This window comes from Lissotriton helveticus, chromosome 9 (genome assembly GCF_964261635.1).
Source record: "Lissotriton helveticus chromosome 9, aLisHel1.1, whole genome shotgun sequence".
Lineage (NCBI taxonomy): Eukaryota > Metazoa > Chordata > Amphibia > Caudata > Salamandridae > Lissotriton > Lissotriton helveticus.
In genome coordinates this window covers 891,156,588-891,228,676 of record NC_136070.1, presented here as the reverse complement: position 1 = coordinate 891,228,676, position 72,089 = coordinate 891,156,588, and positions in this window count along the sequence as shown.

Here is a 72,089-nt window from a genome sequence, read left to right as displayed (position 1 = left end):
CAGCATGAGTGTGTTGTGGATGCTGTGGAGTCTAGCAATTTTGGCATTGATGTGAATGAATGGAATGATCATGCTGGTAGGGATAACGGATTAGCTAAGGTCAAGTCTTATGTTGTTAATGGATGGCCTTCCATTAAAAGTATTGAATCTTCTTTAAGGAGTTTTGCACAAGTGGCTAACGAGTTATCCATTGAAAATGGTATTTTGTTGAGGAATGATTTATTTGTTCCACCTTGTGGTCTTAGAGACAAAATTGTCAGGTTAGCACATTCTGGACATCCTGGTGTTTCTGGCACAAAGAAGATACTTAAGTGTCACTATTGGTGGCCAGGATTGGATACCTTTGTTGAGAAGTTTATTAATAACTGTGCGGTGTTTGTTAGGTCTGACAAGCATTGGAAGGTGTCTACTGAACCCCTGTCAGTTTGTGAGGCTCCTACCGGTCCTTGGGAAAGGCTTTCGATTGACTTTTCGGGACCATATGATTGTCTTGGCAGGGAGTATAGGTTTTTAATTGTTCTTGTTGATGACTTTTCTAAGTGGTTACATTATTCTTTTGTGGAGCATCCTAGTACTGATGTGGTCATTAGTTTTCTGGACAATGTTTTCAGAATTGAAGGAGCACCCATTTCCATTAGGTCTGATAATGGGGTTCAATTCATTTCAAATAAAATGGGAATGTTTCTTAAAAAGTTTGGAGTGACAGCTAAGATGGCTCCTCTTTATAGTCCATGTTCAAATGGTCAGGTTGAGAGGGCCAACAGATTTTTTAAGGAAGGAATCCAAGCTGCTCTGGAGAGTAATTTGGACGTTTTTGACTTTCTAAAAGACAACATTTGGAGTTATCATCTCACTCCTAATTCCTGTACAGGGGTTTCTCCTTTTTACCTTATGAGGGGCAGACAAGCTAAATCTTTATTTTTACCTCAATTGGCAAACAAGAGCTGTTTGTCTGGGAGTTTTGAGTCTTCTATCTCTAAGGCTAGAGATAACATCACCTCTGCACAGTTCTCTGGGAAAACATACCATGATGGTTTTCATCATTGTAAGAGCAAGGTTATCAATGTCGGTGATTGGGTTAGGATTGTTAATCCCTCTCACACACCTAAGGGTATGTCCAGGTTCAGTAAGCCTTTCATGGTTGAACAAGTTTCTGATTCCACTGTTTTTCTCAAGGGCAAAGGGTGGTGGTGTAAAAGTTCTGTGGTTGTTCTAAAACCTGGCCAGGAATTTTTTTTTGATAATAGGGAAGATGGTGAGGATGGTCTCTGGTTTGATGACTCGAGTCCATTACCTGAGGACTCATGTGACTCATGTTCTAGTCCATTACCTGGTCCTATTTTGGTTTCACCTGCTTCTGTTGATGATGCTGTGGATTCACCTGCTTTTGTTGATGATGCTGCTTCTAGTTTTCTTGTTCTAGATTCTCATGTTTCTCTTAAGAGATGTGTTAAGTTGCCCAAGAAATTTGATGATTATGTTTTGGATTAATCTTTCTTTTGATTGTTTTTGCCTTTCTTTTGTTTTATTTCTTTTCTGTTTTATTTTGTTTTCCTGTGAAAAGGATACATGTGGTAATATCCTTCTTCTCTTTCGATGTTAGAATTGTAATACGTCACTTTTAGAGTGTTACCTATGTAATGGAGAATGTGTTGTGAGCGGAGTTCTAAATCAGAGAAGCGGTTGGTGCTGATCTGATTTAGACGCTTGGCTCTGTGCTCCAGTGGGTCCTTGGATTAAACTTAAAATAAATCCTTTTACAAAACTTAACCTGCCTCCATCTGCTCTTTACATGCACTCAAATGAAGTCAATAGAAATAGTAATTTTAAGTATCTTCTTCTTTATTCAACAAAGTGTTCATGAAGCATAGGCACAGCCAACGCTTTTCGTTCCTCTTTTTTTGCCTTTTAGGAACTTTGTCAGGGCGAGTTCTTTATGCAAGAAGGGCTGGACTCAAAAGCCAAATGAGATTAAAACCGGAAATGGTGGTTAGTTCGGTGGGCCAGAAATAGTATCCTTAAATTGGAAGAAGTGCACCCCACTAAGGGTGGCCTCGAGTGGTTCCTGTCGATATTGTACAATCCGTTGTATTCCAGAAGCTAATGGTAGCCCCAAGACAAAAGCAACATTCAGTTTATTAGGGTCGTGGCGTCTTCAACAGAGATTCTAGATTAAGTCCGGCGGCGCATATAATTGATCCCACGTTATGGACCTCCGAGGTGTGGAAGTCGATCGCGTCACCCAATCGCCACCGGTCCAGTGATGACCCGAATTTAGAGCAAAAAGAGCGGAGCACCTGTGATAGGATATCAGCTCCTGAGACCTCGGCATAAACGGCGTTTATGCCATTTTGTTCTTTGTATTTCAATAATTTACACATCCCACGGCAGCGGATGTTGGAAGAGATTGCACCACTCTAACTTAAGAAACAAATGATCCGTAGTGCTTGACCTGGTCTGCTGCCTTTGGTCTTTTGGTTTTATTACTGCAATAAATGGCGGACACTCAAACACAAGAACAAACGTTACGTAGGCAATGGTGGCACTTGTGAAAGTATCAAAAGCAAAACAAAAAAACAGTGTGTTACAAGAGAAAAGTGAAGAGTGCATGTTACAAAAGAGTACCAACCACAGGTAGAAGGGTAATACTGCAATAAATGGCAGACTCTCAAACCACAAGAACACATTGGGAAGGCACTTCCATAGTCATGGAGAATAGAATTTTCTATAATGAAAGGTCTTCCTTCAGATAATAGAGAGGGCGTGAATGAGAAATTTCCTAGTTATCACAAAGGAAAGTTTCAATTCTATTAAGGACGCGGAGGCGAGGATTATGCATATCCTTTCTTCATTTTATTGACAGCAAGTTAAAAGAAACAGAAAAACCACAGTCCATGAACTACATAACCCATGAGGCTCAGCGGGAGACATGGGAACCAGTCCACCAATAATAATCCAGCTAAGTCCATAAAGGGAATCCCACGACGTAGTCCTTCCTCTTTCGCTGCTGCAGAAAGTTAAGCCGACCACAGTCTAGTCCGTCTTCTGATCAGACCCTAGGACAACAGAGATAATTATAATCTCTCATCCATAAAGAATCATAAAAGCGAACAGCAGAAGAAAAACATATCAAATAGGTAAAGCAATTGCAAAGACAGTCCAGAAGAAATATAAGCGGAAGCTGAAATACAGCCATATAAGAGGTAAGGAAACAAAACTACGAAATGTATCAAATACTATAAATAAGCACAAGAAAAACCTTACTTCCCTGATACGTAGAAAGTACCCCTAGGAAGACATTCCATTATCAGGGAGTGAGGCTAGAAAAAGCCAGGGAGGGATAATCCTTGCCTCCGCGTCCTTAATAGAATTGAAACTTTCCTTTGTGATAACTAGGAAATTTCTCATTCTATGTCAGGAAGCGGAGGCGAGGATTATGCAAGTTCAAAGCTTACTCACCACAAGCGCAGCGGCATCATGAATTGGTTTAAAATAATACTTTTTAAAAGTAGATTCTGAAGACCAATCAGCCACATTCATAATGTCCTCCAATCTGCCACCTTCCTGGACAGCCTTGGAGGCCATAGCTCCCCTAGCAGAGTGAGCACCAAAATGCCTGACATCAATACCGGATCCTGACATGATCCATTTGACCCACCTAGCAATAGTAGGGGAAGAAACTGCCTTAAACATTTTTTTAATGGCAATCAGAAGTTGCCTCTCGCCAGGAGAACGAACCTCCAATACCATATCCTCATAAGATTTCAGGCATTTAACCACACACAGTTTAGGAGAATCCTGGAAAGCAGGATAGGTTACTGACCTCGTACTCGACTTAGTCCTCCTGGAAATGGTAAAGGTAACCCCTTCCGGGGTAAAAACATGGGCGGTAATATCAAGTGCCCGGACATCCGACGCCCTTTTACAAGAAATGAGACAAAGGAGAATAGCAAGTTTAGCCGAAATTTCCTTCCGGGATAAGTAATCATTATCTTGCCAAGATAAAAGCAAACGATGGACCACGTTAACGTCCCAGAGACCTGAATAACGAGGTTCCAGCGGACACGAAAGACGAATGCCTTTCAACAGCTTACACACCCAAGGGTGTTCACTGATGGGAGCGCCATCGACCAGAGAATGACCAGCAGAAATGGCTGACCTGAAAGAATTAATAGTGCAATAAGCAAGTGTCTGATGTAAAAGTTCAGCCAGGAAGTTTACGACCTCAGCAACACAGGCGCCCACGGGATCCAGGTGTTTCGCCACACACCAACGAACCCATCGTCTCCAAGCTGATCTGTAGTGCTTGGTAGTGCCCGGGCCCAAGCCTGTTGGATGAGGAGTTCAGCTTCTCTCGAAAGCGAGACGTCAGACCAGCGTCTCCTGAAATCCTCCAAGCCAGAAGATGTAGATGGCCTCGGAGAACCAGGGGATGAGGTTGACCCAGGGGGTCCAACAGGATGTCGCTGGAAGACGGTAACCGAAGAGGCTTGTCCCAAGAAAGTTCCAGAAGAGACGGAAACCAAATCTGGGCTCACCAAATTGGGGTAATCAGGATCAGAGAAGCTCTCTGCCTGCGGACCTGGGCTGCAACTCTCTGAATGAAAAGGAAGTGGGAAAACGCATAAGCCAGGATCCCCGACCAATCCTTTAGGAATGCGTCCACAGCTTCCGCTCCCGGGTCCGGCTTCCAACTGAAAAATCGGGGAAGTTGGGTGTTCCATCTGGAGCCAAAGAAATCCACCAGAGGAAGGTCCCAAAGGTTCTGGAATTCCAATCCGCCACACAGTTCTGATCGCCGGGGAGGTACTCCGCCGTCACAGAAATCTGACTTTGAAGGCAGTAATGCCAGAAATATTTGGCCAGATCCACCAGGATCTTGGAATGAGTGCCTCCCAGGCGGTTGATGTACCTCACCGCCGTCATATTGTCCATTCTGAGGAGGACACAACAGGAGAACCTGGTCGTCGTGAAGGAACGAATGGCAAAAGAACCCGCCAGGAGTTCTAGACAATTGATGTGGAGAAGAAGTTCCTCTTCCGTCCATCTGCCCCCCACCGACAGAGATCCACACCTGGCTCCTCAGCCCAGGCGACTGGCATCCGATTCTATCACTAGATCCGGACGGGAGCCGAAAATTGCTCTCCCATTCCAGGCCTCCATATGGTCTATCCACCAAAGGAGTTCCGACCTGGCCTCCGAGGAAAGGGAGATCAATTCCGAAAAAGTGAGGCCCCTCCGAAGATGCGAGGCCTTTAACCTCTGTAGTGCCCTGTAATGCAGAGGGCCCGGAAAGATGGCTTGAATCGAGGACGATAACAAGCCCACAATCCCCGCCAGCTGACGAAGGGAGATCCTGTCCCGGTGGAGAACCTTCCGAATCTCCTTTTTGATTTTCGAAATCTTTTGAGATGGAAGGTTCAGGGTGGCATCCTTCGTGTTGATGCGGAAACCCAGAAAAAGCATGCTCTGCTGAGGCGCCTTTGAGAAGAAGGTCTTGAACCTCTTGATCTATTAATGTATGTATGTATGTATTTAATGCTTGTTAAGCGCGGCTGTCACCCGATTGCATTTCTCCTGAGGCGGAAGCCGGGAGACCAAACCCCAGACTTAATGACTTCTATCAGAAGCTGACAAGCGCCGCTTTTAATAGCGCTTAGCGCCTTTTAAAAATCACTTTTCTTGTTGTTGATCGTGTCACTATATTTTACTGTGTTAAACCTGTGGCAGAAGCTTAATTGCATTTTCTGACCGGAGCCAGTCGCTTTCTCATGCAGAACAATTGCATGACTTGAAGCGTCGCTAGGCTCCCGGTCTTCCTTAGTAACACCCCTCGAGGCACTCACTCCACGGGCGCCATATTGGAAGGGGGATTGGACAGCGCTCTAGTGGCTGGGCGACTTGGCCCCAACCACTACAAAAAGAGCCTCCAATCACGTCCTCTCCTTACCCGATTGCATTTCTCCTGAGGCGGAAGCCGGGAGACCAAACCCTAGACTTAATGACTTCTATCAGAAGCTGACAAGCGCCGCTTTTAATGGCGCTTAGCGCCTTTTAAAAATCACTTTTCTTGTTGTTGATCGTGTCACTATATTTTACTGTGTTAAACCTGTGGCAGAAGCTTAATTGCATTTTCTGACCGGAGCCAGTCGCTTTCTCATGCAGAACAATTGCATGACTTGAAGCGTCGCTAGGCTCCCGGTCTTCCTTAGTAACACCCCTCGAGGCACTCACTCCACGGGCGCCATATTGGAAGGGGGATTGGACAGCGCTCTAGTGGCTGGGCGACTTGGCCCCAACCACTACAAAAAGAGCCTCCAATCACGTCCTCTCCTTACCCGATTGCATTTCTCCTGAGGCGGAAGCCGGGAGACCAAACCCCAGACTTAATGACTTCTATCAGAAGCTGACAAGCGCCGCTTTTAATAGCGCTTAGCGCCTTTTAAAAATCACTTTTCTTGTTGTTGATCGTGTCACTATATTTTACTGTGTTAAACCTGTGGCAGAAGCTTAATTGCATTTTCTGACCGGAGCCAGTCGCTTTCTCATGCAGAACAATTGCATGACTTGAAGCGTCGCTAGGCTCCCGGTCTTCCTTAGTAACACCCCTCGAGGCACTCACTCCACGGGCGCCATATTGGAAGGGGGATTGGACAGCGCTCTAGTGGCTGGGCGACTTGGCCCCAACCACTACAAAAAGAGCCTCCAATCACGTCCTCTCCTTACCCGATTGCATTTCTCCTGAGGCGGAAGCCGGGAGACCAAACCCCAGACTTAATGACTTCTATCAGAAGCTGACAAGCGCCGCTTTTAATAGCGCTTAGCGCCTTTTAAAAATCACTTTTCTTGTTGTTGATCGTGTCACTATATTTTACTGTGTTAAACCTGTGGCAGAAGCTTAATTGCATTTTCTGACCGGAGCCAGTCGCTTTCTCATGCAGAACAATTGCATGACTTGAAGCGTCGCTAGGCTCCCGGTCTTCCTTAGTAACACCCCTCGAGGCACTCACTCCACGGGCGCCATATTGGAAGGGGGATTGGACAGCGCTCTAGTGGCTGGGCGACTTGGCCCCAACCACTACAAAAAGAGCCTCCAATCACGTCCTCTCCTTACCCGATTGCATTTCTCCTGAGGCGGAAGCCGGGAGACCAAACCCTAGACTTAATGACTTCTATCAGAAGCTGACAAGCGCCGCTTTTAATAGCGCTTAGCGCCTTTTAAAAATCACTTTTCTTGTTGTTGATCGTGTCACTATATTTTACTGTGTTAAACCTGTGGCAGAAGCTTAATTGCATTTTCTGACCGGAGCCAGTCGCTTTCTCATGCAGAACAATTGCATGACTTGAAGCGTCGCTAGGCTCCCGGTCTTCCTTAGTAACACCCCTCGAGGCACTCACTCCACGGGCGCCATATTGGAAGGGGGATTGGACAGCGCTCTAGTGGCTGGGCGACTTCGCCCCAACCACTACAAAATGAAGTCCTCATTTCGTCCGCGCAGCGGACGGGCGCAGCGGGCGCGCCGATGGCGCGCCGGAGGCGCGCCAGAGGCAAGCCCGTCTGGGCCCGTCCGGGCCAGGCCGGGCACAGGGCTATCCACTATGCCCAATTTCCATCAAGGTCGAATTGTCCACTCTCGGGATTACCTCTTGCAATTCGACACAGCCTCACCTACCGTCACCCTTTCACCCCCGACATCGAGCCAACCCCCCCAGACAGTCACTTGTTACTCTCCTTACACGGTTAGCCTTGCCCTTCTTAATTGCAGATCTGCCTGTAAACATTCTCTAGAAATCAAGATCCTAATCCAAGAAATTAATTTGGACATACTTTTTCTCACGGAAACTTGGTTTACTCCCCATTCTGACTCTGACATAGTGAATATGCTACCCAATGGTTATCTGATTCAACATATTAACAGACCTAAGGGAAAAGGAGGCGGGATAGCGATTATCTACCGCAACTCCATTAATTGCAGAATACAAGACGGAGGAATCGATGACTGCGAAAGCACATGCTTTTCCCTCCAAATTACTCCTAACAAATCCCTTTCGGGCTTCCTCATTTACCGACCACCTAGTAACTTAGGTAATTTTGCAGGCTCTCTCCTTGAGGCTTTGACATCATCCTGCATCTCAACCCCCAATTTCATCATACTGGGTGACCTGAATCTTCACTTTGAGGATAGTTCTGATGGCACCGTAAAGGATATTATCTCCGAACTCAAATCACTGGACCTACACCTCTTAAATTCTGAGGTAACCCACATTAAAGGTCATCTGTTAGATCCGATTTTTTCTAACCTGCTGAAAATAGAAATACGACCAACTCTTTCACTACCTTGGTCAGATCACTTCCTCATCCCGTTCACCTGGCAAATCGACCCTATTACCCCTCCAACGTCATCAGTCAGAGAATGCGACAGAATTTGGTCCAAACTCTCTTTTGATCGCTGGACTCAAGAGCTGATCAGCTCGGCCCCCCCTGCTCTTCCCGATCCCATAAAAGCTGATGAAAACTTTACCAAATGGCTCATATCTACTTTGGATACAGTTGCCCCCAAAAAAATCATCACAAAAAAAACCATCACCTTCAAATCCCCATGGTATTCTCAAGACTTGAAAAATCTTAGAAAAATCTGTAAGATCAAGGAACGGAACTGGAGGAAAAATTGGGATCCTATCATTAAAGACGAATATAAAAAAGCTATGAAAACCTACAAAGTTGCACGAAAATCAGCACAATCATCCTTCTTTAATGAAAAAATAAAAAATGCATCCAACTCTTCTAGAGAGACCTACAAAATTTTTAAAGAGCTACTCAAAACCCCTAATCCACCTCCCTCTGAACAACCCACAATCTCCAGATGCAATCAAATTGCATCCTTCTTTCAGAACAAAATCATCAACATCTTACAATCCCTCCCACCCATAACAAACCTTGATCCCTTGGAGGATAAGATGCCTCCCACAACAGGTTCAACATTAGATAGTTTTCATCCACTGTCCACTGAAGATTTCTTGAAAACTCTGTCTAGCATGAAAAGTGGCTCACCCATAGACCCTGCCCCCATTCGTATCCTTAAACAAATTGGCCCTGTTATTTCACACCCAGCAACAAATCTTATCAATGCCTCCCTCACCCAAGGAATTGTCCCCCCAAATTGGAAACATGCGATCGTCAAAGCCCTTCAAAAAAAGCCAGGCCAGGACCCTTCAGATTTCTCAAACCTGCGCCCAATCTCGCTCTTACCAGGTCTGAGCAAGATTACAGAGAAACTAGTCAACCAGCAACTATCTAACTATCTCGAAAGCAACAATCTCCTACGCGCCTCACAAACAGGTTTTCGTCCCGGCCAGGGGACAGAGACCGCCCTGTTAAAGGTAGTCGAGGAAGCCAGATGCATCTTGGATTCAGGGGGATCGGTTTTACTGATCCTCCTGGATCTAAGCGCTGCATTTGACACGGTGGACCATAAGATCTTGATCCAGCGACTACTCAACCTGGGAGTGAGAGACAAAGCACTCAGCTGGTTTTCTTCTTTCCTTAAGGACAGAACTTTCCAGGTCTGTGAAGGCAATATAAAATCTGACCCTCTTTTCCTCCAGTGTGGGGTTCCACAGGGCTCTTCATTGAGCCCTACATTGTTTAACACCTACATGGCCCCCCTGGAGGATGTGGTAACCCCCTTTGGGATTAAAGCGGTAACATATGCCGACGACACCCAAATGGTGGTGTCTTTTTCCCTTGAAGGCGAGAAAATAAAAAACCTCCATGATTGCCTTGAGGGAATCCACAAGTGGATGTCCATCTCAAGGTTAAAACTCAATGGCTCCAAGACCGAGCTTATGTTGCTGGGTCACCAATCGCCTCTCCCGTCCGCCATGTGGCCCTCCTGCCTTGGTCCCCTTCCTCAGCCCAAGACGGAACTAAAGAGTTTAGGCTTCTGGATAGATCAGGATTTATCTATGAAGACACAGGCCAAAAAAACTGCTGGCACCTGTGTCGGTATACTCCGCTCAGCCAGGAAAATCCTCCCTCTACCCCCTGCTCAATCTCAAAAACTACTTATACAGGGACTAATACTTTCGAGGCTAGATTATGGCAATGCCCTCTTCATGGCAGCCCCAGAGGCCACTTTTAATGTTCTCCAAAGAGCACAAAATGCTGCTGCTCGGATGCTGACAGGAACATCTCGGAGACTCTCGGCCAAACCAGCACTAAAAGCTCTCCATTGGCTGCCGATTCGAGAAAGAGTTACATTTAAGGCCCTATGTACCACCCATAAGGCCCTGCAAAACCTAGGTCCACCAATGCTGAAAACCATGATATACCCTTACAAACCCAACAGATCCCTACGCTCCTCTCAAAGAAACCTGGCTACGGTCCACAGAGTAAAGAAAGCCCGCACTGGAGGACGCCGATTTTCGGTTACAGCCGCTACTCGCTGGAACGCGCTTCCAACTCAGCTCCGGGCCGAACCCAACCACATGAAGTTCCGAAAATTGCTTAAGACGCACCTCTTTCCACAATAATATTTTCCGTTCTTTTTTCTTCACTTCTCTTTCTTTCCTCACCTCAGTGATAGCTGCAATCTCAGCGCTGGGACGCTCACGGGCAGCCATGCGCTATACAAATCCTGCTTTCATTTCATTTCATTTCATTTCATTTCATTTCAAGGGTATCCTGGCGCTGAGACCATATCCAATCAACAAAAATAGGCTACATTACTCTAGGAAACAGGTGAGTTTTAAGATCTCTCTTAAACGTGGACAGATCATGGCTACTTCTCAAAGCCAGAGGTAAAGTATTCCATAATGTGGCGGCCGTAAAACTAAAAGCACGGCCGCCCATCCTCACTCTGTTTATCCTGGGGATCCTCACCAGGAACGCAGAGGAGGATCTTAAAGGTCTGGCTGCTTGATACCAGGAAAAAAGGTTTTGAAGTGGTATCGGTCCTAGTCCGTGCAGAGCCCTAAACACAAGACAAAGAGCTTTAAAAGCGATCCTCTGCTGGACCGGTAGCCAATGAAGGTCAGCTAGAGCTGTAGATGAAGAAGCGGACCGTGGTCGAGACAAAGCCAGTTTTGCGGCCATATTCTGAATCCTTTGCAACTTTAGGATCAAGGTCTTGGGAGCTCCCAGAAGTAGTGTGTTACAGTAGTCTAACCTACTGAGGATGGAACTACGCACTACCTCGGCTCTGGCTCCTTGGGGAAGGATTGGCAGAATTTTACGTAGGGCGCGAAGCAGGCCCATACATGTCGCTGTCGTCCTATTTACAGAAGCATCGAGCTGCAAATTGGGTTCAAACAGAACTCCTAAATTGCGAGCCGATTCTGCAGCTTCCACCGAACCCGGGATGGAAGTCGGCCAGAAATCGTCCGGTAATACGCGTGGAAGACGGTCTGAAGAACAGTGGAGCACCTCCGTTTTTGATCCATTAAATTGGAGTGAATTGGCTCGCAACCAGGCTGCTGTGGCCGACATACAACGGTGAAAAGTGTCCCTCGATATTATCTCTGATCCTTCAAATGAAAAGATCAACTGAGTGTCATCGGCATAATTGATGACTGATATGCCGAATGACTTTATCAGTTCAACCAAAGGTCGGAGATATAGGTTAAAAAGGATCGGGCTAATCGCCGACCCTTGGGGGACTCCTTGATTCACCAGTCGTGTGGATGATCGAAAGGGTGGAAGTGCCACAGCTTGTTGTCTGTTATCAAGATAGGATGTGAGCCAGTTTAGAGCCAGACCGCTCACTCCCACTTTTCGAAGACGGCCAAGTAGGACTTCATGGTCTACCATGATAATGATTGTTCTGATGTCGAAAAAACCAAAGGGCGAGAGCGCACGGTTTTAAGGGGGGATCCGTAGAACTCTATGTGGAAACCCTGAACCGTCTCCAACACCCAAGGATCTGACGTGAGTTCTGCCCATTTTGCTAGAAAAAGAGAAATCCTGCCCCCCAGATGAACAGGAGAGAGGAGATTTAAGCTTACCGTTGATTCCTCTGGAGTTATTCTGGTTGCCACCACGGCCTCTGCCTTGTCCTTTGCCTCCTCGAGAAGGGTAGAAGGTCCCCTGTCTACCATCGTTCCATCCGTTGTTACGTTTTGCTTGGACTCTATTGGGGCCTTGGCTGTACTGACGGCCGGAAGAGCGACCCCTGCCTTGTCCGGCCCCACCAAAAACCTTTTTGGGAAAAATTTTCTTCATGGAAGCCTGAGCCTTATCCGGAGCTGAGAACGTGGCAACAAATTTTCCAAGCTCCTTTACAAAGGGGTCACCGAAGAGAGTACCCTGTGCAACAGATCCAGCCTCTGAAGAAGACAGTTCCCCTAGTTTAGGGTTAATCTTCAGCAGGAGAGAACGGCGACGTTCAGCTGAGAGGGCACAATTGGCGTTGCCCAAAAGACACATGGCCCTCTGTGCCCACCCCGCGACGTCCTCCGTTGGGAGAGGCTGTCCTGACTCCCGTGACCGCTCCGCTAACTCTATGATCTTAGTGAGGGGTCCCACAACATCCAAAAGCTTGTCTTGGCAAGCCCTCCATGAACGATCAATATCCTTCTTAGGATCCTTCATGTATTTCGCAAAAAAACGTGCAAAGTTTAGGGTCTATCTCAGGGGTAGGGAGAGAAGGTCTAGGACACTCTGACCTGAGGCGACATCTCACATCCTGAGGAAGGGGCTGTCTGATTTTTGCAGCAACATAATCCGCGGTCTTTTTATCGGGAACCCAGTCCGCAGTACGGGGACGAAAGATAGAAGAAGGATCAAACATATCAGCATGAACTTGTTTCTCAACCCCTAAATCTGATGAAGAAGACCTAAGGCGCCACGACCTGCTAGAGTCCAACATATCATCAGAGGAATTATCGTCATCCTCAAAAACATTATCGTCATCACCCTCTCTGCCATCGGAAAACCCTTCTTCAGGGTCGAAATCCGGGGTGGCATCGCCACCAGTATATCCGGATAAGTCTTCCTCCCGGTAGGGTTTGCTTCTCAGCGTGTGCGCACTCTTATGGAAGACTTCAGCAATTTTGCTGGAGCCCTCGAGGTGCCCCGCGTCACGCATAACGGCCTTACGTGGCACCACAGAGTGCATACCACTAGGCCCAGCCCCACTGTCCCTCAGGATACCAGAACCAGTTTTGAAAACATGAGCTGACAATTTGTTCACGCTGTCCTGCAGAGGAGCAAGAACCTGGGCAATTGCCGAAGAAAGGAGCTTGTCAACCTCTGCAGGAGAGTGTACCTGGGGAGGCTGTTGCTCATTAGGGGTTACAGCCACATAATCATGTTCATTGCGCTGCATTGTCACAGAGAGTTGGGCACCTATAAACTGAAAAAACACCCTGTTAATATATGAAGGGTTCCCCCAACACCTGTGCCCTGCAAATGCAATGTAAAATGAATTGAGCAAGGAGTTATGGAAAACTCTTTTTTTTTTATTATATGCAAACACCAAACACCAGCAACCTTGAAACCTAGGCAAAGCCCGTCGAGCGTACCGCAAAGGCGGTGTCAAGTGAAGGAGGAGGCAACTATGAGGAAAAAATGAAGTGCTAAAGCCTCTGCGCGTTCCTACCAACGCGCGCAAAGTGCGCTGCGGAGGAATGAGTAAACGCCGGTGGCACGTTCAAACGGCACCACACAGTGCACTCGCGCAAAAGAACCCAGACGCTCGAGCAAAGAGCCTACCGCGTCACCAACAGCTCGGGGGAGACCCCGACACACAATAAAGGCAAATAACAACGTTTCAAACAACTGTCATAAATACTACCCCACGCCAAAATCCCGAAGCGCAAAGAAAGTGGAAGGGACTTAACTGACGGGGGCAGCAATGAAGAAAGAGGAAGGACTACGTCGTGGGATTCCCTTTATGGACTTAGCTGGATTATTATTGGTGGACTAGTTCCCATGGCTACCGCTGAGCCTCATGGGTTATGTAGTTCATGGACTGTTTTTTTTCTGTTTCTTTTAACTTGCTGTCAATAAAATGAAGAAAGGATATGCATAATCCTCGCCTCTGCTTCCTGACATAGAATTACGTTTGGAAATGTCTTTGAAGGAGGAGAACTTTGGGGTCAGATTTGAAGGCCTGGGAGGAGGAGGTGGTACGGAGCTGAGGCGGAAGTGAGTTCCAGATTCTCACCGCGTTGCCTGAAAAGGATTGGGCCATCGATCTTTCCTTCTTGAAAGTGGGAGGTTCAAGTAGTACCTTTTCCGCATTACGTGATGGTCTAGAGCCTCCAGAGAGTTTCAGTTTATTCGCCAGGTAGCGAGGAGAGTAGGAGTGCAAGGCTTTGTGGGTGATGCAGGCAGTCTTGTAGATAGATCTTGCCTCGATGGAAGCCAGCGGAGGGTGGATAACACGGGTGTGATGTGGTCGCTTCATTTGGCCCCATAAATGAAACAAGCTGCTGAATGGAGAACAGATTTAAGGGGGGACAGGTGGGATTTGGGGAGGCCAGTAAGAAGAGAATTGCAGTAGTCCAGTCTGGAGAGAACCAGCAATTGGACCAGGGTTTTAAGATTATGCTCCGGGAAGGAGCGACGAATCCCCAAAGAAGGCGCAGTTGGTATTAAGCAGAGTTTGCAATTGAATTAATGTGGGAGAGTAGATTGAGTTTTGTGTTGAGTATGATACCAAGAGATTTTGAGCTGTAGACAATGATGGGTTTATTGTTCAGTAGATTCATCTGGTCCATCCATGATTGAACCGGGGGAGGAGAAAGTGAGGAGGAGAGGAGGAGGAATTCAGTTTTGGAGGGATTCAGAATTAGTGGATGTGTTGACATCCAGTTTTGAATGGAGTCCAGAGTAGAGCTTAGGACGGAAAGATCGTGAGTGTAGGCAACCTTGAGGTAGATTTGAGTGTTGTCTGCGTAGAGATGATAGTGGACCCCAGATTTACTTAGGAGATTTCCCAGTGGTTCTCAATAGAGATTGAACAATGTGGGTGCAAGTATAGAGCCTTGAGGAACACCCTGACCTACCGCCAAAGGAGATGAAAGACTGTTCGCTATTTTGATCATTTAGGATCTATTAGAGAGGAAGGAAGCAAACCATTTAAGCACAGTGCCCTCCATGCCAATTCTCTGTTGAAGAGTGTTGAGGAGGGTGTTGTGATTGACAGTTTCAAAGACTGCAGAAAGGTCAAGGAGAATTAGAAGACAAGACCCCCCCCCCAAGAAGATCATTGTCCTTGATATGACTAGAGAGTTGTTTCTCTACACATCTTTTTGTGATCTTCGCAAGAAAGGGTAGGTTAGTGATGGGGTGGAAGTTGTTGAGGTCATTCGCATCAGCAGTGGGTTTTTTAAGCTATGGGGTGACCTGCCCAGTTTGGAAGGGAGCCTTGACAGAGGGAGAGGTTGACCAGAGTGGTCCAATAGAGAAGAGAATGGGTATAGAAGTCAATGGCAATGGCACTAGGGATGGGGTCAAGAGAATGGTTGGAGGGCTTTGTTTCGAGGATGCAATTGAGGAGAGCATCTTCAGAGATGGGGTCGAAGTTCTGCCAAATGGCTAGTGATTTGCGCTCCTCCGGAGGGGTAGGATGAGCAACCTAATCCACATGTGATTTCACTTTTTCGTCAAAGAATACAGCAAAATCCGCTGCTTTCTTTGTAGAATCCTCCAACTTAGAGGTTGGGAGAGAGCAGTTAGTATTCTTGATAAGATCAAATAGTTTTTTAGGTCTATTTTTGGCTGAGTCAAGGAGGGTTCTGAAGTGTGGTGCTTTCCCAAGGAAGATGTACTTGTGGTACTTGGATCTTGCTGAATGAAGCGTGGCCAAATTATCGGTGGAGGGCGCTTGCCTCCATTGTTTCTCCAGGAGTCTTAGGTGCTTCCTTTGTTCATAGAGGGATTTGTTGAACCAAGGTGCTGAGGGAATGGGCCTTTTCTTTTTGCTTTGGAGAGGAACAACGTTATTGATTTCGACTGCAAGGACTACGAGGCATTGGGAGGTGAGTTTGTCAACATCTAGGCTCGGGTCTAGCCTTGGAAATGACAGCAAAGCTGATTCACAGAGGGAAACGGTGTCAATATTTTTAGTGCCACGGAACCAGGAGGTAGCTCTCTTAGGTTGGCCAAGAGTTATAGAGTGTGCTATGTGAAGAGAGAATGGGATGAGGAGGTGGTCAGACCAGTCTACATGAATTGGGGTAGCGATAGAAAGCATGCCTGCTTTAGAAATAACAAGGTCCAGGATTGAGCCCCTAGTGCAGTGTTGGATAAGATCATTTTTAGAGAGGAAGGTGGCCAGCAAATTCGTGGAAGAGTCTTGCGGTGAGCCCCAGTGGAGATTGAAGTCACCCACGAAGGTCTGATTGTCACTTTGCGAGTATTGGTCGCTGATGAAGTCAGTGAGTTCCTCCATAAACGAAGGGCCACTGCCAGGCTGGTGGGAAATGGCATGGAATCTAAGGGGTGAGCGGTGGTGTAGTTGAAGCTCAAGAGATAGGCATTCAAAAGTGCGGAAGGCGCTGAGAGGAAAAGCCTTAAGTTGAAGGGAGTTTCTAAAGATGATTGCAACACCTCCCCCAACTTTGTCAGTTCTGTCATTCCTAAAAATAGAATAGCCTGTGGGTAATAGGAGATCAAACATAGAGTGAGAGGTATCTTTGAACCAGGTCTCTGTTAGGAAGAGCATGTCAATATTGTGAAGGGTGATGGTATAGGAGATTTCAAGTTTGTGTTTTATTGCAGAGCTGCAGTTGTGGAGCAGACAGCGCAGCTCTGTCAAGACTGTTTTGGTGACGGAGGCACTTGGGCTAAGAAGGGTGATAGGGATATTGTACTTATACGGGGGTGCACGGGAGGGTTTCGGTGGATGCTTGGTTCTGACAGAGGAGATGGTCGAAATAGTGTAGATAGTTGGGTTACTCAGAGATGCAAGTTGAAGAGGGGTGGCGTTCAAGGGCTTTTGTGAGTTAACGATGTTTGCAGATGACAGGTTATGCTTGGCTATGATGGGGTGAGGGAGCGAGGTGCATCTCGTGGGAAGGAGAGAATTTTCCAAAGGAGTTGAGGTGAATGGGAAAGTGGAAATCTTGGAGCTTAAAAGTGAAATTGTAGCAACAAGCTGGGAGATGGAGGTGATAAGAAAACCCTAGCTTATTTTCAAGAGAGAGTAGGGCAGAGCACGGAAGGTTGGGTGTTTCGACGGCAACAGGAGGGGGTGAAATTGGTGTTGGAAGGCAGGGGGAGGTGGGGGGACAGGAGGAGAGTTGGGTTATAGGCTTCATAGGTGGGGAAAGGTGGAGGTTGAGAGCGGGAGTTGGTGTATCAGAGGTGAAGGGAGAGTTGTCTTTATTGGCGTTACACGAAGGAAAGGAATTAAGGACATATTTAGGGGAGATGGGTGTGGATCAAGGCAGTGGGGTAGAAGGAGAGGGGAGGACTGTGTGGTGTCATAGGAATGTAGGAGGTTTGGGAGGAAAAGAGGGAGGTTGTTGCAGAGGTCCTGTTGGCTGGGAGAGGTGGCTGTGAGGGAACGGGCATCTGGCAGAGTGAGGGGGTTGGGAGAAGGGGAAGTTGAAGTTGAAGAAAGGAAATGGTTCTGCTAGGCCCGATAGAGGGAAATGGAATTATTTACCAAGGGGGGAAAGGGGGTAGCACAGCATTGCTGGATGAGTGGGGGGAAGAAGAGATATGCAATGGGTTTGTGGAGAAATCGGGGTAAGAAGCGAGGGGAGGAGGAGGTAGAGAAGAGGGCGAGAGGGAGGAATGAGGGGAGCATAAGTAAAGTTAACTGGGGGAGAAGGTTGGAGGAGAGGTGGACTAAAAAGGGGAGTGGCAGGTAGGAATAGGGGGGAGGAGATGAGATTGGAGTACCGGGACGGTGCAGATTGGACAAGGAGCGTATTAGCTAGTGGTAAGGCTGAAGTGATGAAGGGGGGAGGCATACTGTGAAGTGGGAGGAAAGGGAGAGGAGGGCACAGGGGTCAGGGGAGGAGAAATGGAGTAATGGGTGGAGCTAGATGGAGAGCCAGGGGAAAACCCAGTTGCAGAGGAGGGGAGTAGGGAGGGGAAGAGGTGGTCAAAGAGAGAGAGACAGGTGTCTTTGCCTTGGATCATGACAGTACCATTGTTATAGAGTGAGATAGGAAGGGAGCCATTGAAACGCGCAGAGGAGGACATTTTTAGTCGTTTCCCATGTGGGATAGAGAAGGAGTAGGTGACTTTAAGGGAATTATATAAGCTGGTGGACCAAGAGGGGGTGTCGTGAGTGAAGAAAATGAAATCGTTTTTGAGCCTCCCGAAACGACCATTGTAAAATTGATCAACAAAAAGGGAATCAGGGAAACGTTCAATAGTGTTATGCTTCAATCGTTTTACTGAAGCTTTAGTCTGGCCGGGAGGATAAATGATTTTGTTGCAATTAATTCCAGCCTTAACTCGAGTTGTGGCCATGTTGGGAAAATGAGGAGGAGGAGTGCGGGGGGGATATGAGGAGGGTGTTACTAGGAAAGCGGAGGTGAAGAGAAGTGTAAGGACAAAACCGGGCCACATATTCCAGACGTCGGGTGAAGATATCTGAACTAATGTGCCATCCGGGAAGTGAGGTGGGTATTTGTTGGGCCCTTCAGCTTGGTGTACATGATGCCACCTGGTACTAGATATTTCCAAGGGGATTGTTTACATGTGATTAGGGCCAACTGGTCCACTGTCAGAACCACCACAAAGCACAATTAGTCAAAGTAAAACAGATTATAAACGAACACCCAGTGACCACTGGTGATCACTGTACTTAGCATCAGCCTGTAACAGAACCACATTCGGCACCAACCGCATTGTACGCCCATAATCTCAACAGACTACTATTGGACCCTAATCTCCTGAGAATCACTAAGATTAGGGGCAAAGAGCGTAGGGTGGGGCAAAATCTGACAGGCAAAAACAAAAGATGCCCCTTTAGAGGTACTCAGAACAGGGTGCGTAAATCATACAACATGAAAAGCATTTCCTAGCACCGCATATACGTAAAAGGGCCTGGCGCCCTGCAAACCTCACAGTCTCCCAGGCCAACTGGCCATCTCAGAGGGACTCAAATGCCCTGAATCCATAATGTCAAGGCTGCTGCCAATGCAGCGAGAGTCCTAACTCAATCAGACCTGTGCCCACTGATAAAGTGGCCTAAATGGTGCAGTTGGCACTATTTGCTGCGCAGCTGTAAAAGGCCTAAACGGTGCAGCTGGCACTACTTGCTGCGCAGCTGTAAATATGGCAAAGGCCTCCAGGCACTCAATGTGCCCTTTAAATAGATAGGTAGAGATGTTAGAGCTGCCCACGCTGTTGCGGCACAGCTGTACTTTATCTGTTGTCCGAAGGTAACGTTTTATCAGTGGCACATGGATGATGGTAAGAGGAGAATTCCTGAACCAGATATGTGGGATACTGTTGGTTAGTCCATCCCAAGATGGCCCCCAAATGCAGAGGGAGGATCCAACCCATTTCACTCTCTATGCACAGCCGAGCATAGGGACCAGGGAGGAGGGGGCACCCCTCTTCAGTTTCTTTGCCCAAAGGGCAAGATGGATGTCCAAGAGCAAGGAATAAAGATGAACAAACAGACCATGCGCGTGATCCTTAAATGTGCCCGCAAACATAGAGGTTAGGAAGAAAAGGAAATTCCGAGCCTTTAAGGCGGTTCTTGATGTGATCCAGAGCATGTGTCTGGGAAATGCCAGAGTAAAAATGTGGCTTCTAAACAAAAAGGAAATCTGAGCCTTTCAGGCGGCACAACCAGATTGTGGAAGGAGACCCCGGGAGGCCGGTAAAGCTCTTCAAATACATCAATCATACATGCACATGGACACAAGCTCTGCCCCCAAAATCTCGATCCAAACAGGTATAGCTCATCACAGTATCAAAGGGGGTCGGGATCGGAGCAAAAACCTTGCAGCAGGGTGTGACCATCAATGTTCAATTAAAACTGCCAGTAATAAGGAGCACTGCAATGTTATAGGCAATTATTCAGATTGTTTCGCACTCGCGATCCGCCATTGTAAGGCCAGGCTCCATATAAAACTAAAAGCTCAGTAGACACAAAGGAGTCGAATTCGAAGCACAGGTACCTTGCCATAGGGTGAAATCAGGAACCTTTAAACACTGCAGGCGTTTGGATGGTTCTTAGTTAGGGTGCTGGCGTGTTCGGGAGTTTGATGCGGGAACGCTCTCGAGCCGCCATTCTTGTGGGAGCTCACTCCCTTCGAGTCGTGCTGCACGAGATAACAGTAGTAATGTGGCACGGGTACGTCGTGCACCGGACTGTCCTTTCCCAAACCGGTGTGCTTTACAGTGAAAGCGCTGTTTCTGCTGCCGTCACACGGCACAGGGAGGGCAGCGCTGGGCACCGCTACAGGCTCCGGTCCCGTCTAGCACCTAATTTCCCTTTCCATTGTGAGCGTACCACGGGTGTCAGTTTGCATAACATGCGCTACTGGCAACAATTTTGACATGTTTATTCTACCGCTTTACAGAACGTCTGTTTAGTTCAGAAAGTACGAGGTTGTGTTGTGTACACACACAGATGGGTGGAGCCGTAGTAGAGTGCAGTTTAGCCGGATTCTCGCCTGTGGCAGCTTTCAGAGTAGAAAGAGTGTGAGCCGCGGAGAGAGCACCAGAGACCCCAGGACCCTCTGGCCATGGATGGGCTGCTTGGGCCCTGCCTGCTGATGCTGGTGACCCTCCAACCAGGTGCGAGCTGCTTGTTATTTGTGCGCTCTCTGGTGAGTGGATTAGTGGGGACTGGGCTATTGGAAGAAGGTAACAAAGAAACACCTACTTGTGGTGGAAAGACTCCAATAATGTAATGATATTTGATGGAAACTTTCGCAGAGTCCTCTGTAGAGAGCCACTCGGGCTCTCCCATACAATGTTTCTTTCTCGCACGCAAGCACACGCACCCCGGGGCGGGCTCGCGCCCGGGGTATAAATAAACATGCGGAAGACCGCTCGGGGTCTTTTCCGGCTGACAAGTATACTGCCTTTGTGTCCCTCTATTACGTGCCCACAACCACGAGTTAGGCCCTAGTAACCAACTCCACATTGGCGACGAGGGTACTTGCCTGCACGCGTGCTGTCCGGATTGTCGGTGGCACTGAACTATCCCCTACTGCAGCTGCGAGGCCGACCCGCGCTGCGGCGCCGTCCGTGCCCGATCCCGAGGCCCGCCCACGTGTCTCCCTGGGGGAGCGCCTTCAGCCGGCAGGACTCGCGGCACGCAGAAGGGCCGACCAGCTGTTCCCGCGGGTGAGTTCGTATTCTGCCCCGCCAGCGTGTCCCCTGCTCCGCCCGAGCGGCGGTGCCGGCCCAGGTGTCGGCGCATCTCGGCGCTGAAGTGGAGCGGCTCTCCCTCAGCCGCCGCACCACGTGACCCGGCGAGGCCTCCAGCGGCCCTGTTCCCACAGCAGCGGCAGACCTCCCCCAGCCCCAACGGTATCCGGCGGCTCAGGATAAGGCGGGGGGGAGTGTGATGTTCGACGAGCCGGCCCACACACGCTGCCGAGCCTCCTCATCAAGCACTGGCTAATGCAACAGGCCCCAAGAGTACACCGGCACACGGAGCCTCATCAAGCATTGGCTAATGCAACAGGCCCCAAGACTACACCGGCACACAGTACACCCTGCCTGCTGCACCCACGGCCTGGAGAAGTGTAGTTTGTACAGCGCAGTGAGCCCAGTCACCACACGCACCAACAGGTACTGGCTAATACAAGGGGGAGAGGCCTATCAAACAGATCTTGCTGCTCCAGGGGCTACTGAGAAGCAACGCGAACCCTGTGATTCACAAGCCCGCAACGCCGGAAGGCCCTAAGGGGGAGTATCAGAGACCTAGAGATGTCGCTACCCGCGCCTGGAGCGGCCCAAGGGGGGGCAGGTTCGAACCAAGCCCCAGCTCCGCCAGCTCCACCAGCTCCACCACCGCCACCACGCCACAAGCGCAGGCCCAGGCAGGGGTCCCTGTGCAGGCGATGCACACCCACCTTCACGCTGGCGCAGCGCCCGTCCCTCCGTTCAGCGAGACGGCAGACCCAGCGACAGCGGCACAGAGGTGGAAGGCGTGGGTGGGAAGACTCAACCTATACTTCAAAGGCACGAGGGAAACAGATGGTACAGTACGGAGGTCGCTCCTCATCTTGTACGGAGGGCCGGAGATCTATGAACTATTCGAATCACTCCCGAACACAGGCCCTGAGAACGACTACGACGCGGCGGTCACAGCCCTGAATGCGCACTTTGACCCCCAAATCAACAACGACTTTGAGAAATTCAAATTCAAAAGGGCGTGGCAGACAGACTCTGAGTCCGTTGACATGTATTACGCTCGGCTCCGCCGGCTCGCAAGCACGTGCCCATTCACCAATCCACGAGAGGAAATCCGAGACCAGATAATAGTGGGGTGCAAGTCAAAGTTGCTGAGAAAGCTGATCCTCCGCCAACCCAACATATCACTTGACGAGATATTGACTCTAGCCCGTTCACACGAACTATCCGACTCAAGAGCGGAAGAGATGGAAACAGCGCTACGCACACCGGTGATTACCCAGGCCGCGGCGAGGTCGGCGCCAATCAAAGAAGAAAGGGTTGATGCGATCCAAAGAAGGTTCCAGACAACTCGTCCTCGACATGTGCAACCCAAGGAGCAGCAGTGTGGATACTGCGGAAGCGACCACCCCGCCAGCGCCACCTGTAGTGCGAAAGGAAAGACGTGCCTCAAATGCGGGCGCCTCAACCATTTTGCCGCCGTCTGTAGAGGAGGAAAATTCAGATCAGTTGGTCCGCGAGCCAGGGCCGTGACGCAACGCATACAACAAATGTCTCTCGACCAAGAATCACCCCCTACAGACCACCAGGCTCAAGAAAGGCGACTGAGATACGACGATGATGAAGACGATGAGGTGTACGTTATCTCGTACGTAAGCAGGGCGTCCGCAAGGAAAAGACCACCGCCCATGTGTTCCATAGCGGTTGAAGGCACTGAAATCAATGCCCTGATAGAGACGGGGGCCTCCGTGAATGTCATGGATTCTGATCAGTATGAGAGGATGTCTCCGAAACCTCCACTAACTCCATCCACGGCAAGAATATACACCTACGGAGGCACTGAGCCCCTGCCGCTCAGAGGGGTGATCCAAACGACAGTGGTTAACGGCGAGTACTCCACAGACACGAAGTTTCACATCACCGAAGGGAAAAAGGGCACACTATTGAGCTGCAACACGGCAGAAGACCTCGGCCTAGTGTTCTTTCCTAATCAGGTGCATCAAGCGCACGCTGACGTCATGCTAAAAGACTTTCCAGAACTGTTTCAAGGCCTAGGAAAGCTAAAAGGGTGAAAGTTCAAGCTACATATAGACACATCAGTTAAGCCGGTAGCACTACGACACAGGAGGGTGCCGTTTAATCTAAGACCGCAAGTCGAAGAAGAGCTCAGAAAACTTGAAGATCTCGACGTCATCGAGAAAGTGTCGGGCCCGACACCCTGGGTTTCCCCTCTAGTAGTTGCCCCGAAGCCGAAGCAACCAGGAGCAATCCGACTATGCGTGGACATGCGGCTGCCCAATGGTGCAGTCAAACGAGAACGACATATCACTCCAACCATGGATGATATAGTGGCAGATTTAAACGGGGCAAAGTGGTTTTCAAAGCTGGACCTCAACTCAGGATACCATCAGCTTGAGTTGGAGCCAGCCAGCAGGTACATCACCACATTCTCGACCCACGTGGGCCTGCGACGCTACAAACGGTTAAGCTTTGGAGTCTCCTCCGCGGCGGAAGTCTTCCAGAATGCAATACGGGAAGTACTCTCTGGGCTGAGCGGGGTCATCAACCTCAGCGATGACATCCTAGTATACTCCGCGACCCTAGAAGAACATCATGCACAGCTGCGGGCCGCACTCCGAAGGATTGCAGACAATGGACTGACCTTACACCGAGAAAAGTGTTCTTTTTATCAAGAGTCGATTGATTTCTTTGGCTACATATTCACGAGGGAAGGCTTGAAGGTGGATCCCAAGAAGGCCGAGGCGATTAAAGCAGCAAGCACTCCCCGAAACCCCACCGAGGTACGCAGCTTCCTGGGCATGGCCATGTACTGTGGTCGGTTCATACCCAATCTGGCAGCAATCGCAGAGCCCCTCAGAGCCCTCACCAGGATAGATCACAAATGGGACTGGACAGGAACCGCCAACAAAGCCTTCCATACCATCAAAGATAGTCTCCTAGACGACACCGTCATGGCATACTTCCAACCCCGGCGCAAAACTGAACTGATTGTCGATGCCAGCCCCGTGGGCCTGGGAGCCGTGCTCCTGCAAGAGTATGGACCTGAGGAGTGGAAGCCGGTCGCTTATGCAAGCAAAGCGCTGTCTGACACAGAGACTAGATACGCTCAAATTGAACGCGAAGCACTGGCCATCAAGTGGGCATGTCAACATTTTCACCTTTATCTGTGTGGGCAGGAATTTACCGTTGTGACTGATTACAAGCCCCTGCTGCCACTGTTCGCGGGATCGTCCCGACTGGCACCCCCGCGCATCGAACGGTGGGCTGTACAGCTACAAGGCTACCAATTCAAAATTGTGTTCCGACCGGGAGCACACAATCCAGCCGACTATCTGTCCCGACACCCGGATGTCATCAACCATTACCCGCCAAAAGAAGAAGGGGTGGAGGCTGAAGAATTTGTCCATATGATCTCACAAGCAGCATGCCCGGAGAACATGTCCCTTAAGGAGATCGGGGAGGCAACCGCCACGGATGAGACGCTGGTGAGAGTCCGCCAGGCCTTGGAAGGGAACCGCTGGGCCCATTTCCTTGATGGTGCATCCATCCTCCGGCCGGAGGTAAGCCATGCGCGACGACAGCTGTGGCAGATACGCAGTGAGCTGAGCGTAGGGGATGAAGGAGTTGTCCTTCGGGGACACTTCATTGTCGTACCAGAGAGTCTGCAACTTAGAGCCCTAGACCTAGCTCACGTGGGCCACCAGGGCATGGCCAAGACGAAGGCACGCCTCCGGAGCAAAGTGTGGTTTCCCGCCATGGATAGCCAAGTGGATGCCATGATACGAGCGTGCCACGCCTGCACAATCACTAGCGGTGACCCGGCCCCAGCACCCGTCATCACGGAGGAAGCACCGCAGACACCGTGGACACACCTCAGCATAGACTTTGGTAGTTTCCCAGATGGCCGACACATGTTAGTCCTCGTTGATTCTTTTTCAAAGTTTCCGGTAGTAGAAATCATTTCATCAACGGCATTCCCGCAAGTCAAAAGAGTGTTGAGCCGCGTCTTTGCAACCATGGGACTCCCAGAGGAGATCAAGTCCGATAATGGACCTCCCTTTCAGGGAAGAGAATTTCAATCATACCTTGAGAGCCTTCGGATCCAACATAGGAAAATCACCCCGCTGTGGCCCCAAGCAAATGGGGAAGTCGAAAGGCTGATGCGGACACTGAATAGAGCCCTGAGGATTGCCGTCGACAATGGGGAAGATCCCGAAGTGGCCCTGGACGAGTTTCTAGGGGCGTACAGACAAACGCCGCACAGTACAACAAAATGTGCTCCGGCCCATGTGATATTCAAACGAGCACCGAGAGACAGTATCCCAACTGATAGGACCTGGACACCGGAAGAAAGAGACGCGGCAGCCATCCAAGCTCGGAGGCTGAAAACCAACACGAAGGCGAGTGAGCATCGTCGTGCAAGGGAACCCACTTTGAAAGAGGGAGACACGGTGATAGTGCGCGATCGTCATCTGGGATGGAAATTCCGAACACCGTATGAGTCGGAAGTGTGGAGAGTGGACAAGGTTCAAGGGACTATGATAACTGCAAGACGGAATGGACAAACAGTGACGAGAAATGTGTCCTGTTTCAAGAAAATAGTCAAGACTAATGAAGAACTCCCAGCGGAAGGATACTCTGAGACGGAGGGTGATGGAGGTGTTGACCCAGACGAGAATAGGCCAAGATCACCAGTGGTCAGACAGCGTGGTGAGAGTCCATCCAGGATGACGCCATGCAGCCTCGTCGCTGGACACCCTCGACCCAGGGCGGCCAGCGCTGGTGAAGATGCAGAGACAGCCCCGGCTGGGGCTGTCGAATCACCGTGCACAAGAAACCAGCGATACAGTCTGAGGCCCAACCCGAGACCCAACCTGCATCTAAGAGACTTTGCCTGGGCATCTCCATAATTTGACACGTAAAGACTGTTGCAGGAAAGAACAAAATTGAAGGAGGGATGTAGAGAGCCACTCGGGCTCTCCCATACAATGTTTCTTTCTCGCACGCAAGCACACGCACCCCGGGGCGGGCTCGCGCCCGGGGTATAAATAAACATGCGGAAGACCGCTCGGGGTCTTTTCCGGCTGACAAGTATACTGCCTTTGTGTCCCTCTATTACGTGCCCACAACCACGAGTTAGGCCCTAGTAACCAACTCCACATCCTCGTCTCAGTTGTCCTGTCGATATTTGCTGAGTGTCCAAGCACTTCCCGGCGTTGTTCTGTGCAGAAAGGTGATCTGCTTCAGGTGTGTTTTGTTTTGAGAGGGTGGGTTGCACCGGGTCAGTGACCTCAACCTCTGGTGGTTTCTAAGATTTAATGTGGAGATTGCATGCAGGTGCGCGGTCTGCCGAGTGGCTGCATGCGATGAGCGGGAAGTCTTGCGGTGGAGTGAGTCAGAAACATATATACATTACATGCAATCATTTTAGGTCAGGGACGTGGGAGATTTAAGATAAAAAATCGGGAGAATGAAAATTCCCCTTTGACTTCTATTGTAAAAAATGCAATGGGGTCTATTGGCATGTATGTAATATATATAATATAATATGAATATTAAAGGAGCAGTATGCAACTTACCACATGGAGTTAGGTTGGACTTGAGCAAAATCATTTATTTCTCCACCAACCGGCAAGCAGTGGAAACGTCCCTTACACACCAACAGCTTAAACTGTCACAATGGAAGCCTGACGTATCACATCCCACCCAGGTGATATAAATGAAATTCTATGTCAGGACTGGGGACTCCAATTATGCTTTTCTTTCTTTACTTCTTCAAAAACAGCAGCCAATCAAAAGTTTCAAACGCTACATTTCCCATGACTCCATTGCAGTCACCTGATCAACCATAGAGACCCAGCCCTATATAACCCTCATGCATCATCCAAGCTACCTCTCTTTTGCTGCTTTTCAGCTAGTTAATTGTGTTCCTTATAGTTTCCTGGTTGACATTATTTGCAGTAGATCTATTACTTTATGCTCGGTTGCTCATAACAGGCCTGCCCGATGTAGCATTATTGCACCTTTTGTGAGCCTTTCACTCATGCTTAGGCTGCCACCCGTTGCGTTCTGTTTATGCACGTTTATCCCCTCAATGGCCCCGAGCTACACTGGGGTGTGTATTTCCTCCCAGCAGGGCATTTTTAATTTGATGGTTCGGTTAGATTTGAAAGCCTCTTACCTCACGTTGGCATTTTCCCACCTCACAGACGTTTTCTTCAGTTCCTTTGGCAGGGTCTTTGTTATGGGAACAAAGTCCTTCCCTTTGGCCTATCCACTCCTTGGTGCCCTACTAAGCTACTGAGGCCGTAGTGGAATCCCTGAGTACTCGAGGAGTGTGTCTGAATATCTACTTACATTGCATCATTCTCATGGCCCAATGCCTGAAGTTGACTCTTGCACACTTGGAATGGACGATTCTCCTTCTTCAAGACATCCTTCATAGTGAACGCTCAGAAATCAGTTCTGACTCTTTCCCAGCGTATAGTGTTTCTGAGCTTTTAGGTGGATTCTCGCCTTTGGTAGCTAATTTGGTGAGCCTCAAAGGCTCCCTCCCATTTGATATGCTAGCCAGGGCCTCTCCAGCTAGTGGAGATGACCACCTTCCTGACCAACAGACTTTTGGTGGCAAGGTCAATGGGAAAATTAGTAGTCAGGAGAGGTGTGTCCCCTCTCTGAAACCACTACATAGAAGAGGGACTGTTCACATAAGATGCTGAAAGTCAGAGAAAAGGGGGAATCACACAGGGGTGTTAAAACTGCCCACACACAGAGAAATCTGTGTCATGCTTCATCATAGTGCTGCTAACATACCTCTGCGCAGACAAACGCTGGAGGTGGAGCAATAGGGAGGGGGAAGACAATGCAACAAATAAATAGTAGATAATGTGGGGATCACAAGTGAAAATAAGTGCAGAAACAGTGATTAAAGCTGGCCACAGGGAGTTCCCGTCTAACAGTTTTAATACTGGGTACCCTGTCCAGAATAAAAAGTGGTCACTCCAGGACCAGTGGAAGACGGTTTGGAAAACCTATTATGAGTTACCAACCCCTCAAGTCTGCAAGGACCATCAACATGTTTCAGCCAACACAGTCTAATAACCTGGCTTTCATCAGGACTCACTACTAAATGATCCCAAAGGTTCTAACCCTACCTCCTTAGTTCCAGGAGTGGAGGGAAGAAACCCTTGTTGAGTAACTTACTCTGAAAAAATATGGTAGAGCGCTTTGCTCTCCAATAGAAACCTGTAAAAAACACAACAAAAGCAAGTGTAAACTGAAAAGTGCTGTGCCCTCTGTGCTTTACATAGAAACAACTATAGTGGTGTGTAAACCCCCCATAAAATACAGCATTCATAATAGGGCGTAATAATACCAGTTCAGGAGAACAACAAGTGTTCAAGAAGACCAGGAGGTATGATTTTGTTTAATTAAACGTCCCTGGAAAATGCGCTTATTTCCCACGTGAAGGACAGTGATAAAACCATAATTTCTGTCTAAAAACAGGCATCAGTGCTAGGAGATAAGACACATCATCATGCATCACGTGAGGCTTACCGAGTTCATATAAAATCTAAACTTGAACTGGCGGGGGAGCGAGGGTAGCTCCCTATAGTCACACTCTGCAGGAAATAAAAAAGCATATGAAAGAAACACAGCGGTTTTTAACATAAAGATGGAGCGTTATTGTAAAGCCATGCCACACCCTCAAAATAAAGGGAGGGTAAGTCAAACAGGCCGACATATCCAGCGTGGTCGGAAAAATGCCCCCTTTGCATGAACGTCATATTGTGGGCAAATTCCCAAGACAAACTGGTTTGAAAAAGATTCTCCATCCGGGAGTGCTACCCCATTTGACCCAAAAAGGGTCTCTGTTACCCCTAGAACCTCCTTACTTCATCAAGGTGAGCTGCGGCCCCTCCGTGTGTCTCTCCCAGCCCCGCATAGGTACTGAGAGTGGTGCGGCCGTGGCCGCGTTGCTCTCTCCGGTCCCGCCCACAGTCACGTCGTCTTAGATGCGCTGAGTGTGGAAAGGCGACCAGAAGGGAGAAATGATTTGGAAAGGCTAGAGCGTCAACCGCAACTCCCATATTGGGAGAGGAGCGCAGTGGTGCGTTGATGCGTCTATTACCTCAAGGGTTAGTGAGTGGAACATAATGCCTGGTGCTGGTTAAAATGACCCTGCTTGATTTATGGTTTCTCACTACCCATGAGGACAGGTGGGGACCCCTGTGTGTGAGGGCAGCTTTAACACCCCTGTGTGACTCCCCCTCTTCTCTGACTTTCAGCATGTTATGCACACAGTCCCTCTTCTATGTAGTGGTTTCATAGTTGTTCAAGGAGGTCGAAGCGGGACTTAATCCTCCTACCCCTTTGTTGTGATTTAGTGTCCCCTCTCTGCCAGGACCACCCCTAAGGTGCCCTGGACCAAAGTGACCCCCTACTTAGAAAATACTCTATCTTGAATGGAAGGATTTCAGCCAATCAGGTTAGGGCATGCCCCATTGGCCGGGAAATCCAATATGGCGCCCGCGATCGGGAGCCAGGAAAACGAGGTTGGCGGTCCAGCCCCGGTGTGCCCGGGAACGCTGACACAACAAGAGGAGGGGCGAGGAGGAAGGAACTAAGACGCCACGGAGCAGGTCGCGTTGCAGAGAGAGAACCTCTAGGAGCTGGAACCTCGAAGCGAGCGGGAAGCACCAGAAAAAGGAGAGCAGGAAGTAGATGCCCAGACTGAAGAACCGCCTAGAGGCAAGTTCCAAGAGTCCAGCCGACCCGGAGAGGAGGAGGGCGGTGAGACTTCCCCTGCCACGACCCAGGAGGGCCGTGGCCACAGGCAAGCACCTTTATTCAACTATTTTACCACAGGTTGGTGGAGGTTGGGGTGTGTTGGACTTGACCCTCTCTGCAGGGTCATCCCTAAACTTTTTGCCTTCCTCCTATATTCTCTCTGACCTGTTTTTGTTGGTATAATGACTCTGGGCACTTTACCGCTGCTGATCAGTGCTAAAGTGCATATGCTCTCCCTACTGTAAAAATGGTTATATTGATTGACTTCCATGATTGGCTTATTTGGTTTACTATCAAACCCCAGTAAAATGGACCAGGAGTGCCAGGGCTTGTAAATACAAATGCTGCTCGTGGACTGCAGCACTGGTTGTGCCACCCACAGAAGCAGCCTTTTAAAATATGTCTAGGGTCTGCCATTGCAGAACCTGCGTGCAGTCTGGTACTGTCATGCTGGCTGGGCAAGTGCACACACTTGCCAGCCCCTAAACCTTCCCTTTACTTCACGTGAGTCACCCCTATGGTAGGCCCAAGGGCAGGGTGCATTGTAAGTATAAGGTAGGACAAGCCCTGATGTGTGTGGCATGTCCTAATAGTGAATTACAGCCATTTTCGTTTTTCACTATTGTAAGGCTACCTGCTCTCCATAGGACAGAATGGGCTGCTGGAATTATTACACTCTATAATCCTAACAGACTCAGAGAGCATGGTAGAAAGTCAAGTTTAGTATGCCTGAACTCAGAATAATAAAATACATATTTTAGTAAAGTTTATTTTAATATCCTGTGTTTGCAAATACTAATTTTAGAAAGTCAGTATTTGCTTGCCCAACCATTTCAGCACGCCTCTGCTAGGATGTGTATCTGCTGTCTGGTTTCTGTGAGTGACAGGGCTGGGGCTGACATGTGGTGAATAGAGGGATTACACCAGGATGGGTGGGGGGAGTGCCCCTTGACTCTGAATAGGGCTGTGCTCTGCCACCTCAATGCTGGCTCTGCCCCCTGGGGAGCGGCTGATGTCTCTGCCCTGCACCTTGTGAAGAGAGAGGGGAAGACTGTCAACAGAGTACTTCTGGACTGTACTTGTCACCACAATGCTGGCTCCACCTCCTGCGGAGCATCTGATGTCCCTGTCCTGCTCACTGAAAGGAGAAGCCAGAGTCTGCAATACAAAGTGCTCAGGGACTGGACTGGATTAGGCAAAGGCCCCCCTGGCCTGCATGAACAAAGGATTTTGTGTATAAAAGTAGGAGCCCTGCTCCTAAGAAATCAGATCCTGCTTTTGAACCAAGAAGAAACCTCTGCCTGAGGAGAAGGAACCGGTCAAGCTGAAGGAGGAAGACTGCCCCTATCCTGGGGGATTGGCCTGCAGTGGTTGCCTTGCTGCCAAAGGAGAGGAAGAAACCTACAAAGACTTGTTACTTTCCAAAGACTTGCTTTTCTTTTCTACAAAGAACTTGTGCTTCAGAACGATCTCCAAGGGCATGGAAGCGAGCTTGCCCCCTGAACTGAGCCCCAGGACCATTGGGCTCATCTCTTGCCTTCGCTGTCTGTTGCCGGTCTGCTGCCGTCTCCTTTTGCTGGAGCCGTGATCCCCAGTGCGCCTCGCCCCCCTCTTTGGCCTGTGATGCTTGTGCCTGGCCGCCCCTGCCTTGTGTGAGCCCCGCTCGAGTTCGAGCCACACACCGTCCGTCCCGCTGGGCCGCCCGCACTCTGTCACCACCTCCTATTCGCGCCCGCCGGAATTTGACCCGAGTGCTGCCTCGAGCCGCGGACGGCCCGTATGTTCGAGACGTACCCGGCTGCCCCGCTCCTCACTCTCGAGTCCCACTGGGCCGTGCCGCACTCTGTGAGCCTCCCCGTACGTTCCGTACTGAGAGCCCCGTGCCGCGCCTGCCCGCATTGTACCACAGCGCCCAAGCAGACCCGAAGGTATGGCTCGTATGCCGTGGACGTTTCTTCGCACTACCTCGCCTGCTCCGCTCCTCGAGCCCCCCCCTGCTCTACGTCTCGCGCAGAGACCTTTCAGAGCCGTGGCCCGCCTTGGAGAGTACCAGTTCGCTGACATCGCCGCCTACACGCCGGACTCTGCCTCCTCACTAAGGTACTGTAATTCGACACGCACTACGGTGCGTACACCCGGGCCAGAAGCCCGCAACGTTTTTGTTGGTAAACTGCCTTTTTGTTGACCAGGGAGAGTCGGACAAAGTGCGCAACGTGCCCCACAAAAGAAGATACACTTGTTTTACAGAACGCTTTGCCTAAACAATCTTTTGGCTCACTTTTAAAACTTTCATCTGGTCTTGTAATAAGTCTGCTTAAAGAAATCATATAAATACTTATTTTTATATATAAACTACGCCTGGTGTCCATTTGTGGTGTATTTCTATGTTACTGTGTATGACCATAAATGCTTAACTACTGAACGCCCTGAAGTTTAGCCTTGTCTGCTTGCGCCACACTACCTAGAGCACAGCTTTCCAAACTTTTCATGTTGGTGACACACTTTTTGGAGATGCATAATTTTGGGACACAGTAAGGCAGTGAGCGAGAGCGCGTAGCGCGAGAGTTCGAAATACCTAAGGTGGGTTCGGGGGAGTTCTCACTCACTCTGTCTCCCCCCCTCTCTCCCTCTGTCTGTCTACCTCCAACTGTATCACTCTGTCTGTCTCCCTCCCTCTGTCGCCCTCCTCCCTCTGTCTGTCTCCCTCTGTCTCCCTGTCTGTTGTCCTCTGTCTCCCGCTCTCTGTCTCATTCTGTCTCCGTCCCTCTGTCTCCCTCCCTCTGTCTCCATTCCTCTGTCTCCCTCCGTCTCCCTCTCTCTATCTCTCTGTCTTCCTCTGTCTCCCTCTCCCTCTTTCACCCTCTGTCTCCCTCCCTCTGTCTCCCTCCCTCTGTCTCCCTCTCTCTCTGTCTCCCTCTGTCTCCCTCCGTCTGTCTCCCTCTCCTTCCCTCTGTCCCCCCCTGACTGTCTCCCTCTGCCTCCCTTCCTCTGTCTCCCTCCCTCTCTGCCTTCCTCTGTCTCCCTCTCTATCTGTCTCCCTCTCTCTCTCTCCCTCTGTCACCCTCTGTCTCCCTCTCTCTCCCTCCCTCTGTCTCCCTCTCCCTCTCCGTCTCCCTCTCTGCCTCTCTGCCTCTCTGTCTCTGTCTGTCTCAGTCTCTGCCTCTGTCTGTTCCTGTCTCTGTCTATCCCTGTCTCCCTCCCTCTCCCTACCTCTCCGTCTCTGTACATCTCTGCCTCGGTCAGTCTGCCCCTGTCCCTGCCTCTATTTGTCTCTGTCTATCCCTGTCTCTGTCTGTCTCTATCTGTCTCTCTCTCCGTCGCTCTCTCTGTCTCCGTCCTTCTCTCTCTGTCTTCCTCCCTCTTTGTCTCCCTCCCCCATCTCTGTCTCTCCCTCTGTCTCCCTTCCTCTCTCTCCCTCTGTCTCCCTCCCTCTGTGTCTCTCTCCCTCTTGTCTGTCTCCCTCCCTCTGTCGCCTCCATCTGTCTCCCTAAATCTGTCTCCCTCTATTTGTCTCCCTCCCTCTATTTGTCTCCCTCCCTCTGTCACCCTCCTCCCTCTGTCGCCCTCCTCCCTCTGTCTGTCTCTCTCCCTCCCTCTGTCTGTCTCCCTCTGTCTGTCACTCTCTTTCTGTCTCCCTCTGTCTCCCCCTCCCTCTGTCTCCCTCGCTCTGTCTCCCTCCCTCTATCTGTCTCCCTCTCTCTGTCTCCCTCTCTCTGTCTCCCTCTCCCTCTGTCTGCCCCGGACTCCCTCCCCCCTGTCTCCCTCTCTCTCTGTCTCCCCGGGTTTCTCTCTCTCTCTGTCTCCCTCCCTCTGTCTGTCTCTATGTGGAAGAGAGGCAAAGGAGGACTGGACAGGGTAGGCTAGAGGAAGAGAGACTTGAGGTCAAGACAAGGGAAGGTATTTGAATGCGGATTCTAAGTAAGTTTGCTCTTTAAAGGAAGAGTGAAGATAACCTGATGATCCGTTGGCAGAGTTGGGCTCCCATCCTTTTTAGGCCTTCTGACAATTAATTCTACAGCCCGAGACTGGCTTGGGAGATATGGCGATTCTTGGAAATAAACAGCAGTTTGTAACTCAGACACAAAAAGAAATGCTTGGAGGAGCCTTGATATGGCAGCCAGCCTGGCTTTACGTGTCTCATGGAAGCCCCCCCTTTCCCCCCCCCATGTTGGTGGAACCACTATCGACACAAATGTCCCACCAGACTGCTGAGATATTTAAAACATGGCATGCAGAATATGTGGGAGAGGTTGAGAGGCAACTCAGAAGAGATAGATAAAGCAAATGGGGAAAGTGTATGAGGCACGAGTATGGAGAAGAGAGGATGGAATTGAGCTTGGTAGAAGGAAGAAGAAGGGAAAGATCAAAAAAGCGAGGAAAGGGAAGGGTTAAAGGTTGTGGGCAGATAGAGGGAAGGGATTGAAGGGAAAAAAGGAAAATATCAGAGATGATGTCAGGTAAGGGAGAGCAGATCATAGAAAGGGGTGTGGCTGAATGAAAAGAGTGAGGTCAGGGTCTGATGTCGAGGATACAGCGCTCTATAATTATTATTTGTGCACTGCACAATAGAAATTGTTTCTAGGCACTCAAGTAAGTTGTTACCGTTCTCGTTTATACTGACAGCGATATGCGGGAAATACATTTAAGCACACACTTTCAATAAAAAAGGAAAATTTAAATACAAAAAAGTTAAGTATTTGCTACTAAAATATTCAGTACACCATTCCCTACTCCGAATGAGTCACAGCCGTCTGCCCCCAGTAACCTTCTTCCCTCAGGGGCCTCGCTGTCAGCCTGGTCTCTGGAGCCTTAGCTCTTGTCGTAACGTGATTGCCTGACCCTGTCTGCGTCAGGACAGGTCAGAGAGGAAGGGGCGTGGGGAGGAAGTTGAAGGAGGGAAGTTAGTTAGAGAGTGAACACGAAAGAATAAAGACGTGTGACCTCACTCTCCTGGCTCCCCGTGTGTTTCCTTTGGGGGAGCGCGACACTGGCGACGAGGGTGGGATGTGAATCCCTCCCACACCGCTCGAAACCCCTGCCTCCTGTGAGCGGCCGAAACAGAAAAAAAAAACGGAGAGCCTGCAGCCCATGTCGGGACGGCATGCGGGAGCGCGAAAGGAGTAAGCGCTCAGCCCCCCCCGGTCGCTGCCAGACAAACGCACCCACCCACCACAAGTCACCGCCTGCAGAAGGGTACACCCAAAATAAAAATCGCCAAGCAGTTCGAGGTGCGACGGAAAACAGAGAAAGACAAAACAAGACAAAAACGGCGCGAAAGTGAGGAGCGCCCAGCGGTCGATGTGCAGCGAACGACAGTGAAAGGGGTGAGTCCCAAGAACCAAGGGAGAGCTGTCTGACTCAGCGGGCACTTCCAGTGTTGTTAAACTCTCGGCAGGAACATTTGAAACGTCAAGACACAGGCTCTAACTGAAGTCACGTGTCCCGAGCGATGGCCATCTTAAGGTCAGGCAGCACCCATAGACACCATAATAATTTCGTGTCGGCCATTTTGAGGTCAGGCATTTAAATAAAAGAGACAGTTTTTCCACGTGGAGTCACCTCGAAATAACTTAAAAGCAAAATTTCAGTTACTAGCTCATCCAGTGGGACAGGAGGATCGGCAGCAGCGCAAGCAGCCCCAGGCAATCCACCAGCTCCAGGAAACCCACCAGTAGCCGCCCTACCACATCCTACAGTCATGGGAGTGCCATATCTGAGACCCCCAGTACCCCTAGAACTGACGTCAGGTAGCAGCATGGGACCCAAATGGAAAAGTTGGTCCGAAGACTTCGAAGACTACATGACTGGGTTGCAAGTACAAGACCCCAAACAGAAGCTGATAGCCTTACGAAATCTGGTGGGGAAGGATATCGCGCAGGTCATTAAGGAGCTGCCCGACGCGGCCACCGCCCCATATGACGACGTCAAGGGAGCTCTTGACCGGAGATTTCTGCACAAGCATAACCTCGACTACGAACGTTACACATTCAGCCTAGCCACTCAGGAGAAAGATGAGCGAATGTGTGATTTCATTGTGCGCATCAGACGACTAGCCCGTCACTGCAACTTCGACGACTTTAACACAGAGGATGCACTACGACTCCGCATAATTGAAGGGTGCCACTCCGAATCGCTACGGCGACGGCTGCTGAAGAAACACTACACCAGGGGTACTCATAGTACGGCCCGGCAAGCCTTCCCTGGCGGCCCGCGGACCGTCCAAACATCGTATCTGTGTTTTAATATATATATATATATTTTAATAGTGTAAGCAAACACCCCTGCGGCAGCGCGAGTCAAGAGACTGCTGCTCTGTGGGGGCCGGGGCCGGGCGATTCTGTGGAGCTGCAGGGGCCAACGAGGTGAACAAAGCCTCATTAACATAGGAATGGACTTTTAAAGACCTGTTAATTGCTCGGGTGCGGCTGTGTGTCTGTGTGCCCGGAAGCTGTCTCAGCCCAGGCACACACAGGCAGGATTTGAAGACAAAGGTGTGTATAAATCTGGTAAGCTTTGTGCTTTAAACAAGGGGAAATCTAGTTGAGATTGATGTTAGCTATACCAACTATAGTTTGGCTTCTGAATCTAAAAACATCTATATTTGGTATTTTTTAGCAAACCGGCACCAGGGGGAGGATGGATGGCTACCTGGTCTTAAAGAGGTACAATTCATCCCCGTCTACCAACCTACCAAATGGCGCCATTTGAAAGTCAGGGGGAGCTAGGGTAGAACCAGTCACAGATCAGCCTTGCATCTTAAGGGAATGAGGGCTTTGGACGAGTGAGACGGGGCTGGGTCAGCGTCAGCCACACTTGTGCAGCTAAACGATGAAGAAAGACTACTAGGCTGGTCACTGCATTTTAAAAGTAAAGAAAGGCAGATGTATGCAGCAACATTATATCTATCGTCTCACCTTTAACACCTTGTCGGTTTTTACTGATAAATGACAACTCAGCCGCACTGTTTTTGTTATAGACATGCACAGAATATTTTCTCAGTTTAGGTCCTATCTGGAAATCAAATGAGGCGGGGCGGAGTCAGTCACGTCATGTTATTAGGTTGGCATAGAAGGGTTTGTCATTCTGTTTGTATCTGGAAGAAAATGAAACACTATTTAAAAAGGGAAAAAGTGTTCCAAGAAATGGCACACGTTTTTAAGGGAAGACAAAAGCAAATATATGTTATATTAAAATGTCTATATATGGAGAGGAATTTGAGTTTGATCCTTAGTCTAGATGGGGCTAATGAGTTTTAATTAAGGGTCTCAGTTAAGGTTTGACGGGTTGGGCACCAAACCATTGGGCTGGGGCTTAGGACAGATACACATCTCCTTTCCCCTGACATACACTGGGGTGAGTGTTGAGGGGCTTAGGACAGACACACATCTCCCTCCCTGAGGGAGAGCGAGGGAGAGCCAGACAGAGGGAGAGCGAGGGAGAAGCAGACAGAGGGAGAGCAAGGGAGAGCGAGGGAGGGAGACAGAGGCCGAGGGAGGGAGACAGAGGCGGACAGAGTTAGAGCGAGGGAGAGGCAGACAGAGGGAGAGCGAGGGAGAGCGCGGGAGAGTGATGGAGAGCGAGGGAGGGAGACAGAGGGAGAGCCAGACAGAGGGAGAGCGAGGGAGAAGCAGACAGAGGGAGAGCAAGGGAGAGCGAGGGAGGGAGACAGAGGCCAAGGGAGGGAGACAGAGGCAGACAGAGTTAGAGCGAGGGAGAGGCAGACAGAGGGAGAGCGAGGGAGAGCACAGGAGAGTGATGAGAGCGAGGGAGGGAGACAGAGGGAGAGCCAGACAGAGGGAGAGTGAGGGAGAGGCAGACAGAGGGAGAGTGATGGAGAGCGAGGGAGGGAGACAGAGCGAGGGAGGGAGACAGAGCGAGGGAGGGAGACAGAGTGAGGGAGGGAGACCTCAGCGTGAGGGTGGCGGAAGGAGAGAGAGGGAGACAGAGGGTAGAAGGGAGAGGGAAGGAGACAGAGGGAAGGAGGGAGAGGGAAGGAGAGAGAGGGAGAGGGAAATAGAGTTAGGAGAGGGAAACAGGGAGGGAGAGGGTAACAGAGAGAGGGAGAGGGTAAAAGGGAGAGGGAAACAGAGACGGAGACAGAGAGAGAGTGAGACAGTCAGAGTGAGTGAGACAGAGGGAGTGAGACAGTCAGAGTGAGTGAGACAGAGGAAGAGCGGGAGTGAGAGGGTGTGAGACAGTAAGAGTGAGTGAGACAGACGGAGACAGAGGGAGAGAGAGGTAGAGAGAGGGAGGAAGAGGGAAAGAGAGAGGGAGGGAGACAGAGCGAGAGAGAGAGAGAGACAGATAGAGAGAGAGAGAGAGAGAGAGAGAGAGAGAGAGAGAGAGACTGAGAAAGAACGAGAGAGAGAGATGTGTGTATGTCGGGTCTGGTGGCTCAGTGGACGAAGGCGTCCGCTGCAGGGACCAGTGATCAACCTCATGGTACCAGTTTTTTTTGTTGCTCGAGCCCCGCCCCCTCCACCACTGACCCCGCCCCCACTGGTGCGGCCCTCGGCCACAAACCACACTGTAAATTTGACCCCCGAGAGAAAGTTTGTGAGTACCCATGCACTACACCCTCGAAGAAATCGAGGAAATGACGCGCATAAACAACCAAGCAGAAGACCACGCAAAGAAAATGGAAGTCAACAAAACCGATAGAAAAGAACAGGCTTTCAGAATGCAAGTACACCAAGAAAAGAAACATCAGACTGATCGTCACAGATCCAACAGGTCCACACACTCCACGTCCTCGCGCCGGAAACCAACCACCCTGTATGAATCGCGTGAATCGCGACACGCCAAACACAACAAGGCGGCGCCCGCATGCTACAGGTGTGGTCAGGACTACCCGCACTCAGGACAATGCCCCGCCATCGGACAACGGTGTCACCGCTGTGGCAGAGAAAACCATTTTGAAACTGTTTGTCAAACCCAACGTTCGGGACAAAGACCATCAAAATCCCGATATTCCAAACAACATCACGCCCGTGCCGTGACAGGGCGCGAGAGACACTCGTCCAGTTCTTCCTGGTCAAGTGTTCGGTCCTTCAGCTCACATCGATCATGAAAATCCACGTCTAGCGAATCCCTGTCACGCACACCAGTGTCACAAGACAGTGACGAGTATATCTGCATGGTATCAGACCCAGATCGTTTAAAGAAATATCCAAAGCTGGACATTCGGATAGGGGAACATCCGGCGAAGTTCGTCTTAGACTCAGGAGCCTCACTAAACTACATTTGTGCACTAGAATACCAGAGCATGAAACCACGTCCCAAATTGGAACCAGCTGCTGTGTGGATATTTACGTGGATGTCCAGAAAACCACTACCGTGTCTAGGCCGTTTCAGCACGACGTCATACAAAGACCGTCAAATCCCAGCATACATTCATGTTGTAGAAGGCCCGGACGTGGCTGATTGATTGCTGAGCCTGCAAGATTGAGACTTGTAGAACTTCTATACATGACTGAAGACGCCCCGGACATCTTCGCAAAGTTTCCGAATCTCTTCAAGGGTCTAGGAAAGCTAAACCACTTCAAAGTCAAACTGCATATCGACGAACGCGTGACACCAGTGGCACAACATCACAGGAAGGTACTGTTTCATCTGCAGCAAGCTGTAGATGATGAACTCCAGGAGCTGCTCAAAACCGATATCATTGAGCGCACGTCTGGCCCAACTCCGTGGGTATCACCTGTGGTGGGCGTACCGAAAAAGGGACAGAACAACAAGGTGCGCCTGTGCGTTGACATGCGCGCACCCAACGTAGCAATCGAAAGAGAACGACACCCCAGACCACACATTAGCGACATGATCGCTCGTCTCAATGGAGCCACAGTTTTCTCAAAACTCGACCTCAACAAGGGCTATCACCAGCTAGAGCTCCATGACAAATCCCGTTACATTACCACCTTCACAACTCACCAGGGACTCTTTCGGTATAAGCGCTTGAATTTCGGCATATCATCTGCGGCCGAAATCTTTCAAGAAGCTATCAGACGAGTAATCCAAGGAATCCCGAATGCATTTAACTATAGCGATGACCTACTGGTGTTTGGAAAAGATCAAACTGAACATGACACGGCCCTTGACAGAGTATGCCACGCCCTAATGAACGCTAATTTGACTCTGAACGCAGCCAAATGTGAGTTTCATAGATCGACCTTGAAATTCTACGGTCACATCTTCTCGAAGGATGGCATGACACCTGACCCCGACAAAGTCTCGGCCCTCGCAGACACACCGACGCCGCAAGATGTGAGTGATCTTCGCTCCTTTCTTGGCATGGCGAGCTACTGTGCCCGATACATCCAAGACTTCGCCACCATCAGCCACCCCCTTCGAGAACTAACTCATCAAGATCAACCCTTTGCATGGACGGAAGCCTGCAACCGCTCGTTCCACAAGATCAAGCACGCCGTCAGCTCCGCCATCAACCTGTCGTATTTTGATGCCAAGAAGCGTACTGAAATTACTGTTGACGCCAGCCCCGTGGGCCTTGGCGCCATCTTAGCTCAATATCAGGAGGACTCGGATCAGCGCCACATCATCGCATATGCCAGTCGCCGCCTCACCGATACCGAGACATGGTATTCGCAGCCTGAGAAGGAGAGCCTGGCAGTGGTCTGGGCCTGCGAACATTTCCATCTGTTCGTATATGGGAAACATTTCACTATCATCACCGACCACCAAGCACTCATCACGATCTTTGGCAACCCCAAGGCCAAAATGCCTCCGCGTATTGAACGCTGGGGTCTACGCCTCCAGGACTACATCTATACCATTGTCCACAAACCTGGGAAGTCAGAAAATCCAGCCGACTACATGTCACAACACCCTTAGGCCTCCACCAAGGAGCTACATTCAGTGGCTGAGGACTACATACATTTTGTCATTGACTCGGCGTGCCCTCCCACGGTCCCTCTTGACGCCATTCAAGAAGCATCTATCCAAGATCAGGTTCTCCAGGACGTCACAGAACGCATCCGCAACAATTCTTGGCGACATGTGAAAGATGAATCTAGCTTGAAGTCTCCGGAAATCATGGCATTTAAGCATATTCATGACGAACTGTCCATCAGCAAGGATGGCCTCATTCTGAGAGGGGGAGGATTGTCATTCCCCAAAGACTGAGACAAGGAGTGATCAACCTCGCTCATGAAGGCCATCGAGGGATAAGCGCCACCAAGCAAGCTCTCCGAGAACGTGTCTGGTTTCCGACATTAGACCATATGGTTGAAACCACCCTCAAGGACTGTATCTCATGCCAGCTAGTAAGCCGCGACGAACCACCGGCCCCGCTACAGATGTCGGAATTACCTGAGGGTGTGTGGCAACAAGTCGCCATTGATTTTTTCGGACCTCTGAAGTCAAGCCAATACATCATCGTCATTATGGACGAATACTCCCGTTTTCCATTAGCACACCTAATATCATCAACCAAGGCAACTGCAGTGATTCCAATACTCGATGAGACATTGCAGCCTGGGGCATCCTGCTGCGAGTCAAATGAGACAACGGACCCCCATTCAATGGCCACAAATTCGCGGACTTCGCCAAACACCTTGATTTCAAACATCAAAAGATCACACCACTATGGCCCCAGGCCAATGGCATGGTGGAACGATTCATGGGGACCCTAAAGAAAGCGGTGCAGCAAGCGGAACTGGCCCGCCGAGACATCCAACAGGCTCTAAATGAGGTATTAAGGGCCTATCGCACCACGCCTCACAACACGACCAACCAATGTCCAGCCACTCTGATGCTGGGAAGAATCCCGCGCACTCGACTACCCGCTCTGAGTGACACGAACCAAAGCCAGAGCCCCAAACGTCGACCATGAGACACTAGTCAACATCGATCAGGACAAGAAACTGAAGATGAAGATATATGCCGACCAGCGGAGACACGCAAAGCCCACGGATATCCAAGAAGGAGATTGGGTGATGGTCCGACGCGACCGAAGAACGAAAGCGGACAGTCGCTACCTCACACATCCCTTAAAGGTCAGCCGATGGAAAGGAACCATGATTACAGCACAAGGTGATCACAAGCGAATTACCCGAAACATCTCACACTTTAAAAGGTGCAACCCTCACGAAAGACACGACAGTCAATACTGGGAATCCTCCACTGACTCAGAAAGCCAGAACAGGAGCATTGATCATAATCAGCCCAGTCCGACGAGACAAAACCACCCTGTGCCTCCTCGGAGTGAAACGCCAGAACGAGCTGATCGACCCAGACGACAAACCCGACGGCCAGAGCGCCTCATTGAAGTAATCTGAGACTTTATACAAGTAAGACTTTATACAAAAGGGGGAGATGTCGTAACGTGATTGCCTGACCCTGTCTGCGACAGGACAGGCCAGAGAGGAAGGGGCGCGGGGAGGAAGTAGAAGGAGGGAAGTGAGTTAGAGAGTGAACACGAAAGAATAAAGACGTGTGACCTCACTCTCCTGGCTCCCCGTGTGTTTCCTTTGGGGGAGCGCGACAGCTCTGACACCGCCGGGTCCAGTACCGCGGGCGGGCACCCACCTCTCCTTGGCCTCGGGGCTCTCCCAGTCGAATTCTCTCGCTCGTAAACAAAAAAGAAATAACCACCTCACCGCATTATCTCCCAAGCAGGTGCAAATGCCACTCAGTTTGGTGTTGCAAGATAATACATCAGTGTGACAATTTCGCGCCTCCTGTCACAGCGTTTTGAGTGAGGGGCAGCGGGCGTCGAGCCCCCTGGGCCCTAGTACTTGTTAATGAGGCTTTGTTGTAAATCACCCCCCCATAGAGCAGAGTCCTCAATGCTGAGGAGGACTCTGAGACACTCTTTCAAAGGAATGCCACTTAATTAACAGCAGTTATGTGCTAAGTGCCCTTAATACCGGTGTCATTCCGCGACCCACCCACCATTTGCAGGCGACACAGTACTGTGTCAGGACACACAGTTTGGAAAGCTCTGACCTAGGGGGTGAGCAGGGGTTATTTTTAGGAGTAAGTTCCTTGCCCTGACTAGAGGAGAGGGTCCCTGTTTGTCACAAGTGCCTACCTGTGCCAACCAGAGACCCCCAAATCTAACAGAGTGGTGAAGGGCACCAGTCTATGCATGTGCACCGAGGCCTGCATTCTCTCCACTTACCCCCTTTAAACCCTACACAACCCGGCCCCAAGGTGACAGTGGTGGTAAACTGATTGCCTCAACCCCTGTATACCTGATTCCTGTCTATCTTTTCCTCAGAGTGTCCTGCCCACTAATCCCTCGTCCTGCATCCAGAGGGAAGGGAAGGAGAGAACCAGAAGACATTTCCTGACAAGAGAACTGGAGGGGAGAGACTGACCTCAAGAGTATAGTGACTGAGAAAGAGTACAAGGAGTCCTCCAGTTTATCTGTTTTGTTTTCTTTACTGGAATTTTGCTTCATTCCTACGTGTTTCTTTTGGACTGACCATTAAAGTCCACTATAGAACTACTCATGACTCACTGTTCTGAATGACCAGGTGACCACAGTGGTGTCAGAAGTGGGATCCTGTCATTCAAGACTACCATGACCCAACCAATCACTATGGAAGCAATGGTCACCCAGTTAGCGGAAGATCAGAGGCACCTGCAGCTAGTCATTAAATGCCAAAACCAGGTAGCACGGAAAGAGAGAGATAGGCTTTCCAAACCGCCCTAAAAGAGCAGGCAGCTCTTTTAACCACCAATCAGCAAATCCAAGATACAGCCATCTTACGCCTCACTGAAGCTATAACCACAGCCCTGTCCACCCTAGCATTCCCAGTTCAGTATTGCAGAAGTATCAGGAGGGGGAGGACCAAGATTATTTTTTGTCAACTTCGAGAGTGTAGTCACCACAGCCGCTTGGCCTCCTGAGCGATGGGGCCAGTACGTAGCTCCCATTCTGTCTGGTGAACTCCAGGCCGCATATCAAGCAGTGAACCCCGCTGGCCTTACACCCTACTCTGAGATCAAGAAGACCATTCTCGAAAGGCTGGGGTTTGATCCTGAGTACTACAGGGCAAAGTTCCGTAAGGAGAAGTGGGTGGCAGGTGACAACCCCAGAGCACTGAACTACCGTATCAGAGATCTGGCAGAAAGATGGTTACAACCCAGTAACTCCCTACCTGTAAGAACCCCAGCCCGACACCCCAGAAGACTATCCCTAGGCAGAATGAGAACAGGATTACCGGACTGGGAAAAGGTTGATGAGACCACCTATAAACCCCGTCTCTATCCTGGCAGGTCCTCAATGTTTTAAATGTCTAGAGTGTTATGTTATGTTATTATATGGTGACTTATAAAGCGCATGGCTGCCCCAGCAAAGAGGCGTCCCGGCGCTGAAAACAGAAAACTGCACAGCTTGTAGTAACAAAAAGCTCATAGCAGAGGGAAGAGGAATGTTTTCACAGCTTTACGGAAAGGTAGATAGGACTTTATGCTGCAGATAGCAGTTGGGAGTGCATTCCAGAGTTTCGAGGCCAACACACAGAAGGAAACGCCATCCAGCACTAACGGGGAACATGCTTTACAACGCAACTTTTACAACGAAGTGCCTTCACGAAGCAACCATTACAACGCAACTTTTACAACGACTTGCACTGGGGGGCGCTCTAGGATAGGGAATAGTTTCCAACACCTTCCCTACTATCCACGGGGACTGGAGTTGGAATAGTAAATTATACTATTCACTATCCAGCGCCCCCCAACGCAAGTCTTGTAATGACTTGCATTGTAAAAATTGCGTCGTAAAGGCATGCGTTGTAATAGCATGCGTTGTAACGTCATACATCCAGCATGAACCCTCCTCACCCTAGGGACAACGACAAGATTCTGTGCCTTGGAGCGAAGTTGGCGGGAGGGGATGTAGAAAGTGTGCAAGTTGGCCAGAATAGAAGGAGATGCAAAATTAAGAATTTTAAAAGTAATGCAAAGGGCCTTGAACTCTAAACGCTTGGCCACAGGCAACCAGTAGAGGCAACAGATGGCAATAGAGGTAGGACACCTCCTCAGCAGGCCAAGTAGAGCTTGAGCCGCTGTATTCTGAACCCTTTGTAATTTGACAATCTCAGATTGGTTAACCCCCAGATAGAGGGAGCTGGCATAGTCCAGTCTTGACAAAAGCAAGGCCCGGACAATAACCTATCTAATTAGGGGGGGGAAGCCCAGCAAAGGCTTGATCCCCAGCAATAGCCCAAAAAAAGTCCCTGCCACCTTCTTGGCTTGAGGACGAAAGCAAAGGGCGGTATCAAACATAGCTCTGAGTTTCTCCCTACCAGCAGCACCTCAGACTTGCTGGCGTTGAGCTGGAGACAGTTGGCAGTCATCCACTCCGAGACAGCCTCAAGATCGCTACGAAACTTACAAGGCCCTGAGTAATGTCATCGGAGAGTGTGACTACAAACTGAGTATCATCTGCATACAACACTACCATGAGCCCTCTGTCCTTAGCCACCCTCGCCAGTGGCTGAACATACAGATTGAAGAGGGTAGGGCTCAACGCCGAACCCGGTGGTACCCCCAGCTTAGTGGCATAGACTCTAGAAACAAAGGGAGGGGTGGCAACCTGGAAGGTCTTCCTGGAGAGAAAGGAGGCAAACCAGTCAAGGGCGGCACCTGTTATTCCCACCGCCTCCAGATGCCTCAATAGGATCTGGTGGAAAACCGTGTCGAACGCGGCACTGAGATCAAGCAAAATCAGTGCCGAAGTACGACCCTCGTCCAAGGCCCATCTCAGATTTTTGGTGGCAGCAAGGAGGGCAGATTCCGTGCTGTGACCAGAATGAAAACCATTCTGAGAGGGGTCTAGTATGTTATTTTTCTCCAGATACTCTGTCAGAATGGTATTGACCTAGACCTCAAAGATTTTAGAGACCCAGGGCAGGAGGGATATGGGACGGAAACTCTCCGGTCTGGCCGCATCCATGTTAGTTATTTTGAGCAGGGGAACCACCCTAGCATGTTTCCAAGTGCTCGGTACCACAGCCATAGAGAAGGATAAATGAATCACCTGGCTCAACGGTGGAATGAGCACAAGCAAAAATGTATTCGCATAGGCCGGCTTAAGAGGATCGGACGGGGAACAAGATTTAACTTTACTGCATAACACAGACAACATCTCCTGGGAAATGGCAGGGAAAGTAGTCAAAGTGTAAGTAGTAGGAGGCCGATCCACTCGGACAGAACCTGATACGACCTGAGGGAAGGATTTATAAATCTTCTCCACTTTCTCCACAAAGAACGAGGCAGGAACATTGCATTGCTCAAGTGGGATGACATCGCTAGAAATTGCCCAGTCAAGAGTGAGGGGGTGAAGCCCATGGAGGTCGGACTAACCCGAGGTAGGGTGATTGCCACAGGGGGTGCTCAGCCACGTTATAGGAAGACCATCCATCTTAATGGACGGACCATAGATGCCCTATTGGATACTGGGTGTCACCACACGGTGGTATCCAGGGAACTGGTTCCTATCAGCCATATCACAGATGAGGCCCAAATACAGGTATCCCGTGTCCATTGGGATGTTCGTTTGTACACAGTAGCCAATGTCCTGATGGAGATAGATGGGGACCCAAAAGTGCATCGAGTGGGGGTGGTGCCAGCACTCCAAGAGAAGGATCTCCTTGGAACAGATCTACCCTGATTCGACGAGTATTTAGCGAGCGTGTCCAATGAAAAGCAGGAGACCAATTAGTTGCAGGAAGCTCCCTTCTTATCCTTTGAGATACCCTGAAAGGAGACCAAAAACCAAAAGACCAGGTCAGAAAAAAGGAAGGAGCACTTAGCGTACTCCTTGTCTTCCCCTGTCACTTGTCTTGTTTCTTCCCCAGAAGAGAGAGAGTGGCCGGTCCGGAGTTTTAGGCCGGGTCAATGGGTGGACAGCACCCTGACGCATGTATGGGACCAATCCTGCGAAGAAGAGCCCCATAAGGTAGGACCCATACTTTTGTGTTAAGAAAGGGCTTCTCTATAGGATTAGTGGGGATAATGTAGAGAAGAAGGATCAGTTACTCATTCCCCTAGCATTCAGAGAACAAGCATTACACATCGCCCATAGCCAGGCTGGGGGTGGCTATGGCCAGGAACATACACTTCGGTACTTATTGGAGAAGTTATATTGGCCTTTGGTGTACAAAGAAGTGGCCCGGTTTTGTGCCTCATGCCCAGGTGCCAATTGGTCAGCTTCTCAACAGACAAGAGAGCCCTGTTACGACTCTTGCCTATTATAAACGTCCCTTTCAAACTGGTAGGAATGGACCTGGTGGGCCTCCTTATTCCCTCAGCTAGGGGCCACCAATATATACTGGTTTAAGTGGATTATGCCACGTGATACTCTGAGGTAATACTCCTGACAAGCATGACCACCCTGTCAGTTGCCCAAGCCCTTGTCTTATTCTTCTCAAGGGTCGGATTTCCGTCAGAAATCCTGACCGACCAGGGGATACCCTTCATGTCCCGATTAATGAAGGAGGTCTGTAACCTTCTGGGAATTCGACGGATCCGAAGGCGGTATACCACCGCAAGACGGACGGTTTAGTGGGACGCTATAACAGGAGTATAAAGACCATATTGAGAAAGTGTATCACAGACACAGGGAGGGATTGGGACCGTAAGCTCCCTCTAGCGTTGTTTGCTATACGAACATTTGAGCAGAAATCCACTGGGTTCAGCCTGTTAGAGCTAGTGTTTAGGCATAGACCTCGCACCCTTTTAGATATGGCAGCCGAGCAGTGGGCGGAGGAGGATGAGGGGAAGCTTTATTAACATACTCCTCCACCTTAAAAACAACCCTTGCTATTCTGTGGGAGGAGGTCCATCAAAATATGGAGAAGGTTCAGCAAAAACAGAAGTCGTACAAAGGCACCCAAATAAGAAAGTTAACAGTGGGAGACAAAGTCCTCATACTCTTACCCTGCTCAGACAAAAATCTACTGGCAACCTGGCACGGGCCTTATATAGTGGTGGGGCTGGTAACCCCTGTTACCTATAGAGTCACAGTTCCCAGAACAGGGCCTAAGGGGCAAGTGTACCATATCAACCTGTTGAAAAGGTGGGAGGAACCCCCGCCTCAGAGCAAAGACGTTGTTATGTCTGTTAATATTATTACCTGTTCGAAGCCCATGAAGATATTCATCCAGCCTTCCGGCTTAACGACGGTGGAACGGCCAGTAACAGGGGAAACAATTAGCAGTGGTCACTCTATGACCAGTTAGATTATTTTCTGGGGCTCAGTTCCAGCCACCCAGGAAGGACCTCCCTAGTAACACACGATATAAAAACAGAAGCAGGGAAAGTTATAAAACTAAGGCCATATCGCATTCGAGCGGCCAGACACCAGGCCAGACACCAGGTGGTAGAGCACGAAGTGGACGCAATGTTGCAGGCAGATGTCATAGAACCCTCACAGAGCAACTGGTGGTGTTAGTACCCAAACCTGATGGAAGCCTCCGCTGTTGCATCGACTTCCGCCAGTTGAACGCCCACTCCAAGTTCGACAGCTATCCCATTCCGAGAGTTGATGAGCTCATAGAAAAGACTGGGAGGGGCTCATGTAATGTCTACTATCGACTTGACAAAGGGGTACAGGCAGATACCTCTCAGTCCAAAGAGAAAACTGCCTTTTCTACTCCATCTGGCCTGTATCAATTTAAGGTCATGCTCTTTGGCTTACATGGAGCCCCTGCAACATGCCAGAGGCTAATGGATGTCATTCTACAAGCTCATCAAACATACGCCGTGGCCTATCTGGATGATATTGTGGTATACAGCCCGATTGGGAGACACACCTACAACACCTACAAGGTATCTTCTCCTCTCTCCACCAATCAGGACTTACACTCAACCCCAAGAAGACCACTCTGGGTACCGACCGCATTGAGTATCTAGGATAATGTATTCAAGCAGGGACATTATGACCTCAATACACCAAGGCAGAAGCCTTACAAAACATACCTAGACCAACTACCAAAAAGGATGTAGGAGCATTCCTTGGCATGGTAGGTTATTCCAGGCGTTTTATTCCAGACTTTCCCTCCATAGCATGCCCTCTCACCGACTTGTTATCCCACCAATACCCCAACAACCAGGTAGAGTGGACTACTAACCGGGAACAAAGCTTCCAGTGCCTGAAGTCCCTACTATGTCAGGACCCTGTACTAATGTGTCCCGATGTCCTGCAAATGGATGCTTATGACCGTGGCCTAGGGGTTATCCTATCGCAACCCGACCAGCAGGGTGATCTACGACCTGGCTTTTACCTCAGCCGTAAGTTGTTCCCCCGAGAAACCCACTACGCAACAATGGAGAAGGAATGCTTAGCCATTAAGTGGGCTATGGAAGGCCTACAGTATTGCTTATTGGGACGCTCTTTCTTTCTAATCACTGACCATGCACCTCTCACATGGCTCGCCACTCACAAGACACAAACCCAAGATACTCCGGTGGTTCCTGTCCTTACAGACTTTTTCTTTTCAGGCCCTCAATGCACCTGGGTGAGCTCAAGGGAACGTGGACTTTTTGTCTCAGTGTCCGAGGAATAAATGACCCAATCGTCCATGCCTGGAAGGAAGGCAGTGTAACCCGGCGCCTCTCGCGGGCCAGGAAATCCGATATGGTTCCTGCGATCGGGTGCCAGGAAAAGAAGGTCGGCGGTCCAGCCCCGGTGTGCACAGCCACTAAATTCGGTATTTAGGGGCACCCCACAACCTTGAGCCTCTGATTCCTGTGACCTTAGAAGAAAAGGATGAAAGAAAACGTAATAGCCGAGCCTAGAAGATGTCTCCTAATTCGGCACCAGCCTTACTGGCCTGTCTCCTGCTCCAAGACCCTGCGAAGAAGGCGACACCTGTCCTTTGGCCAGCGACTTCCAAAAGCCCCCGGAAGACTGCCAATCTTAAACAAAGACCAGATCTCCAGAGGACAGCAGCTCTGTCCAGAAAACTCGAACTTCAAGGACTCCGGATCATAGCGGATTTGCGACTCCTGCCTACTCTGCACCCGACATACACTGGCCTGAGTCAGAGAGGCTTATCTAACCAGTGACATCTCTCCAGTGATCCAGACCTCAACTCCATCGGTGGTTAACCTTTACTGGACCCCACAAAGTCGCCTGGAGCCTCAACACAAAGTGTCCCCCTGACCGCTCTGGTAAAGAAAATCCAACACTAAAAGGCATCTTCCATCCCGACCTTGGGGAGCCCAGCCAACAGTGCCCAGGCTTTGCCCTGCATCCCAGTTTACCTGCCCAGCTGGTGATCACCTTCATCCAGCTCCTGGCCGGAGCCTGCATCCTCTTTGTGCAACCGAGATCCTCCATTAGCTTGCATTGGGTCTCCAGTGATAATTTGCACCCTGCACCCGGCCGCCCCTGGGCCCCTGCTGGTGTAACTTTGGTTCTTCCTTGTGGACCTCCTGTGCTTGCTTTAACCATTCATTCATAAATCTTTATTTCGGTAGTTTATCACCATAAAAGATATAAATATCCATTTCATATTTGTAAAAACAATAGAACATTAAAAACATTTGAAGATACATCAGCGACCATAGGAATGTTCAGTAATACAGGGTATCACATTTTTACTACGGTAAAGATCAATAACCAGCTTTGAGGCACTGACTTCTCAGAAACCACATTGCTCCTAAATATTTAGCCACTGCAAAAACAATGTGATCCGACAAGTCTGTTTTCAACACTCTAAACGTGGCCAAGCACTCTGCAAACCCCAAATTCCTACATATAGGGACAATCCATTTCTTGCGGTTCGCGTTGTATGCCGGGCAGAAAAAAATTATGTGGAGCTCAGTTTCATTAGCCACTCTGCAAGCCGGGCATAAGCTGACTGCTGATTCGCTCCACTTACTAGTTAGAGCTCGAAGTGGAAGGGTCCCATGCCTCCATTGCAAATACAGTTTCCTAAGTAAAGCAGGGTATAATTTATCCAAGGTTGGTTCAAAGCTGTAAATGTCCTTGATGCGTAGAAATGACTCTGTGAGTGTCCCCAGGTTTTGCCGACGACAGAGTGCCGCTATTTTACTGTCGTAGTAAACCTTTGCCAATCTCTTTTTAGGAATGAATGGGCAAGCGGATGAAGGATCAGACCAGAGTGTCGATAGGCCTAGACCCTCCAACTCAGTTTTAATATATTTAAGCCATTTAATTTTCCCTGCATTAGGAATGGCAAGCACCTCCTGAAGCCCCTGCCTATAGCTAATCAGTTCTGGGACTGCCCACAGCCTACGCCAATAGAGCAAGGGGCGCAATGCCAGTTCTTCACCAATGGGTCGCAACCCCAGATCTAACCTTAATGGAACAAGGGGTGTGCTGGGCGGAAGTGCTGCCACCCGCCTAATGAACTTGTTCTCCTCTCTGACCAGGTTGGGAGAAGCTACATGACCCCAGAGCTCGCAACCATACATGGCAGCCCCCCTTGCCTGTGCCCTGTAGATCTGGAGGGGTGGGCCAACGGGTTTGATGGATGACCTGTTTTTTCCCATAAGCTTCATGACCCCGCCCGAGTACTGGACCAATTTGAGTAGTGCTTTCTCTTGGTGTGTCCTCCAGGACATATTTTCATTTAACATGACTCCAAGACACTTGCTTTAAACTTTGGGGCCTGTGCCCTGAAACTGCGGGTACCTAGCTGCAACCAGTACCTTTTGTGGGTGTCCCCAGTGCCCATTAACCAACATTGGGCCCAGTGACCTCTGCAACCGGCCGCCGCAGTGCTGCTCGTGGCGCAGTACCTACCTTGAACTGAACCTTGCCCAGTGGTGGTCTAAACCCCGAAGACTAGAAGAGTAAGTTGTGTACTTACCTGTTAATGCATGTACCTGTTTTCCTTCCATAAGATTGCATTGCATTCGTCCTATTGCATTTGACTATCTATCTTTTACAACTGCTAGCTTTCTACTGTTTTTGATTGACATCTGAAAGTATTTCTATACTTCTGTAAAGTAATTCTATTGTTTTCTGCAACACAATACATACTGTATTGGAAAAGTATTACTAGTCTTAGAAACTGTTACGTACCTGCAACTGAGTTCTTCTTGGTTCTAAAAATAAAATAACAAAGATATAACTTTTTATACAAAACCATTGGTCTTTTTATTCGTTCTTTAGCTTGCTTTGCCACCTCAGTTCAGACCCAGCCATATGCAAATCAGTCTTAACCCTATTCCTCATGGGGACAGTCCAGCCCGAACTGCCAAGCCAGGTCTTCCCTGGACCGTAAACAAGCATCATGGGGATCAGTTTTGGTGTAACACCCCTCATCAGCCAGGCTAGCTTGAATCCAGTGGCAAAGTGAGCAAGGGACCCACAGCGAAGTGAGCTAAAGAACGATGATGGTTGTGGGTCCCTTGCTCACTTTGCTACTGAATTCAAGCTAGCCTGGCTGATGAGGGGGTGTTACCCCGAAATCGGTCCCAGGGTGCTTGTTTCTGGCCCAGGGAAGACCTGGCTTGGCAATTTCAGCTGAACTGTTCCCATTAGGCACAGGATCTAGACTGATTTGCATATAGCTGGATCTTAACTGGGGTGGCGAAGTGAGTTATAGAACAGTGATGGATTCAACCCAGATCTCTGACGGGGGTGAATGTCTGAAAAGTTTCAGCGCTCCGTCTATCATCTCCTTGTGTTTGGTTTAATTGTATATTACCACTTAATCTAAGCCATGCACAGAGTCTATGGTGCTTCACTGTGTTTTTTTATAATACTTGTTTCTACTTCTCAGCAGCCACTGACGGGTGAGCGCGTTGTGACTTGTAAGCATGCCACATCCTTAAGCGGTGTACGGGTCCAGGGAGTACTTCTCCCTCCCGGCAGGGCAATTTGTTGTCCCAACCTAATTATTGTGGAGAGGGAGAAAGGGAACAAAGATGCTCGACTGTCTGGCGCACTGTCCTCTTTTCATTATGGCAATTGGGCAGCCCATGTGCATGCGCAGCGGCCATTTATAAGGCCATAATTTTTACAGGCACAACTTGAACATGAGTGAGACACATGCTTCTCACTGTCTCGGCCCATCATGCCCAAACAGCTCCAGTGTACGCCCTGTCGGGTTAATTTATGTCACAGGGTTGGAAAATAGCAATAGACACTGCCTAGAGTACAGAGTTGGGTCCTCCCTCCACATTTTAACTGTTTTATGGCCACAACATGCAGTGTTTCCTTGACCTGCAGTTGGGATTATCTGTTTTACTCCCCCTGAGTAGCACCTGACTGGAGGCTTCACCATCTCCTTATCCTGTCTTAGAGTCTTTTCTACTCCTGAGGCTGTTATAACTCAGTTTGGCAGAATTTAAGCATGGCAGCGTATTATGATGAGGAAGAATATTATTATTATGATTGCAGAGGAGTCTATGAAGTAAGATTTAATGGACACGCTTGTAGCGAGGGGTTGCAACATTCTGTAAACAAAGCCCTAGTGAGGAACATTGGACCTCTAAAGCGTCACCTCAATGGGTATGCAGAGCAGAAAGGCTGGCTACAAACCCCATGTTTTCTTATTGGAGCTAGTCAGTCGGCTGCCAAGGCCAAGCTTGGCGCAAAAGCTCCTAAAGGCCCCATGTGGCAGTGTTTGAGAAGTTGTAGACTCGCTCGCAAGAGAGCATGACTATGCTGTCTCTCGCCTTCCGTCCCCAACAATGATGACTCTGATTCCTCTTCATCCCTGAGCTCTGAGCAAAGCGGTAACCGGGCTATAGCAAATGAAATTGTAAGTCCCACCATTCTGTTGGCATACAGTAACTCAAGGTACTAAGCTTTGAGCATAAGGATATTGTACATCCCAAATCTAACGTATGGCTCCTGCCCCAGGAAGTGGCAGATTATGTTTAATCACACATGCAACAGGGGTTCCACAAGGATGTCAGAGCGTGGATGCATTCCGAATGCCCCAGACCTGATCTCCCTGGTAAGGACACAGACACCCTTGAGTAGATCTGAATCTATTTACTTACCTCGAGAAGATCTCTAAAGACCCTAGGAAGGGTATTGATTGGGACTGGTGGGGCTGCCAGGATAAATTGCTTGTTGTAATGGGCCCTTTAACCCCTCCACTGCGCCCACGATTTTGCGGAAGTGCAGCACTTCCGCAAAACGGGCGGGCCGCGTCAGCCATTTGCCGACGGCAGCACCAGCGAGGTAGCGTTGCCATGGAAGGGGTTAACTAAGATCCTTGAGATGACGTATCATGCTAAAGATTCGTCTACCCCCGTTGACCCAGACATCCGGGTCGTTTAGGTTTAAAGAGCAATATGATAACTCAGTAATGCAAACTGCGCCATTTAAATGAAAGGCGCTGATTCATTCTCCTCAAACTGGATCCTCAACTTACGGAACTGCCATCATCTGAATCGGGTCATATAGTGTAACGTTTAATGTTTGGGAACCCCTTTCTAAAAGAGTTGTCTAAATTTGTAGCTGTATATGTTAATCTAGATAAAGCCCAGGGGTCCATCAAGCAAATCTTCCTCCCACTTTTTAGCTGGGCTGGACGCTTCGTAGGGGTGATTGTTCGGCAGAGGGTACCACCGAGGCCCACAAAGAGAATCATACCAGCAGGGTGGAGGAGTCTATCCATATTCCTCCTACAATGACACATTCTATCCCACACAGCCCAGGGCCAACAATAACCGTTACATGAGACGAAGATACAGAGGGTCTCAAGCCTCCCTCCCAGAGTCCGGATCTACAGGTGAGGTTAATTCCTTTTTCAGAAGTGATACTATTGGCCAGGACCAGGTTATTCTTACACAACAAGCAGAAGTTAAAGCAGGATCCTTGGATTCTTGAAGCCATCCTGGGATTCAAACTGGAATTTTACGGTTCCCCAGTTCAGATTTCTCCCACTCGCATGATGTATTTTTCCCAGCGTGAGCAGGTTTTAATCTCCTCAGAAGTGCACGCTCTGGTTGCCAATGGTGCAATAGAAGAGCCTTCCAACACCCGGACGGTTTCCTCAGATGCATTTTCCTGGTAGAATAGAAAGGAGGGAGGTCCCATCAATGGTTGGATAATTTACCACGATTTCAAAATTGAAGTGATTAATCTGTTAAGGAATATCCCTCAGGAAGGGGTTTGGACTATAAAGAAGCTTAATCCGTCCCCATTTTTCCCCCTCATCACCGTTTTCTCCAGTTTTTGTGGCTAGGAGTTTGTTACAAGTGCAAAATCTACCCCTTTGGCCACTACTCCACCCCTTGGTGCTTCACAAAGCTCACGAGGCCAGTGGCAGAATCTTTGAGAGCTCAAGGGGTTTGCCTGATTATCTATCTAGATGACATCATAATCATGGCTCACTGTCCTCAGTTGGCTGTGACCCAATTGGAGTGGACGATATCCCTCCTTCAGGATCTGGGATTCCTAATCAACAGTCAGACGTCAGTCCTAGTTCCTTCTCAGAAGTTGGAATTTCTGTTTTTTCAGGTGGATTCCATTCAGTCTCTTCTAGTCATTCCTCCTCAAAAAGTCTGAAATATTAAGAAGGAGCTGAGATCACTGCTGCACAAGCAGTGGGTATCCTTGAGGTCAATAGCACGCTTAGTCGATCTGTTGGCCTCATCCATACAGGCCATCTTCCCTGGACCTCTCCATTATCGGGCCCTTCAAAGACTGATGATAATGCATCTCCGGAAAGGCCTCAGTTGCTCAGAGCAAATCCCTCTGTAGAAGACGGAAATATCTTGGTGGTTAGATCACATGGAGGCCTTGAATGGGTGGGTGACTTTTGGATCAGTCCCGGAGATAGTAATTGAGCCCAATGGCAGCAGGTGGGGTTGAGGAGCCCGTTTCAGCATGATTTCTTTCGGGGTCATTGGTCCAAAGTGGAACTGAGCCTCCACATCAATTGCTTGGAGCTCCTTACGGGATTGTTGGCGAACTGGAGCCTCTCTCCAGAGAGGTCTAATTGTTGGATTCTTCTCTGTATGAACAACTTTTCAGTGGTTCGTTATGTGAACAAGCTGGGCAGGACAAAATCCCATCTCCTTGTAGAGATAGCCAAGGATTTTTGGCACTCTTGTCTCCAGCACAGGATCTCTGTGGTTGTGGACTATCTCCTAGCCAGAACAGCAGTATTGCTGACTGGCAGTCTCGACATCTTCGGGACTTCAGCGATTGGAGACTTCATCCCAAAGTCTTCGTTGGTCGTCACTGGCGGTACACAGTCAAAATATCGAGTATTAAATTTCGACCTACCAAAATATCGTGTTTGAAATTTCGAAGGTACAGAATATCGATGTCAAGAATATCGTAGGACAGAATATCGACCCTAAAGTAAGTAATATCAAATTTCTTAATATCGATGTAAGTAATATCGAGTTTCTTTATATCGATGTAAGTAACATCGATGTCACAAATATAGATTTTTTAAATATTTTTATGTTTTTTATTATGTATGTGTTATATGTTTCTGTTAAAAATGTAAATTAATTTATATTATATGTGTATTATTTATATATATTAATAAATTTATTTTTAAGAAAATTATATGTTTTAGTACCGGAGCGGGTTGTGGGTTTATAGGGGAATAGGGTGGGAAGTAATTTAATTGTAATTTATTTATTTTTTATGTATAATTTATTTTGTAATTAGTTATTAATTGGCAATTAATTATTTTAATTGATAAATTAATTATTTAATTGGTAATTAATGTTAATTTTTATTAAATGTTATGTTTTAGTACCGGAGCGGGTTGTGGGTTCATAGGGGAATAGGGTGGGAAGTAATTTAATTGCAATTAATAAATTTTTTTATGTATAATTTATTTTGTAATTAGTTATTAATTGGCAATTAATTATTTTAATTGATAAATTAATTATTTCATTGGTAATTAATGTTAATTTAAATTAAATGTTATATTTTAGTACTGGAGCGTGTTGTGGGTTTATAGGGGTACTGGGTGGGAAGTAATTTAATTGTAAATATTTATTTATTTATACATTTTTTGTTATGGATAATTAATGTATTAATTAATTATTATTTGGCAATTAATTATTTTAATACATAATTTATTTATTTAATTGGCAATTAATATTTGTAATTTGTAATTATTTTTTATTCAGTAGAAAAATTCATTACTTAATTGGTAAACATCTTTTAAAAATGTATTGTATTTTGTATATTGTTTCTATATTGTTTTTTAATTGTGATTTAAATTAAAAAAATATATATTATTTTTATGATCGTTTATTTTTTTATATTTATTATTTGGTGAGTAATATTTAATAAACATTATTTATTGCTGTTTGTTGTTAATTTATTGTCAATTAATTATTCAAATGTTATTGGTTTGATTAATTATTAATATTTTTTTATTGATGTTTATGTATTAAAAATATTAATTATACATTATTTCAAATATATACATTATTTATAAGTATGTTAAAATTAAATTCTACGCTATTAAATGCTTTCTCTACTGTTTCACCCTTTGGAGTTGGAATAGTAATTTTTCCCCCTACGCTATCCAAAGCTTTTCCTACTGTTGCACCCTCTGGAGTTGGAATAGTAATTTTTCCCCCTACGCTATCCAACACTTTCCCTACTGTTGTACCCTTTGGAGTTTGAATAGTAAATTTTCCCCCTACGCTATCCAACTCTTTCCTTACTGTTGCACCCTCTGGAGTTGGAATATTAATTTTTACCCGTACTCTATCCAACGGTTTCCCTACTGTTGTACTCACTTGAGTGGGAATAGTAATTTTTCCCCCTACGCTATCCAACGTTCTCCCTACTGTTGCACCCTCTGGAGTTGGAATAGTAATTTTTCCACCTACGCTATCCAACGCTTTCCCTACTGTTGCACCCTTTGGAGTTTGAATAGTAAATTTTCCCCCTACGCTATCCAACTCTTTCCTTACTGTTGCACCCTCTGGAGTTGGAATAGTAATTTTTACCCGTACGCTATCCAACGCTTTCCCTACTGTTGCATTCATTGGAGTGGGAATAGTAATTTTTACCCAACCGCTATCCAACGCTTTCCCTACTGTTGCACTCTCTGGAGTGGGAATAGTAATTTTCCCCCTACGCTATCCAACTCTTTCCCTACTGTTGCACTCTTTGGAGTTGGAATAGTAATTTTACCCCTACGCTATCCAATGATTTCCCTACTGTTGCACCCTCTGGAGTTGGAATAGTAATTTTTACCCGTATGCTATCCAATGATTTCCCTACTGTTGCACTCACTGGAGTGGGAATAGTAATTTTTACCCACCCACTATCCAACGCTTTCCCTACTGTTGCACTCTCTGGTATGGGAATAGTAATTTTTCCCCCTACGCTATCCAACTCTTTCTCTACTGTTGCACCTTTTGGAGTTGGAATAGTAATTTTTACCCTTACGCTATCCAACCTTTTCCCTAATGTTGCACTCATTGGAGTGAGAATAGTAAATTTTCTCACTACGCTATCCAACTCTTTCTCTACTGTTGCACTCTCTGGAGTGGGAATAGTAATTTTTCTCCCTACGCTATCCAACGTTTTTCCTACTGTTGCACCCTCTGGAGTTGGAATAGTAATTTTTCCACCTACGCTATCCAACGCTTTCCCTACTGTTGCACCTTTTGGAGTTGGAATAGTAAATTTTCTTTTTATGCTATCCAACGCTTTTCTTACTGTTGCACCCTCTGGAGTTGGAATAGTAATTTTTACCCATACGCTATCCAATGCTTTCCCTACTGTTGCACTCACTGGAGTGGGAATAGTAATTTTTACCCACCCGCTATCCAACGCTTTCCCTACTGTTGCACTCTCTGGAGAGGGACTAGTAATTTTTCCCCCTACACTATCCAATGCTTTCCCTACTGTTGAATCCTTTGGAGTTGGAATAGTAATTTTTACCCTTACGCTATCCAACCTTTTCCCTAATTTTGCACTCATCGGAGTGGGAATAGTAAATTTTCTCCCTACGCTATCCAACGCTTTCCCTACTGTTGCACTCTGTGGAGAGGGAATAGTAATTTTTCCCCCTACGCTATCCAACGTTTTCCCTACTGTTGCACCCTCTGGAGTTGGAATAGTAATTTCTCCACCTACGCTCTCCAACGCTTTCCCTACTGTTGCACTCACTGGAGTGGGAATAGTAATATTTACCCACCCGCTATCCAACGCTTTCCCTACTGTTGCACTCTCTGGAGGGGGACTAGTAATTTTCCCCCCTACACTATCCAACGCTTTCCCTACTGTTGAATCCTTTGGAGTTGGAATAGTACTTTTTACTCTTACGCTATCCAACGCTTTCACTAATGTTGCACCCTCTGGAGTTTGAATAGTAATTTTTACCGTTACGCTACCCAATATTATTTTTATTTATTTATGTATTTAATATGTTACATAATGTTGTATTTAATTAATTTTTTAAATATTGAAAGTATATTTGTTTTATTTATTAAACATAATTATTTATTATTATTTATGTTATTATTTTATGAGTGTTGATGTATTTGTAATTTATAGTATTTGTTAATATTTTTTAATTAATTAAAAAAAATATATATATTATTATTAAATAAGTATATATTATATATTGTATGTTTAATTTTAATTAAATGTTTAATATTAAAAAAGTATTATTTATTCATTTTAAACATTATAACATATTTGTAAATAAGTTTAAATTATATATAAGTATTATTTACTTAGTTTCACTTTTTTATTTTACAAAAAAAACGATCTTTTTAATTACGATATTTTAACATCGATATTTGTTTTCGATATTTTTGTACTTACCTTGTTGTAGATAGGGTGTCGATATACTTGCCTTCGATATTCCAACGTCGATATTTTGTCTGTCGATATTCTGAGCCTCGATATTCTGTCATAGATTCGTCACTGGCATTGGGGCCCTTGATGGGTGGATCCTTTACATCTCATCTCAACCGCCTGATCCCATCCTTTTTCAGTTGGTGGCCGGATCCGGAAGCCCAAGCTACCAATGCTTTCCTTCTGGATTGTACTCCCTTTCTGGGGTACGCCTTCCCACCATTTTGATGATCCCGCGAGTATTGGCACAATTGCGGCGCCTGAGGGCGGAGCTGATCTTAGTGAATCCTCCTCTGTGTAGGACACAAGCATGGTTTCCATTGCTTCTGGAGATGGCCTCTGCTTATCCGGTTTGATTCCCTTCTGTTGGAGCCGCCTTCTGGAACCGGGGCGCCTTGCACATCCTCTAATCCTGCTGGAACACCTCTCGCTAATGGCTGGGAGGGTTTTGGGGGAAAGGTGGAGCCTCCCTGGAATTTTGTAGGAAGCTATTGATTTAATTAGTCAGGCATGGTCATCCAGCAGTCACAAGAGATATGCATAAGCCTGGCGGTGCTGGTGTGGCTGGTGCCGTGAGCAGGGAACAGTTCCCATTGGATCTGATTGTTGTTTGGTAATACATTTTTTATACTCCCTCACCTCCTCTGAGATTGCATACAGGTCAGTGAGTAGTTTTCGGTCCGCCATCTCAGCTTGTCACTTACTTGTTGATGGTAGGCCTTTTGGCAAACATCCCATATTTTGTGAGCTATTGAAGGGTATTTTAATGGATAGACCCTCTCAATCTAAGTACTCAGTTTTATGGGATGTCCATTAAGTCCTTCAAATTTTTATGTCCTGTCCGGAGAACAAATATCTCTCTTGGAAATAGCTGTCAGCTAAACTGACCATGCTTTTGTGCTTGATTTGATGTAAGCCTGTGTCTTACGTAACAGCTTTAAATCTGGCGGGGCGAGTCTTCTCTTCTCTTCTGAAGGTGTTACTTTTCTCGTTAGAAGACAGACCAAATGTAATTACGGGTCAGTATCTTACCCAGTTCTCCAGATAATTCTAAACTTTGTGTTGTGTAACGTTTGAAGGCGTATGAGGTGAGCACTGCTGAATCCAATATAGATATGAGAGGATAATTGCTGATTGCTTTGCAAAAACCTTTTTGTCCAGTGGCATCTGCCCCTCTGGCCAAATGGATGAGGTGGCTCTTGAATGAAGCTGGTATTGACATAGCCTTATTTGGCACGCGCTCCGCTTGAGGGGCTATGGTTTACAAATCATTTGCTTTGGATGCTAGTTTGGATGATATTTTAAATGCGACAGATTGGTCATCGGAATCTATCTACCTTTAAATCTTTTTATTATAAGTCTATTGTTGATGTTGCTTCTGTGGTGGTATCTCAGCTTTAAACAAGCATAATCAGAGCCTCCGGTTCTGACATAGAATTAAAACAAATGCTAGCATTTGCGACAAGAATTTGTAACTCTATTAAGGACACGGAGGCGCAGATTATCCCACCTGTACATTGCCTTATATTTCTACATACTTATGTGTTTTGCCTGATTATATTTTGATATATATTGCCCTTTACCATCCCACATAATATTGTTGATTTGTTATACATTTTACTTTGAGGAACAGTTTTTGTAGCTTGCTATTCTAGACCAAATGTTGGGGATGTTCCTCACTGTTTTCGCGAGTTCATCATGGTAGACGGTCTTCTGCTGTTGCAGTCTGATGACTTTGGTCTCTTTTTCCAGGTTCTGGACTTAGTGCTCCCATTGGAGCTGATGCTGACTTTTGTCTATTGGTTACGGATCTTGTCATTGCACGGTCTCTGGCTGTTAATTACTGCAATAGACTGGGGCAAGGAAAGAGGAGTGATTATGATCATTCTAAGGTTATTTAGGGCTGGTTCTCTGTAGTTGGTCATGTGTTATTTATGGCATCTTTGGAAATGTAGTGTATTTGAATTGTTTACTTTGATTGTCTCCTGAAAATTAGAGTAAAAGAAAGAGAAGCATAATCCTCGCCTCCATGTCCTTAACAGAATTGAAAATTCTTGTTGAGAATGCTAGACAATGTTGTATTCCACCTGGATGACATGGCAAACATTTGCAAAGGAAACAGGCCATACCACCCCTCTCCCTTTAACAAAAAAAGAAGCAAAGAAAGGAAAATACCAAGGTCATAACCAGCAAAACATTTAGATCAAGGAAGCTCAATACATTAACTAATATTGTAAAAAGTTTTGCAAAACAAAATGGTTGATGAAATATGAGATATCACACAGTTGTTCACTAAATGGAATGAAAACAAAGGATGCTGTATATTGTCATAACATTTACATGAATTCTATGTCAGGACCGGAGTCTCTGATTATGCTTCTCTTTTCTTTACTGTAAGATTTCAGCAGCCAATCACATTTAGATAAACAAAACTACTTTACCCATGTAACCCATATATGTCAAATATCACATGGCCCAATCACAACAGAGCAGCCCTTATAAATACTGACAACTCCATTTTGTGTCCTCATTCTTTGCCGCTTCGCAGCCTGATAAGTAATACAAATCTTTATTGAGTGATTCCTTATAAAGCCATTGCAATACCATTCACAACAAAATATTAGTAAAATTCACAAAGTGTGCATTAGCCTCCTTCGGAAGGTGTTCCCCCTTCTGCCCGATGACACCCGGAAGACCTTGGTCCAGGCCCTCGTTTTGAGCCGCCTGGACTACTGTAATGGCCTACTCTTAGCGGCCAGTGAGGGAGTGCTTAACAAACTGCAAGTGGTGCAGAACACCGCAGCACGGCTGGTGACCAACTCCCCCCCTAGAACGCCTTCCCTCCCCCTCCTCAAATCCCTTCACTGGCTTCCTATCCGGAAACGGGTAGAATTTAAAATCTGCTGTGTGATACACAAAAGTCTTTACAATCTGGGACCCCAGTACTTGGCGGACAAATTTGTCTTTCATCGTCCGTCTCGCACCCTTAGGTCTACCAACCAACAGCTGTTGCAGGTTCCCAGACATTATAAGACCAGACAAGGAGGTCGTGCCCTCTCCATCATGGGTCCACGTCTATGGAACTGCCTCCCCCTCTCCCTCAGAGAGTGCCCCAGTCACCCAGCTTTCAGGAAGCGCCTAAAAACGGTACTATTCTAGGTGGAGGCTCCTCTTTCTGTCCACATCACAGCACCGCGCGGAGATACACCTTCGGGTGTGATGCCGGCGCGTAACAAACCAATAAATAAATAAATAAATAAATAATACACATTAAAAAATTCCATCCTCCCAGCTAGAAACCCATATGATTGAGATGTTTTATGGAGGAATGGAAAGGGGGCGCCCTTCTTGCCCTATTTTAAACTGGTCTAAAATTAGCCCCTAGGCTACAGAGCCTGATGGATTGGCGGTGAGAAGGGGTTTGTAGCTTATGCCCTAAACAACTGGCCTATTTCCACGTGTGAATGCGGCTTCGAGTGGCTAAATATTTATGTTAAAAAATCCATATGTTACAGTCTATGCAACCAGAAAGTGCAAGTGCAAGAGATAAAGTGCAGTAGCATTGAAACAGTATTGTGCGAGTGCTGCAGCAAAGGTGCCATGGAGGTTAAGCATTCAAGTGCAGATGGTAAATTAGGCAGCAGGTATGAGAGGCTGCATCCGGCGGCGGCACGCACGAGATTGTCAGTAGATTTGATCAATATAAAGTGTAGATACAGTGTTATTAAAGCAGTAGTGTGCAGATACTGAAGCAAAGGCGCCTTAGCACCTATGCTTCCATAAATGACCAGATATAAATAAGAGAAGAATATTAAGTGCAAGGTATAGGGGCGAGAGCAGAGTGTTACAGTGAAAATAATAGCATAAACGTGCAGGTGCAGCTGGTTCAATGAATAAGGTGTGTGTTCAGACCATGTGTGCCTTGCTGCTGATACTGACTGAGGACAAGGGGGGAGGGAGGTGCAGTAAGTGTTATTAATATATCCTGCGAGTTATTAAGCTATGTTTTGACTGGTCACCTCCCTTCCCTACGACAGACGGGCCCTTGCGCCAATCTTTTTCCTGACTCTATGAAGCAATTGCACAATTGCACAGTTCAGCTAAAGGGCCAGATAAGTGCATTCTATGGGTTTACTTTAGGAGTGAATATTGTATTGTCTTATTACTGTTGATGCAAGTGCTGAGCACCGCAGTGGTTTTCTACTGATTGTTGGTTGAATAATATCAGCGCCGATAGTGGTTTCATAATGTTGTTTAATATTCTTGTTTGCATTTCCGCGCAGTGGTGCGATCCCTAAGTTACACTGTGGCTGACGTCGGTTGTGTAATATCTGGTATCCCCATCGTAGGGGCCGATTCACAGAACTAACTTAAGACAAAATCCTAAACTTAAAACTTTTGGTATTCACAGAAGTTAGGATTTTGTCTAAGACAGACTTGAGACAGACTTAAGACAAACTTAAGACAAAACCCTAACTTAAGTCTGTCTTAAGTCTGTTTTAAGTTTGTCTTAAGTCTGTCTTAAATCTGTCTTAAGTTGTGTCTAGGACAGGACCTACAATGTCAATGGATAAGTCCTCCCAGGGGTTGTTGGGAGTGGAGAACTCGCCCAGGGGGCTTAACAGGATGATGAGAGTTTTGACGCAATGGTCGCATGCTCTCACGATCCTCTCCACTTGGATGTCCATGGCGTGCCACCAATACAGCAGTTTCAATTGCCTTTTGGCCTTTACGATGCCCAGATGGGCCTCATGGTTGATGTGGAGAATGCGGTCATATAGGGCCTTCGGGGGCACCACTGTGTCGCCTCGCAGCAGAAATATGGAGTCCTCACCAATGTGGAGCGCATTGCGGACCTCCAGGTATTTTCTGCGGTTGCTTTCGGTGTGCTTCTTCTCTGGCCAGCCCTGCCTCACGTACAACTTGACCTGGGAGAGTTCCGTGTCCTGCGTGTATGCTTCTACCGAGTCCTGGGCACTGACGGTGTGCTCATGATCCGTCATAAATGCGACGCTGTAATCGTTCCAATCCGATGATGTGATGGGTTCTTCCAAGTCTGCTGCCCTGCTTAGGCAATCTGCCACTCTGTTCTGTGGGCCAGGGATGTACTCCACATCGTAGACAAAGTCCAAGAGACGCAGTGTCATTTTTCCGATGCGTGGGGTGGCTGTCACGTTGCCGCTGGATGTGAGGACTTTGATCAGGGGCTTGTGGTCGGTACGGAGCATGAATCGTGATCCCCACAGATATTAGCAGAAATTCTATATTGCCCAGATGGACGCAACCATTTCCTTCTCGATTACGCTGTACTTCTATTCACTGGGGTGAGGGATCGCGAGGCGAATCCCACCGTTGTCTTGGTGCCATCCGTAGCTCTCTGGGAAAGGACAGCTCCCAGTCCTTTGTCACTGGTGTCCGTGGTCAGGATGCTGGGCGCGGCTCCGTCAAATCCCTGTAGGGGAACAGCTTCACAAATATTTTGTTTGATGGCAGAGAATTGCACTTCCATCTCCACCGACCAGGAAAAGGCGTTCTTCTCTTTCAGCAGTTGGCGTGGGCTATGCGTTTTTGTCGCGAAGTTCCTGACGAATTTACTGTAGAACTCCGCCAGCCCCAGGAAAGAGCGAACATCATCCTTGGTATTGGGGAGGGTGCGGACATGATGGCTTCCACATTTGCAGATTTGGGGGTGATTCCCGTGTCGCTGATTTCATGCCCCAGATAGGTGACTTTTTGGAGACCAAATTAGCATTTCTCTAACTCTGCCGTGAGGCCGTTGGCTGCTAGCGTGTGTAGAACGGTGTGCAAAATGTTATCATGTTCAGCCTTGGATTTCCCCATGAGGAGGATGTCATCTTGAAAGTAGAGGACTCCGTGGACCCCTTGGAACAGTTTGTGCATGAGTTTTTGAAAGACAGCAGCCGCGATGCAAGCCCGAAGGGCAGGCGTCTGAATCGGTAGCATCCGAAGGGCGTGATGAAGGTTGTAAAATTCCGGCATGACGGGTGGAGTTATACCTGGTGGTAGCCGGCTTTGAGGTTGATGGTAGAGAACCACCTGATACCTTTGGTCTCGGCTAGCAGTTAGTTTATTTTGGGCAATGGAAACTTGTCCACGATGATGTTCTTGTTAAGTTCGCGAAGATCAATGCAAAGGCGTATCTTCCCTCTCTGTTTGCGCGCCTCCACCAAAGGTACGAGACACTCGGCGCATTCGATTGGTCAGATGATGTCGCTGTCTTCTAATCATTTCAGTTCCAGCTGCACTGCCTCTCGGCAGACGAACGGGATGTTTCTGACTTTGTGGGAAACTGATACCGCTCTGTCTTTGAGCACGATCTTGTGGGAGAACTTGGACATCTTCCCTATTTGGTCGCTGAAAATCGTGGGGAACTCTGCTTGGAGCGAGGCAGGTGTGGATGTGTCTTCAATCAGCACTTGTGTGTCGCCACAGGGGTTGAACTGGATGCAGAGTCCGCCCATCCCAGGACCGATGGGCCTTTCTGCGCCACGTACAACTTCGCTGTTGTGTGCCTGCCCTTGAATTCGAACAGGAGCTGCCGGAATTCCACCATGGGAATCCATTCCGCCCTGTATGTGACTAGATGGACGTCCGTAGGGTGGAGATGGTCCCCACCGTGTGGGCGAAGTCTCGGTCCGAAAACTGCTTCTGGATGATGGTGTATGGCGAACTGGAGTCAGCTACCATGGTGACGTGAACACCTCAGATCACCAACTTACAGGTGGATTTTTGGTTGCGACACCCCCAATGCCCAGGATGTGGTCTTCAATGCAAAGAATGCTGTCTTGGTCGGATAGATCTGCTCCCTCTTGATCATCGGATGTATCCTGGACATACTTGACGGCAGCGTTCTCGGCCTCCTTTGGCAGACTTTGCCAAAATGTCCTGTGATGCCACAGAAAGAACACTTCACGTGGAAAGCTGGGCATTTTTTGTCATTTCCCATGTGGGAGTGGCTGCCGCATCGGTAACAGGCGCCTTGTTTGCCCTGAGGGGCGCGACCGGGGCCTCTGCCTTTGGACGCAGATTGCCAGGTGGAGGCAGCGTCCGTCGTGGCTTTGAGGGTGGAACCTTCCGGTTGGTGATTTTGCACACTGTGGCTTGTGGTGCTGTGTCTTCCTTGGCAGCGAGAGTGCATCGTTTGGATAACTCAGCTCATTTTAAAACCGCGATGATCTCCGGAAGGGGCACTTCGCCACTTACCCAGAGCTTCTCCTGGACGCTCGAATGGGTGGAGTGCATGATGATTTGGTCCCATATGAGGTTGTCATGCAGGGTGCCAAACTTGCAGTTGATGGCCAGTTTCTTGAGGGCCGCACCATAGTCCTCCACTGATTCGGATTCTGCCTGTTTTTGTTGGAAGAAGGTGTAACGGTCGATGGCCAAGCATATCATCGGCTTTTAATGGTTGTCTATGTCCTCAAGGGCGTGTTGGAAGACGTCGTCGTCGGATGACGCCCTGGGCATCTTCACCATTTGGTCGTACACGCGCAAACCCTCCGGCCTCAGATTATGTAATATGATTTTCTTCTGACGTTTGCATGGAGAATTCCTCCTCACCTTCGTCCTCCAGCTCTGAGAGGTAGTTATGGAAATACCCCTTCCAGTCAACCCATTTCATGGCTGGTTCCCCAGGCCTAGGCAGGAAGGGCACCGGATTGGGTAAGGAAAAGGTTTGGGCGGACATGGTGAGTGCAGAGTGGAAGGCAGTGGATCCTCAAGGTGCTCGTAGGACAGGGCGGGCACACGCTGGCTTGGAGGGGTGCACTCCTACGTGGGCTGGAAGGGTACTGCATGCTGAGGGGCAAATTTCGTGGTGCTGCCACGTGGCCCCTCTTGCGCTGGTTGGCAGGTGGCTTTGGTGGCAGTGACTAGCTCTGGGCCCTTTTAGGAAGTGGATGGTGGGTCCCAAGGCCCTCCTGAAGCAGGCTTGTTGCGCGCCAAAATGACCACGGTGCATGGTTGTGGCTCTCCTTGTGCTTAGGCCTGTAGGTGGCTCCTCTTGTTCGCTGGCTTAGCAGTGCTGAGTTGGGCGTGGGCCGTGCGCCGAAATGCACGCCGATCCTGGAGTGGGGTGCGTGCTGCAAGCCGTGCCCCGAAATGCACGCCGATGCTGCAAGGCGAATCAGCTGCCACCACTTGAGCAGGCCCGGCGGAGCGCGATGAACGGTGCGCCCACCACAGAACATGCGCCGACTCTCCCCGACCTGGACGGCGGTCGGACTGGTGCTTGGGTTCCTCCGCCTCATCGCCACTGTGGTGTAGGGAGCTTGGCCCCTATGAAATGAGGATCGGAGTCAGTGTAGGTCTGCTAAAAAGTACTTTATTTGATTGATTGATTGATTGATAGCTTTATTTCTATATGCAGATATCATAAAAGCATTACAAGAGTATATAAAACAGCACATCGTGAAAAAGACTGTACTTTATTTGTCTTTTGTAGGGGAGAGCCGGACTGCTCATTACAACATCGCAGTCAGAATGGCCGCTGGCGTCACGTCACTCCCGCACTGCCTTGCGGCGGGTCATGTGACTGCCAGGAGGCTAGACCGCAACACTACACCAGTCTGCCCTATATTTTTGTGCCCATGCTAATTAAACAAGCATTTGCAATTCAATCGGTCTTGCTTTTGTGAAAGTTAGAGCTATTGGCGTTGTAATATTATTTTACTTATTTTTTTGTTAGCAGTGGTGCTGCAGCATATCTTTTGCCACCCCTGGCTGGCCATCCAAATAGACACAACTGGCTGATCACTCAGCTGGGGCAAGGTCGTGTATTCACCCTTTGCCTAGATATAGTATACCTATGTCTAAACCTATATCTGGACACATATGCACCTATAAGTCATTCCTATGGCAGGCTTTAACAATCCTGGAGGCAGAGTGCTTGGTTTTATGTGAGATGGTGCTCTAGCATGAGCTGAGCCTGTCTGCAGCTTTCGGAACCATTTCCTTATAGCTGTTCCAGGGTATTGCCATACCATATACTCTTAAGTGCATTATAATCCTCGCGGTTATTGCTAACTTTGGTTTGGCTTTATCAAAACATGTCGTGTAAGGTGTCATACACTTTGGAATACTACCCCCTCGCCAGTTCTGGCGACGGGGGTAGCATTCCACCCTTCTAGAGGGAGAAGACATGTTACTTTACTTAAACACGGTTAAATCTAACCAGAGCCTCAGCATCACAAAATGGATGCTGCTACCACAGACACAGGTCTGGCCTCCTGCTGCTGACCGAAACTCCGGCAGGGGAGGCCTGGACAAAAGGTTTCCTGTCACAGGGAGGTGTTACACCACCCCAAACAGGAGATAGTGGATTGAGGCAGGCAGGGCGAGTGAAACTAGACACTGCCTGGGGGGCACAAGGCTCCTCATGCATAGCCCAGTTCAAACCGGTGCTGGGGCACTCCATCCCCAGCTCTGGCACGAAACTGGACGAACGGAAAGGGGTGTAACCACCCCCTTCCTGGGTCCCACCCATAGGAGGGACCTAGCAGGTTATCCAGCCCCTTGATTTGGAATAAAGGTAGGAGCTGTGCCCATAGACTTTAGATAATCCTGACTGAAACTTTGAAACGAAACTCTGGACCCTTCGACATCCCACTCGACGTGCAAGACTGAAGAATCTCCCTTGTGGTCAAGGAGTGACCCCCCTGTGCAAACAGGCACCATCCAGCGCCCAACAGTTTGCTTTGTTGCAGCTCCCGCCGGAGCTCGAGCAACAGAGATTGTCACGAACCAGATTCCCAGACATCCAACAGCTCGATCCACAGCCACAGCAAAGCTGAGACCCGTGGAGGCGACGTGAGACGTGGGACCGGCCATCTTGAAAAGACTGCGAAGTGCTGACAGTGCAGCTCCCAAGGCACCCTCGAAGCTGTGCATTGGGGTTTGAGAAGCCGCAGCCCCAAGCAGCTCGTGCACCAAAGATCACCCCTCCACACTCACCGAGTGCTGCGTGGGGCCCTTTTGCATTTTCCTGCTCGACGCGTCTGTCCGGTCACTTGCCCGTTGGCTAGTGGCCTCTATGACGACAACTCTTTGAAACTACTCTGCTGGTCTGATTGCTCCAGACTGGCCCTCGCTCCCCTGAAAAGGAGCAGTATCGCTGACCTTGCAGGTCCGAGTAAGAAGTGATCTTCAAATCCTGCGTGGCTTGCATTTGTCAAGGTCTGTTGACTCCGATCCGGAAGCCGACACTGCCGACAGCGAGAGCCTTGGTGGGACAGCTCGTGTTCCACTCCTGGTCATCGTCGATGCCCCCGAGTCCACGTGGCAGCAGAGACAAGCCTCTCAACAACCACCTGATTGCGCCCAACATTGCCTGGTTCCTTCCTGGTTCCATCCTGGTCACTGGCTAGTGACTCAGACTCTGTCCCCTCTGCTTTCAGGTACTCTACATCTTCGATCCACCCTTGGATCCAACCGGACTCTTCTCTCCTGGCCGCCTGCAGCATCTTCATCTCCAGGCTCCATAGAACTCCACGACGAAACCCGACACACTTTGGCACCTATGCACCCGCTTCCTGTGGGTGAGGTAACGATCAAACACCGGTGCTCCTGTAGTGGTTTACACCTCTAGTGTCCTAGTTTAAAGTGGCTAAGTTCTAGTCCAGTCCGAAGACTTCCAAAACAGTAACGTTGTAACTTTTACGCACCATTGACTTGCATTGGTGCATGTGTGTGCTTATAGCGCTGCACCCGAATCCCGCGGGCTACTCCCGTCCTAACTACAGTTAGTCCAGTGTAGTCCCAGCGATTCCCAAGGCCCTAGGCCTTACCATTGTTCGTAAAGTGGTTCTTATACCACTTATTTAGTATATGGTTTAAGTGGCCACCGGGCCTATCCATAATTGTGCAACTTTTGTATGTTTAACTGTGCTTTTGTTTAAACGCTTGTGCCTCTGCCCTCATAAGAGTACAGAGGGTTATTCTAGTAATAAATACATATATTTTTATAATATATAACTTGTGTGGTGTCCTTTCATTTGATATTGCAGGATTGCATATGGTAAAACAGCTGGCTTCACATGCCCTCTTGAGTTAAGCCTAAGACTGCTTAGGCCTATGCTACCCCTAGGATAGCTTGTCTATAAGGTTGACAACCACCACCATAAGGGTTGTTTGGACTGATACAAGGTGCTCACTAGAATAGTGAACATCATACATCAGGCCAACTTCTCACAATGCCTGCCTAATCTGCAGACTTCCAACACAGTATTATACTTGGACTCAGGCTTAACCAATTCAAATCTTAAATACTGTGTCCCATTAAACCTTACAGGAGACAATTACTAATTATGACTGACGAAGGAAAAGTGTTATGACTGGTCCTATTAATAGCACTTATATGTGGTGTTCTGCGAGTTGCAAGGACACGTTGATAATGTCCTGTTGATGAAAGCAATTATGTCACTAGAGACTGCCAAATCGAGGTCTTTTTGTAAACTCTATAGTGCATGTGATGCACACAAAAGGCTGACAAGACGTTTCCGGAGCCTTGCAACTTGTAACCCTGTGAGGGTAAGGAAGGGATGGCATGACTGGCACAGCAGGGGCAGCATTACCGTCTTTTTGTTCTGAGTACTGCAACATTTCCGAGCGAGCCTTCATAGCAGCAGCTTCCCAGTATCTCTCTAGTGCTTACTCAATTGCAAGACCAAACAAATGATATCATGCTCTGAATTTAATGTACTGCTTTAGTTGATGGTCTAAGTGAAACTCCTTATGCTTTCACCAAACGACGACACATACATTCATTAAAGTGCTATGGAAAAGAAATAAGTCTGCACTGCATTCTGAGAAAACAGTAGTCTAGCCTCAGAAATCAGAAGTATAACTATACCAAAAGCATGCTCCAAAAAAAGCTTTTTATGCCTTATAAAGATGCAACATATAATATCTGGTGTTCAGCATGTATTGCATTAAAAAGCGCTTCTGCCAAACTTGTGATGCTGTACCTGCCTGGACAGACCACCCTCCATGCCCTACCTGAATAAATGGAGCTTCGAGGCCATGTGCGTTGCCTGCTCCAGCTTTGCCAGGCCCAGTTTCACCTGCTGCAGCAGCGCGCTGGATTCTGTGGGCTCGTTGCTGCTTTCTACGGCCTCCAGCAGCCGCCAGCCCGCCTTCAGCAACTCAGCTAGCCTCGGGCACAGAGGAAGGTAAAAACTGGATTATTTGGACCAGCGCATCACCCATACAGTG